Source organism: Polypterus senegalus, chromosome 4 (genome assembly GCF_016835505.1).
Source record: "Polypterus senegalus isolate Bchr_013 chromosome 4, ASM1683550v1, whole genome shotgun sequence".
Classification (NCBI taxonomy): domain Eukaryota; kingdom Metazoa; phylum Chordata; class Cladistia; order Polypteriformes; family Polypteridae; genus Polypterus; species Polypterus senegalus.
In genome coordinates, this window is record NC_053157.1 from 223,547,885 (window position 1) to 223,598,580 (window position 50,696).

The following is a 50,696-nucleotide window of genomic DNA, read 5'->3' on the forward strand; positions in this document are numbered from 1 at the left end:
CTACGGACACATGGAAAGATATACCAAGTAGTTTGGTAGACAGTACGAGTTTAGGGACCTTAAAACTCAACTTGAGAAAAAAACAGGTAGGATTTGCTGGGTTAAATGGTCCATTCGGATTCAGCGGGTTAGAAAATGGATGGATGGATGGTCTGTTCTTTGACAATTTCTAATGTTGCTATACCATCTTTAGGGAAATACCAAATTCGTACAAATGAATGAGTAAAAAATCGAAACCCCGTTTCCTATTGGCTAAAAAGGGCCTTCGCAGCCCCACTTGTCACTTCTCCGCCCACAGTTACTTCGATTTCTGATTCGCTTCCCTCGATCTCCCAAGCGCTCCAAAAAAAAGCGCATGCGCGTTATGGCTGCGTCCGTGCTGAATATCAGCGACGGCACGACGGACTTCCGGGAAGTTTCTGCTCACTTTTTTCTTCTAAAGAGGAAATGTCTTCTGTTCTTGTTAGTGATTAGCAGACACGGCACATATAGTAGCAGTGCCCATTTCTTTTAAATGACGCTCTTCCATGGGCTGTCTCCTGTGTCCTGTTTTGTCAAGGACGTTAGCACGGATACGCGACCCTGTCGGTGAGTTTTGTATTTCTTTCTAGTTTATTAAAGGTGCGCAAACTGGGATGGGGTTTACCAGAGGTAGCGCGAAGAGGTCTGGTGACATACAGGAAGCTTAGATAATGATATTAATAAAACAAAAGTGTCTTTAAACGGGATCCAAACATTTCGATGAAGCCCCCGTGTGTTCTTGACATTGCTGTACAGCTCCGCGATTAATAAACATACGTGAAGTAGTCTGCAAGATTTGATAAGAGTCACTTCAAAGGAATACATTTATAGAGCAAAAAACAAGACAAAATATTTTACTGCGGTAAATGGCAGCTGTCATTATTTTATACCACTGGCCAATTATTTTTAACTTAAAACATTTTTGAACACTTTCAATATTTTACTCCTAAGACTGCAAAGCAAAGGGTAAATCGAACATGTTAAATTACACTTTTTTAAATAAATAAAACTACTTGTCAATATAGGTTGAAACTATGTACTCAAGTGCACAGTAACATTTTAAACCACCTTAAAATCAGTTCAATGTTATGAAGGGCTGGAGCCCATCTAGGCTGCATTGGGCACAAGAAGGAGATTAACAGTGGGTGGGAGCCAGCATATCACATATGTATTAAAAGTATTTAAAAAATGAAAAGAAAGAAAGACATAACATAATACCTAAACCTAATGAATTCAATTTAGGGTTGTTGGGGGCCAGAGTTTATCCTGGCTGCGTAGAACCTCAGTCCACTGGCAAGATCAGGGTTGCAGGGTTGGTGCCAGAACAAATTTAGCAAGGTGAGGTTGGGTTTTCACTGGGCAGTCTGACACATGATTGTATTACAAACAGAATTCACTTTACTTTTAGTTCACAACAGATATTCCTGAGAGTGTCTACATGACAGACTAGAGCAAGCAGAACTTCTTTGTACATAATGCAATGTTACAAGTTGACACTGCTGCTTAACAAGTGCAAAGCCAAGATGAGGTTGTACCTAAGGTGGCACCCAGGGTCATGCATACATAAAGAAAAACACAGCAGTGAATTTGCCGTTCATGAAAATAAATGGAGACTTACAAGTTGAAAATCCCTCTTCTTTAGCATAGCCTATCAGTGTGTATGGCTAACAAGGCTACACAAATCCTGCCATGTACTGTTGGCTTAACATTTAAGTGTCAAAACACTTCACTGTATATCGCATAAACCTGCACAAAAGCTGACGTGTCTTGCTACTAGATTAAAACACACAAACACAAAATCAGAGTTTAAGCCACTGAACTCAAGAAATCTAAGAAATGTCCAAAAGTTTTGTAATCAAAGTCAACATCTCCCGGGAAAAGCATGCAGTAACAAATTAGCTCAACAGTATTTTAACTCTTCTTTGTAATAATTCGTCCATTACATCTGCTGTACAAATATAATTTCAATTATCATAAATGGCTATATTACTGAATTATGTACTGGAAAGACATTTAAACACAAGCTATAACTCAAGAAACACTATACAGAAACACTAGAGAGAAAACAAAATTACATGAAGAAATGTGTAATTGTACTGTGTAAGTCTGAAAGCGGCACCCATTTTTATGTTGGTATTAACGGTTGACACCTGTGATTAATCCACGTGTTACTTAATTTACTCACCGCTGATTCTGGAGAGAACACTTCCACAACCAGTAGGTACATAATTATGATGCATCACTAATAATATTTTAATATGTAGATGAACCTTTTCATTGTTTTTAGGAAGACAGTTTTGCAGGCATTCTGGCAGATGTGAATTGTGAAAACCTGGTAGAAAAGGCATTGGGATATCTTGAATGAGAGCGCAGTTGTCGGTGTGCTTTGTGCCACTTGAAATTGCAATGCATTACCATCGAGAAAAACTGTCACATTTCACATTTTTCACCAAACAGCATGTCTAATTTTTGCTGTGTAAACTTTATTATGTTAAACATGTGCATTTAAAATTCTATATGTAGATAGATATTTTTTTTAAGAATTTGTATTGAGAGAATAAATGTTTCTGAATGGTGTCATTAATATTGTCAGCCATGTGCAGTGTACACTCTTGCGTATGGAGACATAGTTTTTCACACCACTGTATTTGTGTGTAAAACTATTTGCCCCCTTCCTGATTTCTTATTCTTTTGCATGTTTGTCACACAAAATGTTTCTGATCATCAAACACATTTAACCATTAGTCAAATATAACACAAGTAAACACAAAATGCAGTTTTTAAATGATGGTTTTTATTATTTAGGGAGAAAAAAAAATCCAAACCTACATGGCCCTGTGTGAAAAAGTAATTGCCCCCTGAACCTAATAACTGCTTGGGCCACCCTTAGCAGCAATAACTGCAATCAAGTGTTTGCGATAACTTGCAATGAGTCTTTTACAGCGCTCTGGGGGAATTTTGGCCCACTCATCTTTGCAGAATTGTTGTAATTCAGCTTTATTTGAGGGTTTTCTAGCATGAACCGCCTTTTTAAGGTCATGCCATAGCATCTCAATTGGATTCAGGTCAGGACTTTGACTAGGCCACTCCAAAGTCTTCATTTTGTTTTTCTTCAGCCATTCAGAGGTGGATTTGCTGGTGTGTTTTGGGTCATTGTCCTGTTGCAGCACCCAAGATCACTTCAGCTTGAGTTGACGAACAGATGGCCGGACATTCTCCTTCAGGATTTTTTGGTAGACAGTAGAATTCATGGTTCCATCTATCACAGCAAGCCTTCCAGGTCCTGAAGCAGCAAAACAACCCCAGACCATCACACTACCACCACCATATTTTACTGTTGGTATGATGTTCTTTTCTGAAATGCTGTGTTCCTTTTACGCCAGATGTAACGGGACATTTGCCTTCCAAAAAGTTCAACTTTTGTCTCATCAGTCCACAAGGTATTTTCCCAAAAGTCTTGTCAGTCATTGAGATGTTTCTTAGCAAAATTGAGACGAGCTCTAATGTTATTTTTGCTTAACAGTGGTTTGTGTCTTGGAAATCTGCCATGCAGGCCGTTTTTGCCCAGTCTCTTTCTTATGGTGGAGTCGTGAACACTGACCTTAATTGAGGCAAGTGAGGCCTGCTGTTCTTTAGACGTTGTCCTGGGGTCTTTTGTGACCTCTCAGATGAGTCGTCTCTGCGCTCTTGGGGTAATTTTGGTCGGCCAGCCACTCCTGGGAAGGTTCACCACTGTTCCATGTTTTTGCCATTTGTGGATAATGGCTCTCACTGTGGTTCGCTGGAGTCCCAAAGCTTTAGAAATGGCTTTATAACCTTTACCAGACTGATAGATCTCAGTTACTTCTGTTCTCATTTGTTGCTGAATTTCTTTGGATCTTGGCATGATGTCTAGCTTTTGAGGTGCTTTTGGTCTACTTCTCTGTGTCAGGCAGCTCCTATTGAAGTGATTTCTTGATTGAAACAGGTGTGGCAGTAATCAGGCCTGGGGTGGCTACGGAAATTGAACTCAGGTGTGATACACCACAGTTAGGTTATTTTTAACAAGGGGCAATTACTTTTCACACAGGGCCATGTAGGTTTGGATTTTTTCTCCCTAAATAATAAAACCATCATTTAAAAACTGCATTTTGTGTTTACTTGTGTTATATTTGACTAATGGTTAAATGTGTTTGATGATCAGAAACATTTTGTGTGACAAACATGCCAAAGAATAAGAAATCAGGAAGGGGGCAAATAGTTTTTCACACCACTGTATATATATATACTTGGGCCAATTTAAAGTCGAAAGTTAACCTAACTTTCGATTCTTTGAGAATTTAGGGAAAAAAAAACAAAATACACATATAATTAAAATGTATTAGAAATGTCTTTGAAGGCCAAATAAGGTGTCGGAATGTACAGTAAACGGAACAGTTGTGTGTTTAGGTTACATGATGCCAAATAAGTGCAACTTAAATTTCAATTATATTATTTCTTGTCTTTTATCTCTCTTCTCTTTCTTTCTCTTCCATCAGTTTGTTTGCTGATGATGAGGTCACAAAATGAGATCTCCATTGTGTTCTTTCTATGGTCCGATCCACTGCCTGTCTAATACTAAGGTTGCGTGTTTCAAGGTCCTCCCTAATGCTATTCCTCCAGTGTTTCTGTTGTCTTGCTCTTGTTATTTTCCCTGTGATGTGGCAGTGCATAACCCTTAATGGCACGGGTGGGCAGATTTAGTCCTGGGGGGCTGCAATGGTTGCAGGTTTTTGTTCCAACCCAGTTGCTTAATTAAAAACCAATCCTTGTCAATTATTTAATTTCATGGCTTGTTAGTGCGTTAACTCTGCCACGTCAGGTCATTCACATATCCTAGATTTTTTTTTTCCTTTCTACGGATATCATCCAAATGATTTGAAGTCTAAAACAGACGAGTTATTCCCAGTGCTTCACTTTTTTCTCTTCACTTTCCTTCCAAGTATTTAATTAAACCCAATAGTGCATGATAAATACACACAGAGGTGTAAATTGTAACAAGCTAAATGGAGAAATGCTGGTTTCCTTTGTCATTTGCATCTTATTGCTAATAAGGGGTGATTAAAAACCAAGAATACAGCTATTTAAAACTAAAATAAGCAATAAGCGTCCAAATTCTTAACGAGTGAGACAACTAAAGTGAAGCAGAAGTGTCACTTGAGCATAAGTGCTTTTTATTAAGCAATTGGGTTGGAGCAAAAACCTGCAGCCACTGCGGCCCTCCAGGACTGAATCAGCCCACCCCTGCTTTACGGCAACCTTCTTCCACACATTCTGGTAACCTATCCAAACCACAGGAGTCGTCGTCGTTTCTGAATTTGATTGTTTAATGTCTTTGTTCCTGTGCATATATTTTGTTGCACAGTGTGTTCATCAAGTATACAGACCTCAGTTCAGCAGCTTGTATCATTTGAGCACTGACGTTATCTATTCCTGGTGCCTTTTCCTTTTTCTGAGCCATAATTGCATAATTTCGCCTCATCTTCGAGAAGTTCCCCATTGTTTGGCTCTCATTTGTTGATTTTTTTTTTTCCTGTTTTAGTTTTTGTCTTTTGTCACTGGGTTCAAGGATCTCATCTGATATCCTTGGTGTCCTTTTTCTTGGCTCCTGTAGCCCAGGACTTACTCCGCAGTTTCAGTGTATATCTGTTTTATTCTCCTACAAAGCATTTTAACTTGATTCCCTGTATTCTTGTCTTGAACTGCTGTAGCAAACTCTTCAGCTTTTATTTTTATTGTATTGTGATACTCCAGCCTCACTGTTTCCTTATTCATTTGTTCTACAGTGAACCTTCTTAGGGGTGTCTGCCTCTGTAATCATTTCAGTTTAATTTTGATCACTGCCATTACCAGCTGATAACCTGATACTGTATCTGCTTTGGGAAAGGCTCTGCACATACACTACACTGCTATCTTCTCTTCACTGTTATGAAGTCTGGATGTTATGCATTGTCCCAGAGGGGACTGGGCGGTCTCGTGGTCTGGAACCCCTACAGATTTTATTTTTTTTCTCCAGCTTTTGGAGTTTTTTTGTTTTTCTGTCCACCCTGGCCATCGGACCTTACTTATTCTATGTTAATTAATGTTGACTTATGTTTATTTTTTATTGTGTATTCTATTTTTCTATTCATTTTGTAAAACACTTTGAGCTACATTTTTTTGTATTAATATGTGCTATATAAATAAATGTTGATTGATTGATTGATTGATTTGGTGATTCCCACGTCCATTTTATCCTGGTTTCCCTTTGGCAGAAGATTGTACTCATTTTGAGATTGTTATTTAGGCAAACTTTAATAGTCTCTAGCCCTGTTTGTTCTCTGCCCCATATCCAAACTGTCCAATTGCCCGTTTCCAATTGTTCCTCTTGGTTGCTCACGTGCCCTGGCTTACTTAACTCTTCAAGCTACTTCTAAGATGATACATAATTATATTGCCCCTAAATGGGCACACACGGGCATTCAAATCTTGTTTAAATGAATGCTCTCTGAGCAACCTAGGTGTTTAAGTTACGTTTTGTAGTGGTGCTTAATTGACTTTAATATAAAGTTACATTCACTTTTTTTTGCTTCCGTTAATTGGCAACCTGCAGCCCAGATTGTAGTTTTGTGTGTTTACATGTGGGGAGCAGTTATTAGGCAGTCCAGAATGTTTTTAACCTGTGGAGTTTGAGGCTCACCCTTCATTGGATTTGTGAAATATGGATCAGTTGGCTTTATTAGAAATTAACCTTGACCTCCTTTTGTTAAAGATCCTTTTGATACGGCAACGAAGGCAGAGAAAACATCACCGCCACTACTGGGTGCACCCTCTGACTGCACAGCGTGTGAAGAAAGAAAACTTTTGTGTAATCTATGAAGAAATACGATGATGCACATAAGTTCTTCAAGTACTGTTGGATGTCAGTTTTGAGTTTTGATTGCCTGCTGTAGCTGGTACAACACCATATTATCAGTCAACAAATATGAGTCGGTGTTAGTCATGAAGAGGGTCTACTTGTCACATTGAGGTAATCAATATACGAGCAGTACTCACATATGCACTCGCCCAACTGGCATTAATAATCCATAGTAGCTAAAGTTACCTCATTAGCACAAACCTATGCGTTTTTGCTATTTGTGTTTGTTCTTGTTATGACTACCAGTGTGGCCATTACCATAATAATAAAGTATTAAAAAGCACATACAAACATACACGTAATTTAGGGTATTATTTATTTTTAATTAGAATGTCGGCACGGTGGTGCAGTGGGTATTGCTGCTTCCTCGCAGTTAGGAAACCCGGGTTTGCTCCCTGTGTGGAGTTTGCATGTTCTCCCCTGTCTGTGTGGGTTTCCTCCCACAGTCCAGAGACATGCAGGTTAGGTGCATTGGCGATCCTAAATTGTCCCTAGTGTGTGCCTTGTGTGTGTGTGTGTGTGTGTGTGTCCTGCGGTGGGCTGGTCCCCCCTCCTGGGGCTTGTTTCCTGCCTTGCGCCCTTTGTTGGCTGGGATTGGCTCCAGCAGACCCCTGTGACCCTGTAGTTAGGATATAGCGGACTGGCTAATGGATGGATGGATGTTCTAACCTTACTTTTTGGCTAATTTCATAGCACTAATATGTAAGAGGTTGATTAGCATAGTCCATGGATGGTTGTTTTGAGGCAGCGACCAGATGGAGTTTGAAGCATGTTCACGCATGCATGTTTTCAAAGATGAATGTGATTTATAAAGGTAAATTGCTTTTATATATATATATATATATATATATATATATATATATATATATATATATATATATATATATGCTACGCCAAGTCTTATAAATAAAATTTTTTTTAGCTTACACATTTTCCTGTTTTTTACTGTTTGCATATTTTTCACACACAAATCCATGCAAAGTTTTGTAAATGAGCTCCCTGGTCTGATTGTTAATCTTGAAGCCTGTTCAATTCATTTTTTTTTTTTTTTTATTACTAAACATTTTGCTGTAATAGCTGATTTTCAGAGAAAGGTAATTTTTAACTAGTACAGAAAATTGATCCATATGCTTTGTCAACATTCTGTTATTTACTAATGTGTCAAATGTAGTTTGATGCCTGCTTCTTTATAAACTGTGTGCTGCCTTTACCACTAGGCCTAAAGCTAAAGAGCTGTCTCTTACTTTGTAACAAATCAGACCCGACATGCTGAAACGGGCTGATCACTACCACTCAGCTTCCTGTACTGTAAGGTGGCTAATTTAAGGATAGGCCAATATCACCCTCTGAGGCACCCCACTGTACATCCCCCTTTTGATATGAGTTTTAAACAGTCAAATGAATATGTGCAGTATGTGGAAAAAAGACATTTACAAGTGATTAAAGCAAAACCAAAAATACATTTATTACACATTTAAAAAAGAAAGAGACGAAGAGGAAAAAAGCAGTGACATTTTTCTTCTCCAATACACAATAACCCCCTATAAGCATGAAAAAAAATATATATATATATATATAGTGGAATACACACCCCAGCCCCTCCCGAAATTCACACCAGAGTCCAGAATTCAAGTTGGCTTACTATAACAAGTGGATGAGTTGTAGAAGCTGGCCAACAAAAGAATCTGAAAATTCAAATGTAAAATGTGTCCACTGTCAATGAAAAAAGGATTTAGATGAGCACCCCTATCTAGACAGGTCTTTGTAGCCATAGATCCTTTTTATTTGGCCAATGCAGATGCTGATCTGTTTATCTAGTTTTCCTGTCTTTTTCATCCAATTGCTGTTCTCTCCTTTCATTTATGCAAATTACATCTACAACCGGATGTCCAGCCTTCAGGGGTGCCACTGTCAATCACTTGTCTATTCACCAAACAGCATGTATGGGCACAAGCAGGTGATACAGACAAGTGGCAAACACATAAAAAATGTTATGTGGCAGCACTACTATTTGGCAAAACACGCTCAAGCGGAATCTAATAATTATTCTTTTTTTGTTGTTGTTATCCACACAGGCAAGGCTTGGCGTGGAAGAGCAAAATTGCACATCAGGTCAGATGCCCTTAGAAATGGACTCTGCAGTAGGTGAGGAGGAAATCTCAGAGAGCTCCATTTCCACCAGAAGTCGAGAAGTTGCATTGGACTCTTCTATTTCTTCCAAGGATTGCTCAAATCCAAGATTAGTCATCATGAAAGGGAAGAGTGGTGATCCTAATTATGGTTTGAATAAAAATATCTGTGACTATCAGCATGTTGTTATCAAACAGGAAGCCAATGACCCTGCATACAACTTTATGAAACATCAGGGCTTCATTAAACAGGAAGTGTGTGACCCTGAATATGAAATTATTAAAAAAGAGATTGGTGAACCAGAGGTTGACATCATCAAACATGAAATTGGTGACCTTAGATGTGATATTATTAAACAGGAGGTTTTGGACCCTGAATATGATAGTCAAACATCAGAACATGAAGACTTCATGAATTCAGAGGAGGATCACCTTAGGCTAGAGACACCCCCAGATATTCAAGCCATGGTGAATTTAAGAACTCTTCCAGGGAAACGTGGCACTCCTGAGCTGCCTGAATCATTTCAGTGGGGGGACGAGGATGAGTTCACGGAGGAGGACTCGTCTGATGCAGAGCAAGAGCAGGATCTACTTCCATATTCTTCTTGTCAGCCTGTAATAAGTAAGTCAACCTGCATGATGAGACACAATAAGATCATTCATTCACATATTTAATGGTTTTCTAAGTACTCTCAGCAATCCATAACATCCCATACCACTAGATATAAACAACTGGCATCCTGTCCAAGTGTTGTTCCTGCCTCGTGCATGGTGACTGCTTGGATACACTGCCCTGTTCTTGATAAGCCGGTTAGGAAAATGGATGGATGGATACAGTCCATCATAGGGTGACACGCACATTCACACACTTAATCAAAGTGGCAAATTTGTGTATTTACTAAATTAATGAACATGGGGGCTTAGCTTCTCAATTAATAATATACAGATGTCCTTGATACATATTTACTATTAATGTATGATTTTACTTTGTGTTGCATTTAACATCCTTTTGGAACCATTTCAGCACCCAACAAGGTCAGAATGTTGCTAAGTAAGCTAAGTAGCCACAACAAAAAAATAAAATAAAAACTTTTATATTAACCTGATGTAGAACTCATAGTATTGATATTAAAGTCTGAGAAATTTCATAAATGTTTAGTGTAAGGAGTCAGAAATGTGTAAATATTTAAGTAGAATTTTGAACATAAGGTCAGGTTATAGTAACTGCATTTTCTGCATGTTTTGTGTATTATACTTGAGCCTTCGCTCTGTTGACTATTCCATATTCTATGCCTATGTAATTGATTGATGCATAAATGTAAGACGGTGGGGTTTCAAATGTGCAGCATGCTTCCCCCTTTTGTTATTATGACTCTTTTTTTTTTTTGCCCATTCTTGCTTGCTTTGTGTCAAAGGCAGCACCAAGGAAAATACACACAGAGCAGCTTGCAACTCGCTTTCAAGTCACTTATGGATTCTCATGATTCACACTTGTTTAAATCAAGAAACAAACATTACTGTCTACTACATGATCACATAGTATTTGCAATTCTTTCAGGTAATGAACTGTTAACTGTGCTAGATTGGCAATATTGCAGCAGCACAGAAACTCTGTTCTGCAGTGTTTTTCTAGAAATGTCTCTGGATACTCAACCAATTACTAAACGCACCCTTTGATCAGAGCGCAGCAGTCTGGTCCAGTCATTGATAGTGTTCACTAAATTAGCCTTGTTCTCTGTAATTTTACAAACTTGCTTCTTCTCATTCAAGCCCCTGACAGCCAGCAGTATGACTCTCAGTCCTTGAGCAGTTGCATCCTCATTCTTAAGGAAAGTAGAGTATGCTGTTTGCAAGCATCTGTTTTTTCAGTGTACTATTGATCTGTCTTTAATATAATGAACCATAATGCCTCAGGGATTCTTATAGTTCTACTCAGCCAGAATCTGTTGTGGTAGTGAAAAGTGCCGTTTGTTTCAGATTAATTGTAATTTCTATCCATCATTTGAAGTAACGGCAAGGCAACATTAGAAGAATAACCATGTGAGGCGATGAGGTTTCTCTTACCTTGGGTGTTTTTAAAACTTTTGTTTCACTGTCTTATCTAGGCCTTTTATTTTGCTATGTAAAACTTGATGTCTTTAGTATTGTGAATCTGCTTTGGATACCATTCTCTATGTAGACATAAGTTAATGTAAACAATTTATTAATTGTCATCTTTGTCATGGACCTAATTTTGATTTGATGGATTTAGTGCTGCTGTCTTAGCTTTAATGTGCTTATCTGGGCTATGTTCCAACAGGAGGCGCTAGTTTCCTGGAAATACGTTTGTTTTGTAATTGTGGTGTCTTAAGTAATCTAAATCTATATAGACATAATGTAAAGAGGTGATACCCCTCCCTCAGTGATACGGCGGTAAGAAATTACATAGGCGAAATAGCTTTGTTTGATATCGGCTTACACTGCATATCAGATGAGGGAAGCAAAAGGCAAAACCAGTCCAGAAGTTGGGGCCCAACGTGTAGAGTATGCCATCTTTGTCATAGCATTTGGAAGGATTTTCAAAATCGAATGATGTAATCTTCTATCCGTCTGTCAGCTTCTGAAGTACTTGGCTGCTTTCCAAGGCTTTAATACTGTTTTCTCCACATGCAGGCCCCCACTTAGGTGAATAATACAATTCCAAAAAAGGCAAAGAGGATACTACATCTAGCTCTGTGTCAGCTATGCATGTGAGTAGAAAGAAAAGAAAAGTGGATTTATAAAATATATTTATACAAAGGACAGTGACATATTAAACTTATATTCTGATTACATGCCACCCTTGGTCACTGTATCTATGACAAAAACAATCCTTGAAGGTCTTGTCCACAAAGCAAGATGTACTCTATCTCCCTTCACAGTGTAGACAGCTCCTCAAGAATGTTTGTAGAGACGTGGGGTGTAATGTCGATCTAGCTCCTGTTTCACTCATCTAATATGCAAGTGTAGGTAAATATTTGTAATAGTGAAAATGGTAACGATAATAATTAACAGTACAATTGAATGGACAATTACATTTAAAATAGTGTTACTAGATAGATAGATAGCTAGATAGATACTTTATTAATCCAAAGGGGAAAATCACATACTCCAGCAGCAGCATACTGATAAAAATAAACAATATTAAATTAAAGAGTGATAAAAATGCAGGTAAAACAGACAATAGCTTTGTATAATGTTAACGTTTACCCTCCCGAGAGGAATTGAAGAGTCGCATAATGTGGGGGAGGAACGATCTCCTCAGTCTTTCAGTGGAGCAGGACGGTGACAGCAGTCTGTCGCTGAAGCTGCTCTTCTGTCTGGAGATGATCCTGTTCAGTGGATTCTCCATGATTGACAGGAGCCTGCTCAGTTCCCGTTGCTCTGCCACGGATGTCAAACTGTTCAGCTCCGTGCCTACGATAGAGCCTGCTTTCCTCACCAGTTTGTCCAGGTTTGAGGCGTCCTTCTTCTTTATGCTGCCTCCCCAGCACACCACCGCGTAGAAGAGATGGTGACCACTTAGTGAAAAAATCCCACAAGTGATGTGTGGAGATTTCTTTAATTTCTTTTGCAGAGGTTATTACTTTTTTTTTTTCATCAGCTTTTAACCTTACTAGTAGGTCCCTAGCATTTTGTAGCGTTACATTAAAAATATATTCATATTGTTTACCATCCTCTAATATTGCTTTATATATATCTCGTAAGCAAATTGTAAATGGAGGAATGGTTTAGATTCTGCTTCCCAATGTATATCCTCCCATGTAGTTAAAACATAAGTTCGTCCATAATAATCATCTCGTACAATAGTAACATTGGTGTGACAGGATGCCCCTGGGCACTTGTAGTGGGTACCACCACTCCAAGTTATGTTATGTATTGTCACTGCACATGCAGAGGTAGTATCGGTTTGAAACTCTTCAGTGGAGTTTACTGCTGTTTGGCGCCAATAACAGTCTCCAGCTGAAGGATGCAAACAGGAGTGTGGCAGTGTGCCCACCCTTTGACATATAAACCCTTCATGGCAGTTATAACAAAAGGAAAGTTCTACAGTATTTTTGTTCATGTCTATCCATTTTCTATCTGCTATAGGTGGCCACCATGTTCCCTTTAGTAAAACAGGCAAAACATGAAATGGACACCAAACATTGTCATCTTCAACAGTGGTTGCCACCTGAAATACAGCTTGGCACATCGATTCTTCACACATGAAAGATTTTGGCTGCAACCACCAGTCTGATGGTAATTTTAATTCCTTTTTTCGGTGTTGGGTAGTCTTTGAATCCCCAATCTGTCTTAAAATTTAAGTACTGCTCTACAGCAATAATCTGTTTTAAATAACAAGCTGATTCTACATCTGTAGTCCATTGGCTTTGCAAATCAGTCCATAAGGACTCCTTTAACCACCCATGGTGAATTTTCCATAAAAGCAAGTCCTGTAAATGTTTGTCTGCCAACTCTGGCCCCCAGTGAGCCAAAGTTTGCAAACTATTGGCTTATTTTACACCAATAGATGATATTTTGGTGTATAGTGCTGCTATATCAGCAGTATTAAGAGACCCTAGACCTAAACCTCCATTTTGCTTTTTCCTCTTACTATTGCTTTGACATTAAATTACGAATCCCAAAAGAAAATGTTCCCCATTCTGTCTGTATTGTTTTCCTTGTGAGAACATCTATCCCCAGGCAATTCTGAAATTAACACATTAGCTTTAAAGGAGGGTGACTTTCCTATTGCTAAGTGTACTGTGATCAGTTTAGGATGTATGTCTGAGCCCCCATATCTGTTTACATTTACGATCAGTCCTGAAAAGTTATGTGGATTCCCATGAATTAAAGTCACTTCTGCCCCAGTGTCCATAAGTACCATGGCCTGATGTGGTTTTATTCCCTTACTCCATTAAATTGTTAGCGGGACTTACAGGAATGGGTCTCCTGTATGAATGAGCCATATATCCCTGCCTACCATCCCATCAGGTCAGGGTGTGTTCCACCCTTTCAAAAAATAAAAATATTGTTTCGGCTATTGTCGAGTATTTATTTTCCTCCTCACTGGGTGGTACTGTTGGTGTAGTTCAGAATTCTTCGTGTTTAGGCTTTTTCAGAGCTTGCCATCTACAAAAAAGTTCTGCAGTTGGTTTGCCATTTAAGTCATTTATATCTATCCCTGCTTGTAACAGATCATGAATCATTCTTGCATGACTTGTTTTCATTCTGTCATTTCCTTCTATGGCTCTGACTTGTCTTTGCCCAGTAGATGCTGATACAGTAGCTCCAAATTCTTCTAACTGACCCAACAATGGAGCCACATCCCATATCGTCTGTTTATTAACTCCAGCGAGCACAGATAACAGAGCCCCTTTTAAATGATGTGGTGCTATGCATTCCTGCAGTGAATGCCTCATTATCATGGCCAGCAAATGCTACTCCTGGTGCAGCTTTACAAATAGCCGATTGCATGCCAATTTTGTCAAAGCTGCTGGATTGCTTCAGAAGCTGTACACCAAGATGTATCAATTTCCTCCGAGTTCCTAGCGTCTGGATATGTGTGTCATACAGCATTTACAACCCATTCTATTATCAATACAATCGCTTGATTCAGTACCCTTCATAACGTATGCCTTAATTTAGGATTCATAGTAATAGAACCTAAATGTTTATTCTCTACATCCATCAGCTGACAGCTATTGCCACCTTCATCCCACATACATAATGTCCACTTCATCAGGCTCTTTTGCCTATACTGTTTACCAATTTCCAGAAACTTGGCTTGTGTAAAATGTCATACAGTTTGCATTACCCTGTGCTGTCCATCCAGTTGCCCTTTTACTTTATTCTGGACAACCGATCTTGCGTCTATAATTTCAAAACCGGAGCAGTTCCCCCCTGACATCATCTTCACTATCTGAGTTGTATACAGCTCCATCCGATGTTTCTGGGTTCCAGTCACCTTGCATTATGGTTCGTACTTTTAAAGAGGAAATGGGGTGTTTTTTCTCTTGTTTCTGTCTTTTAGCCTGCACTAAACGTACGGCTTAGGCAGTACATTTATTCTCCCACTCATCCGCAAGGGACATGCCATTTTCCATGCATTCTCGAGCGCTAATTTGTTTTTCTTGTAAGTTTTCTATTTCTTATTAAGTTCCAAACATTCTATAATCATACTTTGGACTTTTAAGTCTGACTTGCATAATGCGGTTACCAGAAGCCACCCTAATTTGCCAGCAGCTATCTGTTCCTTCTTGCCCCTGCATTCTAGGCTTGCCCTTTCAAGGATTTAATCCCCCCTTCTAGCTCAGGCCAAGCTATTTGAGCAGTATATATATTAAATAACTTGGCCATGAGAGTCTATGACTGTGCGTGTGACCATCCTGGTATTTGTAGTACCTTCCACGCCGACATTATTCGAAGCATATTTTTTCTTAAATATACAATCCATTATAAATATGATAGTTATTAATCTAGCCACCACCTTGCTCGCAGCGCCAATTTGTTTCCAGGGAGCTAGCGTCTCCTATTGGAAACAGTTTCTAAATATTTGAATGCAGTTCTCTGACAGTTTGCACAATAAACCTTTTTCCATTGCTCTTGGAGACAAATCAATTCCATATCACGCATGATTCTCCTTATTTTGGAAGCAAAACATCTAAAAAAAGTGTCTGGTGATATAGGCTCAATGTAACTTACACTTCTCAATTGTTCTCAAGGCTGCTGCAAACAAAAAAGAGAGAAATTTACACTTTTTAAAATACGTTATTAAGGATGAGACTCCTAAAAATGCCTTTAACCCAGTTGCCTGGAGACATGTGATGTGAGTCCCTCAGAATCGGCAATGCACTCACACTTGAGTGAGGTGTATCTGTGGTGGGTTTACAACAGTCATTTACTGTAATAAGTAAACATAAAGAGAAATTTTCATTTAAAAAAATCTGTGAATAGATAAAGATGAAATATGAATTTAAATTTGACTGTTATAAATGAACAAATCAAATACAGTTGCCCTCAAAATTAGTCAACCACCATTGCAAATTAGATTTATTGGCAAAATTTACAAACTTTCAGCAGTTTGCAATAAACAAATTAAACAGGAACAATTTAAATAGCTCAACATAATTAATATTACAAGTGATTTCTCCACATTCAACACAAAATGCCACTTGTAATGAGTACTCCATTCTCAAAGTTATTCAATCCCTTCATGATAAGCATCTTTAGTACTTTGTACAGCACCCTTTTGCTGTTATGATCTGCTGTGAATGTACTGCATAGCCAGACACCAGCTTCTGGCAGCATTCCTGAGAGATCTTTGCCCATTCCTCATGGGCAATGACCTCCAGCTCACTAATATTATTGGGTTTGCATGCTGCAACTACCTTCTTCAAATCCTACCACAGATCTTCTGTTGGGTTCAACTCTAGAATCTTCCAGGAATTTTTCTGAAACCAAACTTGGCGGTCTTTGAGGTATGCATGGGATCATCGTCCTGTTAGAAGTTCCAGTGATGCCCAAGCTTCAGCTTCCTCACTGTCGTTGTGATGTCTTCTCCTAGGATTTCTTGATACGTGATTGAATCCATCTAACCCTCCATACTCTGGATGTTTCCAGTGCTAGAAGAACCAAAGCAGCCCTAGAGCATCACCGAGCCACCGCCATGTTTCCCTCAAGGCAGGGTGTTCTTTTCTGTATATGCTTCATTCTTCCCCCTTACACACATTCAGCTGATCTATAGGCCCGAAATGTTCCATTTTTGTTTAATTTCTCAATGAACAGAATCCCAAAACTTCTGTGGCTCATTTATATGGTTTTTAAGGGTATTGCAGCCGACTTTTCTTGTACTTTTGGGTCAATAGTGGTGTAAGTTTTGGGAGTTTGGGCATGGAGACCTTCAGCATTTAGTATGCCCCTCACTGTGGAAACTGAAACCTCAGTGCCTGCTGCCACCAAGTCTTGCTGCAGGTTTATTGCAGTCACTTGAGGGTTTTTGGCTACCTGCCACCTCAGAAATCTGGTGGCAGCTGTTAATAGCTTCCTCTTGGTGATCATTTATACTTCACGTTTAGAACGCATACGCACCTGCAACATGGCTGCCATGAGTTCCCAGCATTCATTTGACGTGTCCTCTGAACAGGTCCTCAGAAATTAACGTGATATGTGTGCAAGTTGCAGTACCAGCAAAAAATCGGGGGGCGCAGTGTGATAAAAGTCATAACGTGATGTCAGGGTCTCTGTTTACTATCTACATGTGACAGAAAGCCTCTATGTTGATCCTAGTAGGTTGTACGCGCTTCGATGTTTGATGAATGGTTCGATGTGGTGAAGCAAAATGCCGACATACAGATGCATTTGTGGTGCCTTTATATTCAGGCATCGCATATACCCAATCATGATGACACGATACTAGGGCTGCACGATTAATCTTTTTTTTGTCATGATAACGATATTTATGACCCACGATCAGTTAAAAAATATCGTCGCAATTTTACAGTATAAAGACCAAACTGTTTTTTATGGGCGGAGTTTACGGATTGGACTGCGTCACTATGACGTTACTGCGTCTAGATTGCAAGCGCTTTCTGAAGCAGTAGAAGTCAATAGCAGCAATAACAGTCAGTCAGAATAAACATATGATGGCGGAGCAACGTGAGGAAGGTGCAGAAGTACGATCGTTAGTTCCTAAAAAGGGGTCATACTCCGTTGTCTGGAACTATTTCGGTTTCGAGGAATGTGATGTTGATCAGGTACGAGTCTTGTGCAAACTTTGCTCCTGTTCCTTCCAAACGTCCCAAGGTAACACAACAAACCTCATCAACCACCTTAAAAGCCACCACAAAGTACACTATCAAGAATTTCAACGACTGAAGGCACAAACAGCAACAACAAAAAATTACCAGCCATCCACAACACAGACAACAGTATCAGGGACATTGTTCAACGCAATACCATATCTGCCTAGCTCGCAAAGACACCAGGAAATAACAGAGGCGATCACGTACCATATAGCCAAGGATATGTGTCCAATAACCACCGTGAGCAGTGAGGGGTTTAAAAAAATGATCGCAACACTTGATAAAAGATATAGCATTCCCTCACGCAACCATTTTTCCAATGTTGCGCTGCCCTCGCTGTATGCGAAATGCCGAAAAGAAATAGAAAGAGAAATTCTCAGGCTCAGCCTTGAATATTTTGCTGCCACGACCGACTTATGGTCAAGCAGAACTGCGGAACCGTATTTGAGCTTGACAGTTCATTTTATTGACCGCGAGTTTGAGATGAAAAGCAAGCTTTTGCAAGCTTTTTGCGTTTTTCCCACAAGACCATACAGCTGAGTTTATTGCAGTGGGCCTCAAAGAAGTGATGTCCGCTTGGGGCTTGGTGGAAGAAAGACTTGTGTGCATCACAACGGACAACGCAGCTAATATGATTAGGGCAGCATCTGTGAATAACTGGCCGAGGCTACACTGCTTTGGTCACAGACTTCATTTAGCCATCGGTAAGTTGTATGTTTTTTTCCCAGATATATTGAAACAATTTGACAATTTAAAAATATTAATTGTTGTTGTTGTTTTAGTGATATTATAATCAGGGGTGCACATAACTGGTACGCAGGTACGCATGCGTAGCAAAAATGATGAACGGGCAAAGTCATTTTGTTACTACAGCGCTTTCGCGTACAAAACAGAAGAGCTCTTGACTGTGACCGTTTTTTGACAGCGTGCGATTAAAATTTCACCTTCACCATTTGTTTTATGTCCTTTCGGTTTAGGTACTGCGTATGTTCGAAAAGTGTTTATTCCTCTGACTCAGGACCCTATTCTGCACCAGCGGAAAGCACCATACAAAGTGGTTTCATTTTGAAATAAAATAATTTTGTGTATTTTCCGCTTGTGGCAGTGGTAATTTTTAAATGAGGCGCAGCTGTGCGCATTTTCGGCTACTTTAAGACGGCCAAATGACAGTGCGCTCTTCACCAACAGTCTTTAGTCAGTGACGTTATTTATTAAACGATATTTAAGCGCCACGCACTCACGTGATATTAGATACGTACTCAAATAACATTTTATTTTATTTCGGTTTTATCACAAAAGAACAACTGATTCTTTCATACAATTTTTAATGAAACGCAATACATTTGTTTAATGCATATTACGCTCAAGACACAACCTTGTGTTCCGTCAAGTTGCACAATGACGATAAAAACTACAAAACCTTAAGGGAGCGATCTGCACTTATTAAGACCTCGCTGTGGAGTGCGTACCAAACACCAGCTCCTGCTACTCACCTGAGGAACACACTCAAAACGTTATGTGCACCCCTGATTATAATGACAATAAGTTATATGTCTACAGTATAATAATCATCATTTTTATTCTGCTAATCTATCAAATTAGATACATTTAAAAGTTAAAAAATATTTGATTAGTCAAATACTATTATGTTAATGTTTGTGAACCCAGATGAGTTTAGAATAAGTGAGTGTTTATTATTGTCTTATGTAGGTGTATATAATTAGTGAAATAAAAAACATTTTTTTTTTTATTTCTGATCAAAAGTTGCATTAACAACAAGAGTCTTCCTGTGTCTTACTGTTTTTTTTCTGATCATGTTTATTTCCTGAAGAGAATGCCATGAAGGATCCAAGAATTGACCGGGCTGTGGGGCTCTGTAAAAAGTTGCCAAGCTCCTTCTCTTACAGCTGGAAGCGTAAGAGAGAGTTTTTAGCTGCACAAAAGGAGATGAAACTCCCAGAGCACTCACTGAAAACAGAGTGTCCAACAAGGTGGGGATCACGTTAGGCCATGATAGAGAGAATCATTGAGCAGCAAAAGGCCATTGCACATGTCCTGTCCTCTGACAAGAAGTCTCGTCATCTTATCCCAACATGGCAGGACATGGATGTACTAGAGGCAATCAACAAATCCTTGTGCCCTCTAGTTAGTTTTACAGATGCACTGTCTGGCGAGAAGTATGTCAGCGTTTCATTTGTTAAGCCAGTTCTTCATCTTTTCAACGCATCAATCTTGAAAGTTAAGGATGATGATACTGACCTGTCAAGAGCAATCAAGTCTAAAATTTTGGAGTACCTAAACGAAAAATACAGTGACCCAGACATCTAAGCTCTATTGGACATGGCATCTACGGTGGATCCACAATTTAAGATGAGATACACGGCTGAGGACAACAAAACAACAATTCAATCCAGACTCAAAGCTGAGATGCTGACTTTGGCAATGATGGTAATAAAAATGAGCTGCACTGAGATCTATATTAGTGTTTTGAGTCTCAATTAGTTAAATTTGTTCTAAATGCCTTTTTCTGTGTTTAGGTGCCACCCCAAGAAACAGCACAAGAGACCAGCGAGGAGGATGCTGAAGCTGGATGTGCCCCAAAGAAAAAGATGACTTTAGGAAGCTACTTTAAAACTGCTGAACAAGCCTTGCCACCTAACAACCAGAAATCCAGTGTAGCCTGTGAGCTGGAATCTTACTTGCAGTCAAGCTACCTGGATAGTGAGGGGGACCCATTAAAATGGTGGAAAGAACATGAAAAGATCTACCCAAGGCTTTCAAAAGTGGCAAAAAAATACTTGTGCATACCAGCCACAAGCTGTCCTTCTCAGAGGGCTTTTAGTTCCGGTGGAAATGTAGTTACTTGCTTGCGGTCTTCCCTAAAGCCCGATCAAGTTGACAGGCTTGTGTTCTTAGCCAGAAATCTGTAACATGTTGTAAAAATTTTTTATTCTTATTTGATTTTATTAAAAGTTGATGTAAAAGAGGCAGTTTAATTTTATTTATTTACCACAGCTAAGAAAAACTCTCCATTCTAAACATGTTCGGTTTGTTTATTGTTCTTTATTTGTGGCTGTAAAGTGCAATAAGAATACTCAAGTGAATAAAAGTTCATTACCAAAGGAACAATTGTCATTATTAATCGTGATAAAAATTTTGAGCAAAATAATCGTGATAATCATTTTTTCTGTTATTGTGCAGCCCTACACGATACATTTTAAAAGTCTCACATACCGCCTTTTGTGCCATGTTTTTTTTTTCCCTGGGGCTTCCTCCTGACCTGGCAGCAGCAGCAAACAGCAATAGATCACCACAGAGAACACATTAAATGTATGATATTCCAACTCTCTGCACATTTAGAATCGTTAGATTTATACTTGATATTACTTTCATGATGAAATGCATTAAAGTATGTATGCTGCATTTTACAGGTAAATTGTTAATTTCATTTAAATAGTGAACACTGTTAATAATGGGGGTGACACGGTGGCAGAGAGGTAGCACTGCTTTCTCGCAGGGAGTCACGTCGCTGGTATCCTCTGCCTGGAGTTTGCGTGTTTTCCTGCTGGGTTTCCACAATGTGCTCTGGTCTACTTCTAAAGATATGCAGATTTGGTGACACTAAAATGACGCCAGTGTGTGTGTGTATGTGAGTGCTTGTATTTACCTTGCGATGAGCTGATGCCCCGTCCAGGGATTGTTTCAGCCTCGTGCCCAATGCTTGCTGGAATGGACACATCCCTGGATTGATGGATTTAACCATTAAACTCCCTTTTCAGAGATATTGCTGTAAGGTGTCATCAGAATTTAATGGGTGTTCCAGGCAATTCACAGCACATCGAAGCCAAAACCTATTGTCACCGTTATAATATCTAGCACTGCCACCTGCTGGATTCCTCCAGATTTAAGTAAAGTAAGCGCGCAAGTATAAACAGTAAAACGTTTGCGTCGCACGAGTGTCCGCTGGAGCATGCCTCGCGTGAAGTATAAACCTGGCCTTACCGTCACGTCCAGGTTAAAGTAGCCAGCGTTCCTTTAACTTTGAACTTGCGATGTATGCTTCTAGCGGTATCTCTAGGAACATTCAGTGCCTTTAATATCTTTTTGTATCCTTTTCCTTGTTTGTGCAAGGCAATGAACTATTCTGTTAACTTTTTGGACAGCTATCTTGACTTTCCCATGTTTCTATCATGCAGTCAGATGTCACTGTGAACACTGGCCAGTCCAGACATTTAAAGCGTTCTGTCTCAAGCACACCTGATACAACTAATGAGGCCCTTGATTAGTCACATCAGGACTGCTTGAGACAACACCTGATTTGCAAATGTGTGTTCTTGTGGGGGATTCTATCCAGGGGGTTGAATAATTTTGAGACTGCAGTAGTCATTAAAAGTGGCATTTTGTGTTGAATATGGAGAAACCACTTGTAATATTAGTCATGTGGACTATTTAAATTGTTCTTATTTGATTTATTTATTGCAGACAGCTGAAAGTTTGTAAATTTTGCCAATAAACCTAATTTACAATTGTGGTTGATTAATTTTGACTGCAAATGTATACAGTGCCTTAACTCATTCCTACTTTGAGGTACCCTTTTGTTTTATAGTACCCTGACATACTTTTCTGTTTGTTGTTAAATGCTAACTTGTAACCTTAAATTATCATGTAGAAAGATTTTGTTGTTCCTGAGGTTTATGCAGCTTGGAAATCAAATCTGAAATTTCTGAGGCATATTGCATGGCTCCCTTAATTTTATCTGGCATGAAACAGTTTAAAATTGTAGCTATGGTGACATACACAAGCTCAGTAACAAAGCAAAATTAAGCTGCATATCCAAAAGACATTCATTCTTTGCAGGTAATCAGGTTTGCAAAACCAAGTTTTTCTTGTTAAACTCTTATCTTAATTAAAGCAGTCCTTGGTGTGTCTGTGTTTTAGTGGACATGTCTACTTACGGTACAAGCTTTTTGAAAAGCTGAAGAGAAGTAAAGTAAGCCACCAATTAAATAAATTACTGTAGTAATAAGTTAATGTTTTTCCAAATTTCCAGTTATGAGTACACATCATGTACAATAAGCAGTACAATTTTAAAACTGCACAGTCAAGAGTTTCTGAGCAGCCTGCCTGAAACTACATCTCATGGCAAAGTTTTGGTTGTGCTGTCATCGGAACACAAAGCAGTGGTGTTATTTAAATGCTGGTATCAAGTCCATATAAAGTAACACAAGTAGAATATTGACATTGTGGTGTAACATTCAGGTGTGTTTGCGTACATGAGTAGCTGGTTTGAAAGTTTGCGCCTTTTTATATTTTCTAGTGATACTTCAAAGAGTTTATCATCACAATTGTGTTTATTACATATTTTTGTAACAGTGAATCATATTAAAAAAAACAAGAGTGATAACAGAATGTACTAGTAGTGCTTATAACATTTTTAATACCATCAATATATATAATTCACTAAGGCAAGACAACCATGGAAAGCACGCCGGAAGAGGCATGGACTCACTGAGCTACCGACAAGTGAGACACCTATGGCGCACACAGGAAGGAGCCACGCCCACCAACTCCAAGACCATTGAATACGACGACAACTCGCATGGCCACGCCCACTAACTCGGACGCGATGACACAGAAAAAATGGCGTCATTTATGTTCGTCTGTCGTAGAGGCCACATGCAGTGCAGGTCAGGTTAATGTCATGTACCTCCGAGCTACGTTGACTGTTCATAGAGGCATGTTTCTCGCGGAGGTGAATCGCCATATGCAGCGTGTGAAACGGTTTGCGAGGGGTATCCCATGGGATCCTTAAAACAATCCTTTAAAACTGAGGTTAAAGCACAATGAAGGAATCAGTCTTTAAAAACCAATAAGCCCTGTGCCTCTGTTTCATTACCGTCTCACCTGCTTCACCAATGCAGGCCCTGCAACAGTCGAGACGCTCTGTCAGCAGCTGACCTTCTCTGTGCCTGACCGGTTCACACAGAGGCAGCGCCAGAGACAGACAGACAGAGGCACACACACAGGCAGCTGGTGGGCGGCTCTCCGTGAGTTTCTCTTGCGAGCGGACACATGACCAGGCGGTGTGTATGCTTCGAGAACGATGGTGGACACGACATCTAGGAAAAATCATGTTGCGGATGTGATTCGCTGTATGCGGCGTGTAGAACAGTTTGCGAGGGGTGTCCCTGTGTCTTTCCAGAAGTGTTCAACCATCAATAAATAATTATGCGGCGTTTGTTATGCCGCGGGTTCACTATTGCGTTGTATTTTGCTCTCTCCAGAGTTCCATCTTTTCATTCACTTACTGTTGTATTCTCACACTAACCTGTTTTAGACAACCGTGTCTTTCCAGAAGTGTTTAGCATTCAATAAATAATTATGCATGAGATTGAGCGTGTGTCTAGGCGTGGGTAAGCCGTTGAACCCCATTCGGGCTGCAAACTAAGTGCGCCTCATACGCTCCCACTGTTTTCGTCCCTACCCTTTGTACACACCCCCCTCCCACACGTTGACTGTTCATAGAGGCATGTTTCTCGCGGAGGTGAATCGCCATATCCAGCGTGTAAAACAGTTTGCGAGAGGTATCCCATGGGATCATTAAAACATTCCTTTACAACTGAGGTTAAAACACAATGAAGTGAGCAGTCTTTAAAAAACTAGTTTTCGGTTACAACGCACAACCTCGTGCAGCATAGCAAAGTGTTATACACGCTACATACATGCGTCTTCTTAGATGCTCCTGCACTTTGTACACACCCCCCTCCCACCTCGCTACGCCGCACGGACGATTGTGTGTTGGTTCGTTCCGTGCATTGTTACAATGTTGCTTTTCTTGCTGATTTATTACATTACCGATTTTGCAAATGTTACATTTTCTCCCTGTGCTTAAAAATGATTAAAAAACCGGCCTGATTATGCGGCGTATGGTACGCCGCGGGTTGGCTAGTTTTACAATATTATGTGACTGAAGTTGCTTTCATAAAGAGCAGATTCTTGTGCTAATTGTTAGTTGTTGAACGTGGAGGGTCTGTGGCTAATTGTAGTTCAAATTTCTTAAATGAAGCATTTTTCAGAAAAAAAAGTACTTGAGGAGATTTAAAAATCTAAGCCATTGAAATCCACTCCAATCAGCACTTTCTGTCCCTTGGGTACACTGTTCATCACTTCATCCAACTCACTCCAGAAATCTTCTTTCTCATCCATCGCACACCCAACTTGCTGGGCATATGCACTAATAACATTCATCATTACACCTCCAATTTCCAGCTTCATAAACACTACTCTGTCTGACACTCTTTTCACCTCCAAAACACTCTTTATGTGCTGTTCCTTCAGAATAACTCCTACTCCATTTCTCCTCCCATCCATACCATGATAGAACAATTTGAATTCACCTCCAATCCACCTGGCCTTACTCCCCTTACGTTTAGTTTCTTGCACACACAATATATCAACCTTCCTTCTCTCCATCATATTGGCTAATTCTCTCCCTGCCCACATTCAAAGTTCCTACTCTCTTTACTTTCCTCCTCTCCCCCCTCTTCTTCTCCTCCTTCTTCTTCGGCCAACTGTAGCCCAATTTCCGCTAGCACCCTGTTGGCTAACAGTACGGGTGGTGGTCATTGTTAACCCAGGGCTTGACCGATCCGGTATGGAAATTTGTATTGTTGTCTGCATGTTGATTTGGCAAAATTTTACACCGGATGCCCTTCCTGACGTAACCCCTCCCCATTTATCCAGGCTTGGGACCGGCATGAAGAAACGCACTGGTTTGTGCATCCCCTGTGGCTAGGTTAAAGTCTATGCCAAAGTCTGAAGTTAAAATTTTAGGTTGCATCCAAACATGATAGATAGTGGACTATGGTAGTGCTTCATAGTGTCAGGGAAATACTGAATTATTATAATCTTCAGATAATGCAGCCATGAGGTTGATTTTGATGTAATAAAAAAAACGGAGTACAAGTTTAGTCAGTTTGGCATAAAGTGTTACTGAGCCATTTTTCATACATTTCTACATAAGTTACTTTTATTTTTCACTTTTACAGATGTAAACATCATGTTACTTACCCGATTGATATCAAGGAGCAGGAGAAGTGAGGTGCTATGACTGAGGGTCATTCACGAAGCCACACCACCGCAAAGATGAGTGCAAGACGGGGTGGAGGCAGAAGGCAGAATGTTAGCATGCAATGAGACCCACTGCTGCATTGCGGAACATTAGGGGACAGTGATTAGTAAATAAACAATAAGAATATCATTCTTAATGAATTGAAAAAATGCAGTAACACTTAACCATCTGACCCACCCCATGCCCTGTCCTGTTTCGGTGTGCATGTTGTTTTTCCTTCAGGAGCGGCATTTGAACAAGTAAACGTAGAAAATGAAGAAAAAAAAATTATACAAATTGAAGTAACCACACTAAGGTAAAAATTGAAAGAGTAAATTTATCTGTAATTGAAGTCACACAGGATGTTTCTCCATTTTAAGATAGACAAGATCACAAGTTTGCCAATGCTTTTCAAAAATGTGTACAGCAAGCTCTATGTGAGATATTGCAATGGAATTGAAACTATTCTGACGAACTTCCTTGAAGAATAAGAGTGCCAAATTTCCAACAAAACTGACCTCCTGGGAGGTGATTTGCTTCTTGTGGACAGACAGACAGGCAGGCATACCTATTCCAGCAGGTGCTTTTCCCAATATATGCTATGGAAATAGAACAAAGAAAATCAATATAAAAGGTTTGGGGTCTCACTGGAGAAACCATTGAATACCAGTGATGCTAGAAAATGTGGAAAAGTAAGTATTAAACTAAAGAAAGAGCTCTGTGTTTCAGTTCAGGCTTCAGGTAAAAACATTTTTGTGGGCTACTGTGGCTTTGCCAGATACAAGTTCAGAAATTAATGCTGGCTTCCAGCTGGTTTTTCCCAAACCCAACAAACTCTCCCCACCCCCCAAAAGTGAACCTTTGGAACTCTGTGATGAAAGATTGAAGAGAGGTTAATGCCTGTGTCTTCCCCCAAATTCATTAAACCCCCCCGTCAACCTACAGGACATCATGTGTGTGTGTGCAGAACGCACCTAAAAAAGATATTCACAGTCCTTAGTGAAAGTTTGTTTAATTGGATATCGATTTTCACAGAATGAAGTTCATAATATGTGAAGCACAGAATGGGAAATGGTAATGGATTTTTCATTATTTACATAAATTTTTGAAGAAGTGGTTGCAGAAAATTTCAGTGTAGTGAATTTGCAGAAAAAAACTGGTATGTATATTTCTGAGATGTAGCTCTATAAATGAAACATAATTGATGGCAATTGGGCTCATAGATCTCAGTGTCACATTGGAACAAGCATTGAAAAACAACTGGTGAAAAAGTACTGACTAAACTCTGCACATTATATGTGCTTATATTTGTTTTCTTTCATTTTATTCATGTAAGCAAACCAAGTGAGGCATACTTAATGTGAAAACTGTGCCACTACAGACCCATTATTTATTAACTAGACCTACTGTCACTACTATTTCTCTCTCATATATTACATACTAGCCATCCCCCGCGGCTTCGCCCGCATAGAAGTGAAACAGGACAGCATGGAGGGCCCTGCCCGGCTCCCTATTCCTGATGTCATGCTTCCCCCTTCCCTCGGCCCAGAGCCTCTGTCTCGGATTAGTGCAAATATATCACTCCTGAAGTGAACTATGATTCTTAGCGCAATGAATGAAATTGCAAAATCAACTGGAATGTTCAAGCAAATTCTAGAAAAAAGCCTGATCTGAATCTGTGAAGTAGTACTCTTGTTCGCTAGCTAAGGCGGAGTTAAGGTTACTCCCCAAGGCTGGTGCGTGAGTGAGGAGGGCCCCACTTGGCCCACTGCGTCTCTTTCGGATGCGCACAAATAAATCAGTACCGCAAGTGAACTACGATATTTAGTGTGATGAGAGAAGTCACAAAATCAGCCTCCATGTTTAAAGTAAATTATAGAAACAAAACCTGATCTAAATCCATTAAGTAGTTCTCTCATGAAAAGCAGACAGACAGATGTTGGGTTTTATCTATCTATCTATCTATCTATCTATCTATCTCTCTCTCTCTCTCTCTCTCTCTCTCTCTCTCTATATATATATATATATATATATATATATATATATATATATATATATATATCTATCTTAAGGTCTGTGTGCAGTTCCTTAGAGCAATCCAATTGGTCAGCTTGGCTTTGGTGATGTAGTGAAAGAGGAAGTGTGAATATGAGATGCATGAGGTTGAGTAAAGTATAGATAGGAGGCATGCTGAGAGAGTCACTTCAAATACCTCAAGTTTAAAGGTGAACCGGATGCGAGAAAGGCGCTTCAATAATAATGACCAAGTCTAAGAAGCAGGCTTTACGGGATTGTGTTCAAGCGAGGGGCATTCCAGTGAAGAGAGATTCAGACACTGAGGAAAGGTGCTGAAAGTACACACAGGGCAAGAGATAAATATTTTTAAATTTTTCTGTTACCTGACTGTGACAGGTACCATGGTTAGAAAAATATAAAACTAAATGTATGCTTGTCCAGTATCCAAATCCAAACTTTTATACCTGTCTCCTCCAATTTTTGAAACATATTTTCCATTTTTACAATAAATAAAAAAACGACAAAGCATCTGTTGTCTGTTCCCTGCTTAATGCTGTTTGGTTTCCACAAGAGGGCTGCTATCACCAGTGACGAAAGGCAACAAGGAGCACAAAAAAGAGGGATGTAAGAGCTAAGATGTCCAAATAGCAGAGGTTCCTAAATGTATGATATGATCATAACAGACAGATTTTGCAATGTCCCAATGTGCCCATTATCATAAACTGGTGATTTGCTGTGCTAGTTTGGTATATTTGGTGACAAGGAGGAATTCTATTTCTGTAAAGTTTTAATGTTTAACTTTTGTTATTGTCATTCTCTGTACAAAATTATGTTTAATATTTTTGATCTTAGCAACTGAAGAGCTGACATACCAGAAAAATCTTACAGCCTTTTACATTCATGTATTTTGCTTTGTTTTGTTTACTTATAGGAATACCGATATGGGAAGAGGTAGTTGACACTGTTCAGAGTATTCAGATCACATTGTCTCCTTTTCATTGCTCTGAACCCGAGGAACAGTTTGTTAAAACTGGAGCGCTTCATCTAAATGAAGACATCTGTCCAAAGATTATTCAAGATGGAGGTGACACAGACAGAAGGGGTCTCATTCAGGAAACAACTCTGCACCAGAGACTCCATAATGAGAAGAGACTTTATGATTCAACAGATTATGGAAAGAAACTCATGAAGAAATATCTGCAGTATCACCAGATAAACCATACTGGAGAAAAACCATATTGTTGCAGTGAATGTGGGAAAAGATTCACTCTCAAGTACAATCTTCAACAGCACCAGAAAATCCATACCGGGGAAAGACCCTACGGTTGTAGTGAATGTGACAAGAGATTCACAGAGAAACACAGCCTACGTCGACACCAGAGGACTCATACTGGGGAAAAGCCATTTGGCTGTGCTGAGTGCGGAAGGAGGTTTACTGAGAAACATAGCCTTCAACGGCACCAGAGAATTCACACAGGAGAGAAGCTCTACTGTTGTAGTCAGTGTGGGAAGAGATTTACGCGGGAAATGACTCTTCAGCAACATTTGAGAATCCACACTGGAGAAAAGCCATACTGCTGTACTGTATGTGGAAAGAGGTTCACCCAGGAAGGTACACTGAAACAGCACCAGCGGATCCATACGGGAGAACGACCCTATAGCTGTACTCAGTGTGGGAAACGTTTCACAGGAAAAAATACTCTTCTTTACCATCAGAGGATTCACACAGGAGAGAAACCATATTCCTGCACTGAATGTGGAAAGAAGTTCTCAGAGAAAAAGTATTTGAGACAGCATCAGAGAACTCACACAGGAGAGAAACTGTACGGTTGCAGTGAATGTGGTAAGAGGTTTTCACTAAAAAACACTCTTCAACGACACCAGAGAGTCCACACAGGAGAGAAACCATTTTCTTGCCATGAATGTGGAAAAAGATTCACCCGGGAAGTTACTCTTCAAAATCATCAGAGAATTCACACTGGGGAGAAGCCGTACTGTTGCAATGAATGTGGGAAAAGGTTTCGCCTGAAGAACACGCTTAAACAACATCAGAGGATTCATACGGGAGAGAATTTGTATTCGTGCACAGACTGTGGAAGAAAATTCACACAGGAAATTGCTCTTCAGAACCACCGGACAATTCATACTGGAGAGGAGCTTTATGGCTGCACTTTATGTGGGAAGAAATTCACACTGAAAAAAACTCTCCAGAGGCATCAAAAAATTCACACTGGGGAAAAGCCTCACTGTTGCACAGAATGTGGGAAGAGTTTTACACGTAGAAGTCATCTTCAGCATCACCAGAGGATTCACACGGGAGAAAAGCCATACAGCTGTACTGAATGTGGGAAACGTTTCATAGAGAAAAATAAACTTCAGCAACACCAGAGAATTCACACTGGGGAGAAGCCCCATTGTTGCACTGAATGTGGGAAAAGATTTGCACGAAGAAGTCATCTTCGACAGCATCAAAGAATTCACACTGGTGAAAAGCCATTTGCCTGTACTGAATGTGGAAAGCGTTTCACTGAAAAAAACAGTCTTAAACATCATCTAAGGACTCACACTGGAGAAAAGCCATACTGCTGTCCAACATGTGGAAAGTACTTCAGACAAAGAACTCATCTTCAGCAACACCAGAGAATTCATAGTGGGGGGAAAACGTGACACCACTGTGCTGCAAAGCTAAACTGTGAGAAAACTTATGAAATGATTTACATTCATCCCAGCTATAGATACATAGTTTGTTTCATTATTTAGGTAGCCTTAAAAAGCGTCACAGTCAAGAATCGCCTCTCAGGAAACTACTTTTCCTGGAGCGGGTCATGGTGGCAGAAGGCCGAGCAGATCGGCCCAGACTTCCCTGTCCCCAGCTACAAATTCCAGCTCTTCCTGGTGGAGTTCCCAGGTGTTTCCATTCCAGCTAACAAATATACTGTGATCTCTCCAGTGCATCTTGGGCTTGCCACAGTATCTCTGCCGACTGGGATGTGCCAAGAGAAGTTCTAGGGGAGCTTCACAGTGGAGACATCCTTATGAAATGTCCAAACCACCTCAACTGGCTGTTGGCAATCTGGAGTAGCAGCAACTCAGCTCTCTTGAATGGCTAAGCGTCTCCTGCTATCATAGGAGTGTCAGCCAGGCCACCCTGTGAAGAAACCTCCTTTCTGCCTCTTGTATGAGCAATTTCATTCTTTCAGTCATTTCCAAAGGCTCATGACCATATGACAAAGATGTAGATTCACCAGTAAGCAGACCATTTTGGTGTTAGAATCAGCCCCCTTTCCACCACCACAGACCCAGTATTGCGCCTGCAGCACAGCTACCACCACTTCCATCCACTCACAGTGGCTTGCAAAAGTATTCAGCCCCCTGAGTCAATACTTTGTAGAACCACCTTTTGCTGCAATTACAGCTGCCAGTCTTTTAGGGTATGTCTCTACCAGCTTTGCACATCTAGAGACTGAAATCCTTGCCCATTCTTCTTTGCAAAAGAGCTCCAGCTCAGTCAGATTAGATGGACAGCGTTTGTGAACAGCAGTTTTCAGATCTTGCCACAGATTCTCGATTGGATTTAGATCTGGACTTTGACTGGGCCATTCTAACACATGGATATGTTTTGTTTTAAACCATTCCATTGTTGCCCTTGCTTTATGTTTAGGGTCGTTGTCCTGCTGGAAGGTGAACCTCCGCCCCAGTCTCAAGTCTTTTGCAGACTCCAAGAGGTTTTCTTCCAAGATTGCCCTGTATTTGGCTCCATCCATCTTCTCATCAACTCTGACCAGCTTCCCTGTCCCTGCTGAAGAGAAGCACCCCCAGAGCATGATGCTGCCACCACCATATTTGACAGTGGGGATGATGTGTTCAGAGTGATGTGCAGTGTTAGTTTTCCGCCACACATAGCGTTTTGCATTTTGGCCAAAAAGTTCCATTTTGGTCTCATCTGACCAGAGCACCTTCTTCCACATGTTTGCTGTGTCCCCCACATGGCTTGTGGCAAACTGCAAATGGGACCTCTTACGGTTTTCTGTTAACAATGGCTTTCTTCTTGCCACTCTTCCATAAAGGCCAACTTTGTGCAGTAAACGACTAATAGTTGTCCTATGGACAGATTCCCCCACCTGAGCTGTAGATCTCTGCAGCTCGTCCAGAGTCACCATGGGCCTCTTGGCTGCATTTCTGATCAGCGCTCTCCTTGTTCAGCCTGTGAGTTTAGGTGGACGGCCTTGTCTTGGTAGGTTTACAGTTGTGCCATACTCCTTCTATTTCTGAATGATCGCTTGAACAGTGCTCCATGGGATGTTCAAGGCTTTGGAAATCTTTTTGTAGCCTAAGCCTGCTTTAAATTTCTCAATAACTTTATCCCTGACCTGTCTGGTGTGTTCTTTGGACTTCATGGTGTTGTTGCTCCCAATATTCTCTTAGACAACCTCTGAGGCCATCACAGAGCAGCTGTATTTGTACTGACATTAGATTGCACACAGGTGCACTCTATTTAGTCATTAGCACTCATCAGGCAATGTCTATGGGCAACTGACTGCACTCAGACCAAAGGAGGCTGAATAATTACGCACACCCCACTTTGCAGTTATTTATTTGTAAAAAATGTTTGGAATCATGTATGATTTTCATTCCACTTCTCAAGTGTACACCACTTTGTATTGGTCTTTCACATGGAATTCCGATGAAATTGATTCATGTTTGTGGCTGTAATGTGACAAAATGTGGAAAAGTTCAAGGGGGCCGAATACTTTTGCAAGCCACTGTATCAGTCCCATGTTCCTTTCTTCCATGACTTGTGAACAAGATCCTGAAACACCTGAACTCCTCTAGGCAGTTGTTCCCCCATCACCTAGAAAAGAGAATCCACTCTTTTCTGATAGAGAACCATGACCTCGGAGTTGCAGGTGCTGATCCTCATCCCAGCCACTTCACACTCGGCAATGAATAACTCAAGTGCGGGCAAAAGTCACCATCAGATGAGGTAAATTGGAAAACATTATCTGCATAAGGCAGTGATGACACTCCCCAGCTCTACATCCTGACATTCTCGGCTGCACCTTGATATGTTGTCCATGAAGACCACAAACGGGAGTGGTGATGAGACACGGCCACAGTGAATGCTTCTGACATAACATCAAGTGGTCAGTCACAGCATGCAAGACTAACAATACAAAGCAGTAGCATCACAGATAAAGGGGAAATATACTGTTGGGCTTTATTGGAAATATTCCTACTCTGGCTGACTCGGATTTCTTTGTAAATGAAAAATGGATTCACCTCTTTTATAAAAGTACTGGGTGATCAATTAACACCACATTTTTTGTAATTTATGGACAAGGTGCAAAGTCCACAGTTCTTTTAATCACTCTTGACAAGCCCTGAAATTGTTTTACTCAAAAGGCAGTACTGCTTGTGAGAACAAGAACTGAGAGATTGTACGTTCGATTCAGGACTGGTTATGTTTAATAAAGGACTTATAACTGTCAACACGAAACAGATTCATATACACTACTTCTTATTCCAGGGTGGCAGGCCATCATTAACGCTTCACCACTTTAACACAAATTAAGGACTTAGAAAACTGCCCTCCAGCGCAAGGCTGCTTATCTTGAGATGCATAAGTGATGCAAGTGCCATCTAGTAAGTTATCATGTAGGAGTTATAACACACAAACGAGTACTGAAATGTAAAAAAGTGATAAAGACTGTAACTGGCAAAAGAAGTGCAAGCAAAACCAAACTCATATGAAACCTGGACAGTCTATCTATCTATCTATCTATCTATCTATCTATCTATCTATCTATCTATCTATCTATCTATCTATCTATCTTCAAAGTAAAAAGTATGTGAACCCTTTGGAGTTATCTTGTTTACTGCATGAATTGGTCATAAAAAGTGATCTGCTCTTCATCTAAGTCACAGGTACTGATGATATACACAATGAGCTTAAGCCAATGACACACAACAAATTCTACTCTTTCATGTCTTTATTTTACAAACACATTTAACGTTCACAGTGGTACCGTATAAAGTAAGTGAACCTTGGGATTTAATAACTGGTCGAGCCTCCTCTGGCAGCAATGACCTCAACCAGGCGCTTCCTGTAACTGCAGATCTGACCTGCTCATCATGTGGGGGAAATTTTCTCCCATTCTTCCCTGCAGAACTGCCTTAACTCTTCCATATTCTTTGGTTGTCTTCTGTGTGTGGATCTCTCTGTCTTCAAGACATTCAATAGGATTGAGATCTGGGCTCTGACTGGGCCACTCCAAAAGGCGCAGTTTGTTCTTCTGAAGCCATTGTGCTGTGGATTTGCTGCGATGTTTGGGCTCATTGTCCTGTTGCATCACCCAGCCTCTTCTGAGCTGAAGTTGACAGACAGACATCCTCACATCATCCTGGAGAATTTGTTGATAAACTTGTGAATTCATTTTCCTCCTCAATGATGCCAAGCTGTCCAGGCCCCAGTGCAGCAAAGCAGGCCCAAATCCTGATGTTCCCTCCGCCATACTTTACTGTAGGGATGATGTTGATGTGCGGTGCCATTTTTGGACCAAATGAAGTTCTGCTTGTTCCTCCCAAATAGTTCAATTTTGGTTTCATCACTCCACAAAACATTTTCCCAGTACCATTGTGGAGTGTCCAAGTGCTCTTTCACAAACTTCAGACGTTCAGCAATGTACTTTTTTGATAGTAGTGCCTTCCTTCTTGGTGTCCTGCCATGGACTCCTTTCTTGTTCAATCTTTTGCATTTAGTTGAGTCATGAACAGAGATTTTAGCCACTTCTAATGACTTCTTCAAGTCCTTTGCTGTCACTCGAGGGTTCTTCTTTACCTTATTGCCGACTTAGCATTGTGCTCTTGGGTCCATCTTGGCAGGGTGCCCACTTCTAGGCACAGTAGCCACAATACCAGATTGTCTCCATTTATAGACAACTTGCCTAACAGTAGGCTGATGAATATCTCAGATCTTTGAGATGACTTCGTAACCCTTTCCAGCCTTATGTACAGTGGTGTGAAAAACTATTTGCCCCCTTCCTGATTTCTTATTCTTTTGCATGTTTGTCACACAAAATGTTTCTGATCATCAAACACATTTAACCATTAGTCAAATATAACACAAGTAAACACAAAATGCAGTTTTTAAATGATGGTTTTTATTATTTAGGGAGAAAAATTTCCAAATATACATGGCCCTGTGTGAAAAAGGAATTGCCCCCGTGTTAAAAAATAACCTAACTGTGGTGTATCACACCTGAGTTCAATTTCCGTAGCCACCCCCAGGCCTGATTACTGCCACACCTGTTTCAATCAAGAAATCACTTAAATAGGAGCTGCCTGACACAGAGAAGTAGACCAAAAGCACCTCAAAAGCTAGACATCATGCCAAGATCCAAAGAAATTCAGGAACAAATGAGAACAGAAGTAATTGAGATCTATCAGTCTGGTAAAGGTTATAAAGCCATTTCTAAAGCTTTGGGACTCCAGCGAACCACATCGAGAGCCATTATCCACAAATGGCAAAAACATGGAACAGTGGTGAACCTTCCCAGGAGTGGCCGGCTGACCAAAATTACCCCAAGAGCGCAGGCGACTCATCTGAGAGGTCACAAAAGACCCCAGGACAACGTCTAAAGAACTGCAGGCCTCACTTGCCTCAATTAAGGTCAGTGCTCACAACTCCACCATAAGAAAGAGACTGGGCAAAAACGGCCTGCATGGCAGATTTCCAAGGCGCAAACCACTGTTAAGCAAAAAGAGCATTAGGGCTCGTCTCAATTTGGCTAAGAAACATCTCAATGATTGCCAAGACTTTTGGGAAAATACCTTGTGGACTGATGAGACAAAAGTTGACCTTTTTGGAAGGCAAATGTCCTGTTACATCTGGCGTAAAAGGAACACAGCATTTCAGAAAAGAACATCATACCAACAGTAAAATATGGTGGTGGTAGTGTGATGGTCTGGGGTTGTTTTGCTGCTTCAGGACCTGGAAGGCTTGCTGTGATAGATGGAACCATGAATTCTACTGTCTACCAAAAAATCCTGAAGGAGAATGTCCGGCCATCTGTTCCTCAACTCAAGCTGAAGCGATCTTGGGTGCTGCAACAGGACAATGACCCAAAACACACCAGCAAATCCACCTCTGAATGGCTGAAGAAAAACAAAATGAAGACTTTGGAGTGGCCTAGTCAAAGTCCTGACCTGAATCCAACTGAGATGCTATGGCATGACCTTAAAAAGGCGGTTCATGCTAGAAAACCCTCAAATAAAGCTGAATTACAACAATTCTGCAAAGATGAGTGGGCCAGAATTCCTCCAGAGCGCTGTAAAAGACTCATTGCAAGTTATCGCAAACGCTTGATTGCAGTTATAGCTGCTAAGGGTGGCCCAACCAGTTATTAGGTTCAGGGGGCAATTACTTTTTCACACAGGGCCATGTAGGTTTGGATTTTTTTTTTCTTCCTAAATAATAAAAACCATCATTTAAACACTGCATTTTGTGTTTACTTGTGTTATATTTGACTAATGGTTAAATGTGTTTGATGATCAGAAACATTTTGTGTGACAAACATGCAAAAGAATAAGAAATCAGGAAGGGGGCAAATAGTTTTTCACACCACTGTAGATGAACAATTCTCCATCGTAGCTCTTCAGACAGCTCTTTTGTGCGAGGCAGGATTCCCATCTGGATAGTCTTCTTGTCCAAAGCTCCAACTCAAACTTTATAGTGTTTGTGATCAATCAAAGTCCTTCTAGGCCACCACACCTCTGAACTCATTTCATTAAATGGACTCCGGGTGTGAGAAATTCGGACTTCAATGAGCTTTTTAAAAAGTCATTAGCTTGAGTTTCACTTACTTTTTCCAACCTTCAGTTTCACAGTTTGAATGATTTATTCAATGTGGTTAAAAATTCTCTGAAAATATGTGGATATTTAGTTATAGGAGGCTGTGTTTGTTCATTATTGGGACTGACATGAAGATACGGCCAGGTTTTATATGGGAATTAGACATAAATAGAGAGAATTCCTGGGGGTTCACATACTTTTTACTTTGTATCTATCTATCTATCTATCTATCTATCTATCTATCTATCTATCTATCTATCTATTAGTAGACGTGGAGTTGAATAAATGTCTGCTAAGATGAAACCGTAAAAGTTACTGACTATTTTTACTCACTCAAACATGCCATTGTCAGATGTTCTCTTCTTCTCTTTCTTACCACCATATTCTCAAAAACAATGGCTCAGCATACGCTATTAAAAAATCAGTAGTTGGTTTCCTATGTCTCCTCGTGGTTTAACTCTACAGAGTAATCTGCCTCTCATTTCTCAGTTCCCCTGTGTTTTTCTTACTGTGTGTACGTCAATGTCACAGCAAGGGTAATGGGCACTACAAATTTAGTGACCCCGTGCAGGTCACCAATGGCATTGGAGCTTTGAAAATAACTTAGGTTTTAATTTTAAAAAATAAAAAGTAGTGCAGTGTAATGGGGTGCAATTCAGATGTTGTGTCACATGTATGGATTACACTGAAGTGCTTATTTCCATGCTTGACCAACAAACAATACACGTCAGTCTCGCTCCATAGGTTATGTAAAATATTACAACTCGGAATATATTAAGCCAAAACGTAACCTAGACTAGGGTGCCCCTGTAATTTACCCCCCACTCCCAGACCCTACAAGCAAACAAGCCAACCACCCAGTCCCTTGGTCCATGGTCCCCTGGATTAGATTAAAAGGGTTTGAGAGTGTTATTTATTTTACCCACATCTGGATTCAGATACACTGTGTGTGAGCAAAACTGACCAACTATCCCTTTCTGCTGCATGTAGGATAGGGCAGAAATTGATGTGGGATGGGATGGATGTCAGACTCCTCCCACATTCCGAAATCCTCCCCAGTTGGGCACCATGGGAAGGGGTGTGGTTAAAATCTGCACCTTACTCTGCCATGTTCAAGTGTTAGCATATACAGTAATTAAAATATGTTATATGTATTTCTTAAATCAGTTTGTGAGTAATGATATTCTTTATTTTTCATTTTCCTAGTAATGGCATTCTTTATTAATTTATCACCATACCAGGTAAATAATGTCTTCTACTGTACCAGAAAGAAGTCAGTGCAGTTTTAAGACAGAGGTTAAGGTCTAGTGTGGTTACTGTTTAGTGTGAACAGAGAAGTTTAGGGTGAAGACTAAATGGTAATACTTGGACATCCAAATCTCTATCTATCTATCTATCTATCTATCTATCTATCTATCTATCTATCTATCTATCTATCTATCTATCTATCTATCTGACCCCACTCTATCCTTCATCCTACTCAGCACAGGCACTTATTATCTATTCAACAAGATAAATCCTAATGACTAAACTTCTTGAGAAGGCTATTCTTGACCCATCTTAAATAAGTTAATACAGACCAGTCTCTCTTCTCCCATTTCTGACCTAAAACATTGGAATGTGCTGTCTCTGACCAAGTCTCTTCCTTTCTTCTACAGAACAGCCTGCTTGATCCTAATCAGTTAGACTTCAGGAAGGGTTCCTCCACCGAGAGAGATCTACTAACTATAGTCAACATTACAGCAGGCTAGAGCTACCAACATGTCATCTGTCCTTATCCTTCTAGACCTTTCATCTGCCTTTGACACAGTCAACCAGCAGATCCTCCTTGCTGCTCTCTCTGACATTGGCATCACTGGGACGGCCCTCTGGAGGTTTGAGTCCTACCTCCTAAGCAGGTCCTTAAATGCATCCTGGCATGAAGTGATGTCAAGGGTGTACCATACAAGCTTATGTTTGCCACAAGGATTGGTGCTGGGCTCTCTCCTCTTCTTTCTATACACCTCCTCACTATCATCCATGTCCCTTAATTTCTCTAATCAGTGCAGTGATGTTGATATGTGTGTCTTTGCCTCCAGAGGACAATACACTATCAGCTAGAATACTTCCATGTCTCACTGATGTTTTAACCTGGATGAAGGAGCACCATCTCAAGCTCATCCTGGCAAAGACAGATCTTGTTATCCCAGATCACCCATCCATTCAGCACCCCACCTCTGTTCAGCATGGTACGAAAATTTGGAATGGTGATCAATGACCAGCCGCCCTTCACCGACCATTTAGCTATGGTCCCTTAATCTTGCAGATTCAATCTATACAACATCCAACCACATCTGATAGAGTATGAAGCACAACTCCTGAGTAGTATAAAATGGCACCAATATCGATCAAACATTTTGACAGGTGTAAGTCCCACCCCCCTTGCAGTTACAATACCTGCCTGATGCAGCCTAATTAACAGAAGTTCCACCCTCTAGTCTGTTGTGGGGTGGTTTGACAGGCATCGGGCATTTTGGTAGTTGTCTGAATGGAATTGGTTGGACATCTAGGCCATGGTCCGAAAAGGGGTGGTCAGCTTTGTAAGCCGAGGATGACATTGGGGGACCTGTAAGGGGGCAAAGGTAAGTCAGCAATGGGGGCGGAGCAGGCGTCCTCCTAAGTGTGTACAGCACCTGTATGTACAGAGAGTATGGAGAGCGTGAGTATCAGACCCAGAGAGAGGATCTATTATACACCCAAGGAGCCTGGCAGTTTTGGTGGTATTAACAGCTTCTTGAGAAATGTATCAAGTCATGGTGAAAATGTCAAGCGAAAAAACGTGTTGGAATGGATGAGTGGACAATATACTTACAGTGTGTACAAACCAGCACGGCTGAAGTTCAAGAGAAACTGAACAATTGTTTCAATGTTTGATGACCAGCGGCAAGAAGATTTGGTAGAGATGTCTTATTACTCAGAACTCAACGAGGGCTATAAATTTATCCTCACGTGTATTGATGTGCTCGCAAAATATGTTTGGGCTGTGCCATTGAAGGCCAAGACAGGGAAAGAAGTTTCTCGGGGTTTTAGTTTGATCTTTAGACAGGGTAGACTTGCTAAGAAGCTACAGACAGACCAAGGCAAAGAATTTCATAACACATTGGTGCAAAAACTACTCAAACAGAACAATATTGCACATTTTGTCACAAACAGCGATGTAAAGGCCAGCATAGTAGAACGATTCAATAGGACCTTAAAGTCCAAAATGTGAAAATATTTTACATATGCAAATACTTTTCGGTATATAGATGTCCTATCAGACTTTCTGCAGAGTTAATACCACAGTTTTCACACCACGATTAAAACAAGACCTGTAGATGTGACTCCAGAACATGCTCTGAGTGTTTGGAAAACAGACTATGGCAGGGCCGTACAAAGAAAATCTACTCCGTGCACTTTGAAAATAGTTGATCATGTCGGAGTTTCAAAATTAAAAGGTGTATTCGAAAAAGGCTATGAGCAGTCGTTCGTTTACAGATGAAATATTTATTATCGTGGACTGTTTTAAACGATTCAAACCTGTTTATTAACTACAAGATTATGCAGGTGATGAAATTCAAGGGACATTTTTATGCAGAAGAGTTACAAAACATAAACCCCGATGCTAACAAGGTGTACCACATCCAGAAAATTCTAGCCAATCGTGGGCATGGTGGAAACAAGCATGTGTTGGTAAGATGGCTTGGTTGGGACAAAAAATGTAACAGTTGGGTCAAGACTTCAGAGGACATAAGGAGTTAAGAAAGCAAGAAAAAAAACATCTAAATTCAGAAATGGATTTTATGTAACACTGCCGAGTAAATTCATCAGCCTCATTCATAGCACCAGGGACTGGGAAGTGGCATTGGTGGAACTGACTTACCCCAAAACGTTCAATCCCATCACCCAGGAAGCACAATTTACACTAATGAATGAGAAAACAAGATCAACAAAATGGACATACGCTTTAAACAAAGGCTATTTCAAGAATATAGAAGCATTGTTGTCGGAAATGAATCATGTCATTAATACCAACCCAACATCGCCCAAGTCAATGCTTAGATACAATTCTGCCAGTAGAACTGTTCGCCTCATTGGTGATAAAAACATTTTGCTCCATGTGACCAGGGAGCTGGCTTACATTCTGGGGTTTGATCCAGAGATAGCATCCGAAAGTCACCTCACTCGACGGGAGGTTTTTCCACCATGTTCATTGTCATACACGTGTGCATGGGAAACAGCTAAAGGGCCTAAATGATAGTAATTCTACACCAGACCAGGGGGCGGCAGAGTGTGCTAACTGTCTCTCTCAGTCTCTTGCAGACCTTTCTTGGTTCCGGCACCAACAATGACATCACTTCTGGGCATAAAGATGTCACTTGTGGTTCTGACGCTGACAAAGGTGTCACTTCCGGTTCTGGCACTGACGATGATGTCACTTCCGGTCACGAAGACGTCACTTCTGGTTTCGGCCCCGATGACATCATTTCCCATTCTTTCTGTTAAAACCGCCATCTTGTTTCAATGTAAGTCAGTTCTGTTCTGGTAAAACAATATACCCCAAACCTTTATGATATCTATGACCCATTCTTATGACATCGTGTATACAGATTTTATCGAACCACAGCTTGTTGGAGATGTGTAGACATAAAAGGTGAAGACGGTTCAAATGTCACCATATTTTTTTGAAAAGCCACACTACATACCCCTCGCTGTGCAAAGCTTCAATACTATAAGAATTGAAATAAAGTCAGACCAGAGTAAAACCAGTTCCATTCCAGTACGGTAAGGTAATAGCCAAGTTGCATTTTCGTCCAGGAAGATTTATCAATTTTTAAATAGGATTGTAACAAAAAACTACGGAGATCCACGCACCTACACATCTTATTACAAGACACAAGCTGGCAGAGGTCTACCAGGGTTTCATGGTCTCCTGGTCCAGTACGGTGGCGGCATTGGTGGTATTTTTAAAGCTCTCTTCAGAAAAGCAGTATCTCTGTTTAGGTGAGGGCTAGAAATTGCTAAACCTCATGTGAAGTCTGCAGTGAAAAGCATTGCCAATGTGCTGTAATGAATAACACCCCCAACAAGAAGGTCTCGGGCATGATTGTTATAAAGGGAAGTGTTAAAAGAAAAAGACGCACACCGCATCTGGCACTGCCTGGGCTACCTGCACCGCCCAGGAAGAGAGCAAATAGGAAAAAAGGTCGACACTCTGCCAAAATAAAAAGAAAGTCAGCAAAGAGAAGATCTCCGGCTAAGCAAAATTCTGGTGATATATTCTAAACATGGCTGACTGTGGGTCAGATGAATGTGCAAAATCAGAACTGGACGTATTTCAGCTGCCACCAGCACAAACCAGCACTATGTCGAAGTGCCGCCTCTCACAGCATTGTCAGAAAGTGTGCCACTTGAGTTTTCAATTGCCAGAAATGATCAATCCCTGGACCTCATCAACACTCTACCTAAGCTGTAAAATGTTGGAACAAATCTGGCCGCAGATGCACGTGTTGCCCTTGTAAACTACCCGGTTGCTTCGCTGTTCAGTCAGGTGGATATCACCATCGGGGACAGACTGGTTAGCCAGAGCAATAACTGTTTCCCATATCGAGCGTTTATTGAAGCCATGCTAACTTATGGAGGTGAGACCCTGAAAACACAATTTTCAGATGGACAGTTCTATAAAGACACAGCCGGCCAACACAAAGCCACTGCTCTGGATGGACTAAATTTGGGGTTCAATAAAAGGTCTGCTTACTCGGCCAGAAGCCAAAGCGTTGATTTATTGGGCCACATCCGTGCAGATCTGCTCTTTCAAGAATAATTATTAATTAATGGGGTTGATGTAAAAATAAAGTTGGTATGAAATAAGGATGATTTTTGTGTGATGAGCGATGGTGATCAATTTAAGGTCAACATATTATCAGCATCTTTGTTTGTGAAAAGAGTTCAAGTGAACCCTGGACCCCAAAATACCCAATGGACCAGGTTAAGATGAAGGTGCTCAGCATATCTACTGGGAGTCGTGTCTGCAAGCAGGAAAACCTGTTTCTGGGACAGCAGCCAAAAGGGGCTGTTTTGGGCTTTGTTGACAACGCGGCCTTCAGTGGCAACTTTAAACACAACAACATCAACTTTATGGCTCTAACTGGATGGAGAGCAGATACCCAGCAAGCCTCTGTAGCCTGATTTTACTAATGGTCACTTTGTCAGAGAATATATATATATATATACTGCTCAAAAGAATTAAAGGAACACTTTAATCAGAGTATAGCATAAAGTCAATGAAACTTATGGGATATTAATCTGGTCAGTTAAGTAGCAGAGGGGGTTGTTAATCAGTTTCAGCTGCTGTGGTGTTAATGAAATTAACAACAGATGCACTAGAGGGGCAACAATGAGATGACCCCAAAACAGGAATGGTTTAACAGGTGGAGGCCACTGACATTTTTCCCTCCTCATCTTTTCTGACTGTTTCTTCACTAGTTTTGCATTTGGCTACAGTCAGTGTCACTACTGGTAGCATGAGGCGATACCTGGACCCTACAGAGGTTGCACAGGTAGTCCAACTTCTCCAGGATGGCACATCAATACGTGTCATTGCCAGAAGGTTTGCTGTGTCTCCCTGCACAGTCTCAAGGGCATGGAGGAGATTCTAGGAGACAAGCAGTTACTCTAGGAGAGCTGGAGAGGGCCATAGAAGGTCCATAACCCATCAGCAGGACCAGTATCTGCTCCTTTGGGCAAGGAGGAACAGGATGAGCACTGCCAGAGCCCTACAAAATGACCTCCAGCAGGCCACTGGTGTGAATGTCTCTGACCAAACAATCAGAAACAGACTTCATGAGGGTTGCCTGAGGGCCCAAATGTCTACTGCGCCCTGTGCTCACTGCACAGCACCGGGAAGCTCAATTGGCATTTGCCATAGAATACCAGAATTGGCAGGTCCACCACTGGCGTCCTGTGCTTTTCACAGATGAGAGCAGGTTCACCCTGAGTATATGTGAAAGACGTGAAAGGGTCAGGAGAAGCCGTGGAGAATATTATGCTGCCTGTAACATCGTTTAGCATGACTGGTTTGGTGGTGGGTCAGTGATGATCTTGGAGGCATATCCATGGAGCGACTCACAGACCTCTACAGGCTAGACAACGGCATCTTGACTGCCATTAGGTATCAGGATGAAATCCTTGGACCCATTGTCAGACCCTACGCTGGTGCAGTAGGTCCTGGTTTCCTCCTAATGCACGACAATGCCCGGCCTCATGTGGCAAGAGTATGCAGGCAGTACCTGGAGGATGAAGGAATTGAAACAATTGAATGGCCTTCACGATCCCCTGACTTAAACCCAATAGAACATCTGTGGGACATTATGTTTCGGTCCATTAGGCGCCGCCAGGTTGCTCCTCAGACTGTACAACAGCTCAGGGATGCCCTCATACAGATCTGGGAGGAAATGCCACAAGACACCATCCGTCGTCTCATTAGGAGCATGCCCCGACGTTGTCAAGCATGCATACAAGCTCGTGGGGCCACACAAGATACTGAAAAGCATTTTGAGTAGCAGAAATTAAGTTTTTGAAAAAATGGACTAGCCTGCAACATCTTCATTTCACTCTGATTTTAGGGTGTCTACACAATTGAGCCCTCTGTAGGCAGAAAACTTTTATTTCCATTAAAAGACTTGGCATCCTTTTGTTCCTAAGACATTGCCCTGTCGTTATTTGTATAGATATCCAACTTCATATTGAGATCTGATGTATCTAATGTGTTTCTTTAAAGTGTTCCTTTAATTTTTGTGAGCAGTGTGTATATATATACCTGTAATGGTGGACTGCACGATAACATGCACTGAATACACTTTTCCACCTCTTTCTCTGTACGTTTACCATTGGTTTGCTCAGAGGTCGATGCTCTTGCTCCTTTCTGAGCAGCTCTTCTTTTCTCCACCCTATCGACCCGCTGCTTCTCTTCTTCCATCGTCATCTTTTCGCGTTCAAACTGATTAAGTCAGTGTTTGTGTTGTAATTAGTTAGTACGCATGCGCAGCACTAGAGTGGATTCTACAAGAAAATAAAAATAAAAAGAGTAATAACCTTGGAGGTCAATCATCACCCCAAAAGTGGACAGTAGCCATCACGTAGTATACGTGTACCAAATTTCAGGTCAATAGTTCAAACAGTTTGTGAGCTACAGGTGATTTAAAATCCTGGACAGACAAACGGACAGCCACGGTAGCGTATTATATAAGATATATTTTTTCATTTTATTCAATTTTTAAAAATCAAATAACACTCCATACGCATAACTCGAGTTTTATAAAAAGAGAAAAAAAAAGAAAAAGGTTTGAAACAAATCAACCCCCACCCCTGAGAAAGAGAGCTAGGCCAGCAGTGTAAAACGTTATGCTAGTAAAGATAAATTAATACATGAATAGAGATAAATGGAGCAAAAGAGGAGAGAGCTTTCGGCTGCTCCCATTAGTGGTCACCACAGCAGATCATCTTCTTCCATATCTTCCTGTCCTCGTCATCTTGTTCCGTTACCCCCATCACCTGCATGTCCTCTCTCAGCACATCCATAAACCTTCTCTTAGGTCTTCCTCTGTTCCTCTTCCCTGACAGCTCTATCCTTAGCATCCTTCTCCTAATATACCCAACATCTCTCCTCTGCACTTGTCCAAACCAACTCAATCTCGCCTCTCTGACTTTGTCTCTAAACCGTCCATGCTTCCTCAATTTAAAAGCTTATTCTAAAATGTTAGAAATATAAAATTAGAATTGATGAGATCCTGACAGGTTTTGAAAAAGTTCTGCACAGACCCTCTAAGTGTGAATTTGATTTTTTCCCATTTCAAGTAATATAACACATCAGTTACCCACTGACTTAAAAGAGATGAGTTAGGATTCTTCCAGTTAAGCAAAATAAGTCTACGTGTTAATAGTGCAGTAAAGATAATTCCAGTTTGTCCTTCTCTACTTTAAGCCCACACTGGAGCCCACCAAACACGGCTGTTAATGGAGGGATTCTGACTCCAAGGCTGTCTGAAAGGCATTTAAAGATTTTGGTCCAGAATGATGTTAATTTGGTGCAGGCCCAGAACATGTGACCCAGTGAGGCTGGGACTTAAGCGCAGCGTTTGCAGGTTGGATCATGCCTTGGAAACATTTTGGAGAGTTTTAGTCGAGACAGATGTGCTCGATATATAATTTTAAGTTGAATAATTGTATGCTTTGCGCATATGGAGCTCGAGTGAAGTCTCTGCATTGCTGCCTTTCACTCATTTTTTGATATGTTGAGCGAGAGATCCTTTTCCCAGTGTACTCTGGTGTATTATCGTGGTATTTCCCTCCACTTGCCCTTTTACCTGTTTCCTCAAAGGTAAATGTTCTCGTCAAGTTCGTTATCAGGTTGGTCTACTGTTGCACTTTAAGATGAACACACACACACAAACACACAGATAAACACACACACAGACCCTAACCACAACAGTGCTCCATGAATGACACACACACGCTGATTAACCCTTAGCACTTTAAACCACACAAGTGCTATAGGAATAACAGCCTGTCATTCAGCACTTCAAGAGACTTACTTATTTTCGGCACGAACAACAATACGATGTTTTAGTGATATCTCAGACCTAAATATTACTTTTGGTCTACAAGAATACATTTAAACATACAAAGACTCAGCACTCTTGACTATAGGCTATTCATCAGCCAAGAATACCTTCTTTCTAATATTTGTTCCTTCTGTTGAGTATAGCGCTCTTCACTCTCAGCCATATAAACCTCGCAGCACAGAAATAATGGCAAAAATCCGGCTGTCACCAGGTACTCAAAGAAATCTAACTTATTACTTCAATCACTCTAGACATTAAGACAAAGCACTGAAAGTTAAAAGCAGCATGGTATTTATTACAAGAATAATAATAATACCACAAGAACAAAGAATACTAGAAAATAGGTAGTGATAGGAAAGTCTGAATATATATAGTCTTTAGAAAAGGCTTACGAAAAAGTTACAGATGAAAAGGATGAATGTCCCAGGGAGGCGTTTGATTTAGCAATCGATGTTCATGATGCCTTTCTGACGACCAGGGCCGTCTTCGTCCGTTCCTCTTCTTCTTTCTTCTTCTCCATTTGCTTCTCTTTCTTCTCCCTTTGCTTCTCTCTTCTTCTTTCAAAACCAAGGCATATTTATTATGAAATGTCAAGCCTTGGTTTCACAACACATACACCTGATTGGCTGGCTGTCCAAATGATTGATGAATTAATTCACTGTCCGTTTTCCCACACAACAAAACCTTTGATGTACTCGGAGGCATCAGTAGTTCTTCCTGTCCTAGGCTATAAAGCAAATTGTTGTTCCAGATGTCCATCCATCAATAGCCTGAGGTATCAGCTCAGCATCCTTTCCCAGGCTATAAAACCAAATTAGCATGAAGCTATGAACAAGTGTTATAAAAGTAAGGTGTAAGGGAAGAAAACCTGCTTTAATTTAATTTCATCTGTTGTCTTGTCTTGAACAAAATATAATGGAAACCAAAATGTACAGATTTTATACACCATAACACTGGGATCTTTAAAATGGAGGGACTGTAAAATGGTTTTATATATTGCGGAAATGCTGTCTGAGTCCTCGAAACTAATCAATATTTTTTCCGGCATAGAGGGAGGTGGGAGGTGAGGAAAACTGGGCAGGTTCTGTTTACCAAAGTTCCTAATTTGAAGATAGTGAAAGAAATGTGTAGCTGGAAAGTTAAATTTGTAGTGTAATTGTTTGTAAGATGTTGTCTATATAAAGATCTCTAAGTAATTTAATGCCAGATGTTTTCCAGGCATTAAAAACTGCATATGTTTGAGAGGGTAGAAAAAGTTGGTTCTCATGCAGAGGTGCCACCGATAAAAGCTTCTCTGTCTTAAAATGCTTTCTACATTGGTTCCATATTCTGAGTGAGCGAAGCACAATTGGGTTATTAGAATATCAGTGATAACTCATATTTATTGGGGTACAAAGTAAGGCATATAAAGAAGGATTTTACTTCTATTGCTGACCAGGCCTGTGTATGTTCATCTATTTGTGTCCAGGTTTCCATAGTTTGTATGCTTGCCGCTCAGTAATAAAACTGAAAGTTAGGTAGAGCCATGCCACCTTCTGCCTTAGGTCTTTGTAGGGTCGCCCTTTGGATACATGGATATTTTAAATTCCAAACAAATGTGGTTATGGTTGAATCTAATTTCTTAAAGAATGATTTATTGATGTGTATTGGAATATTTTGAAATAAAAAGATAAGCTTAGGGAGGATATTCATCTTAACCATGTTAATTCATCTAGCTAAAGTGAGATGAAGGGTTGACCATCTATGCAAGTCTTGCTTAATTTTTTCCATACAGACGGCAGTCAGAGAATATTTTCATCTGGTGGAAACTGTAGACAAGAGGATGAAGGCTATTCACTTTTTGCATTCAACCTAAGCCCTGATATGGAATCAACAGGACATTCATTATTCACTCATCAAAACAGGTAACCTCAGCACTGAAATCAGATTTTCTGAACTGCTCCAAGATACAGTGAATATGATTGTGTATGTGGTTTTTGACAACATCTTTGAAATTAACGTGCATCGTCAAGTTATTTACGACTACAGTTAAGCTGTAGACAAGTTCATGTCTCTGCTGCACACTGAGGGACTGAGGACCACCCTTGCGTCAGGGCCGGTGACACGCTTCTATTTTCTGGATGTATGTGAATGTCAATTCCAACTCATGACTTTCACAGGCAGACTACATGAGATCATCCACGACAACTAAGTGTATTATATCACGGGGTAACAATGAGTCATTATTTAGGGAGTCAGGGAGACCTTCTCTAAATTTCCTGAATTGTTTCATTAATTCTGTATAGAGAGGCTGCCAAATGGAATAACAATAGAGGATATTTTGTGGTTGATGAGACATCATTTTTGTCCCTGATTCTAATAATGTTTTCACAAAAAAAATTTTTCCACAGTTGCTCGGTCCACATAAGATACAGGAAAACGGGTGTTGTAAACGAATGTCCATTTTTTTTTCTCAGGCTCAATAGCCAAAAGGTAACGACGCAAAATGTTTAGTTAACACACGCTTGTCATACACAACTTTTTGTGTTTTTTTATATTTCTGATTTCTATTACCCAGTTGCCTTTAGCCAAATGCATATGGAGGAATATTTCAGACAAAATTAATTAAATAAATAAATAAATACGTAAATAAATAAAAGTACTGTGAAATGTGAGCATAAATAAATAAATGTGTCACGAAATATGTTTTTCGTTGCTTATTCATTTATTTCATTTTGTCCGTAACATTCCTGCAAACCGTCATGAAATGCGACTTGAAATAAAACTGTCACTTTCACTCGTCAAAGTTGAGAGGGTGGGCTCTAACACGCCCTCTAGTTACTGATTGGTGAATCGCTAGCACCAGAATTAATTAGAAAAATGCTTACTACTGCCGATGAAATGGATTCTGCCGAAGATATTACGTATTTCAGAGAGAGAATTGAAGATTTATTTTATTTATTTAGACTCCGATGTAGATGAAACTATTTTTGAAATTATCGAAGAACTGGTGGAAGGGACTCGACTACACTCCAGTTCCGGTGACGCAGTTCCCTGCTCTGGACGTCCATCCTTTTGCACTGATCAGAGCTGTAGAGTTGTCCAACATTGTAGCTGTGAATATGCACCTGACTTTATACTCGTAAAACAAGGGTCAAATACTCAGTTCAAAATATTAGTTGGAGCTGCTTTAGGCATTCCATGTCAAAGTACCTAAACTAATACAGCCGTTGCAGCTTACCGTATGTCAAACTGGCTCATTCGCCTTGTGATCGTCTTCTCCGATACACCATATTGTAACGACCCGGCAGCAAGCGCTGGCGGAGTGACGCCGTATGGGTAATTTATGTAAATAGTTTGTGGGGAATTTATGGGTAATTTATGTAAAGCTTATTGTTGTGTCGAAATTAACTTAATAACCTAATTGTCTTTCTTGTTGTAAGTGTTGTATGTGTTTGTGCTCAATCAGTGGGGTGGGTTGGGTTATCGCCGTCCGGGGTTGTTGTTATTGTAAATAGTCACCATCAATGAGAAAGATGGCTCTGTAAATGACCTTGACCATGGCTATACAATGAGTTTTAAGCTTTGTTTTACTGGCTATCTGTTAATAAAAGATACAACAGGACAGAGCTGTATCATTGCTAAGATTCTATCTAAGCAATTGTTGCCGAGACACTCGGAGTCGTGCGGTGTATGGGACACGAGTGCTCGTTATCTAAAGAGCTGGGTGCAGCTGCGCATAACGCTGGCAATCCGCTAGCCGACAGCTTGGGAGAGGTGCACGGCAGAGTTCGGCTCTAAAATCTTTAAAGACTCCACCACGGGTCGCTACATTGGTGTCAGAAGTGGGATACCAGGCTGTTTAGAAGACGCCGTTATGGAACAGAGTCTTGAAGAATTAGAGCGTGCCATCTTAGAGAACAGCGTTACGTTAGAGCGCTGATCAGCGGAGCTGTGCGGAGAAAAGAGGCAGACCGGCCTGATGGTGCCAGTGTTCCCCGGACAGTGTTGCGATCTTCTAAGCACGGCCAGAGTGGGCCGTCGGCTGCCGCAGCGATACCCCAGGTTACCAGTCGGCCGGTCCTCTTCTCACGGTCACCTGCTAAGCTGCCGCGATACAGCGGATTGACGCCCTTAGAGCCATACCTTGCACAAGTGGATCTGGCCGCGATACACAATGAGTGGAACCGCGAGGAAGCTGCGACACACTTGGCCCTTGCCTTGGAGGG

General features: G+C 40.5%; 2 protein-coding genes across 6 annotated transcripts; both read left to right on the forward strand.

Moving 5' to 3' along the window:
• The first annotated feature begins 385 nt into the window (after positions 1 to 385).
• On the forward strand, positions 386 to 31,410 carry LOC120528045 (gastrula zinc finger protein XlCGF26.1-like). 4 transcript variants are annotated; one of them, XM_039752020.1, is made up of 4 exons: positions 386 to 588; positions 6,791 to 7,048; positions 9,013 to 9,688; positions 28,928 to 31,410. In XM_039752020.1, exons 3-4 carry the CDS (start codon positions 9,055 to 9,057, stop codon positions 30,661 to 30,663), a joined length of 2,370 nt encoding a protein of 789 aa, XP_039607954.1. In that variant the 5' UTR covers positions 386 to 588; positions 6,791 to 7,048; positions 9,013 to 9,054; the 3' UTR covers positions 30,664 to 31,410. The 4 variants fall into 4 exon arrangements, with proteins under 4 accessions (XP_039607954.1, XP_039607953.1, XP_039607955.1 ...); XM_039752019.1 differs by lacking the exon at positions 6,791 to 7,048; XM_039752021.1 differs by lacking the exons at positions 386 to 588; positions 6,791 to 7,048 and adding an exon at positions 13,177 to 13,326 and having other exon boundaries at positions 9,605 to 9,688.
• On the forward strand, positions 17,261 to 20,992 carry LOC120528061 (E3 SUMO-protein ligase ZBED1-like). 2 transcript variants are annotated; one of them, XR_005633454.1, is made up of 3 exons: positions 17,261 to 18,574; positions 19,702 to 20,318; positions 20,408 to 20,992. XR_005633454.1 is itself a non-coding variant. In XM_039752052.1 (2 exons), exons 1-2 carry the CDS (start codon positions 20,211 to 20,213, stop codon positions 20,798 to 20,800), a joined length of 501 nt encoding a protein of 166 aa, XP_039607986.1. In that variant the 5' UTR covers positions 17,266 to 20,210; the 3' UTR covers positions 20,801 to 20,992. The 2 variants fall into 2 exon arrangements, 1 of the variants encoding a protein (XP_039607986.1); XM_039752052.1 differs by having other exon boundaries at positions 17,266 to 20,318.
• Positions 31,411 to 50,696: the final 19,286 nt, after the last annotated feature.

Coding starts and splice junctions, on each gene's coding strand:
- LOC120528045 (XM_039752020.1), top strand. CDS start 9,055: ATGCCCTTAGAAATGGACTCTGCAGTAGGTGAGGAGGAAATCTCAGAG. Junction 9,689..28,927: donor TTCTTGTCAGCCTGTAATAA/GTAAGTCAACCT, acceptor GTTTACTTATAG/GAATACCGATATGGGAAGAG.
- LOC120528061 (XM_039752052.1), top strand. CDS start 20,211: ATGGCATCTACGGTGGATCCACAATTTAAGATGAGATACACGGCTGAG. Junction 20,319..20,407: donor TGCTGACTTTGGCAATGATG/GTAATAAAAATG, acceptor TTCTGTGTTTAG/GTGCCACCCCAAGAAACAGC.